This window comes from Amblyomma americanum, chromosome 3 (assembly GCF_052857255.1).
Source record: "Amblyomma americanum isolate KBUSLIRL-KWMA chromosome 3, ASM5285725v1, whole genome shotgun sequence".
Classification (NCBI taxonomy): Eukaryota; Metazoa; Arthropoda; class Arachnida; order Ixodida; family Ixodidae; genus Amblyomma; species Amblyomma americanum.
In genome coordinates this window covers 118,839,054-118,911,142 of record NC_135499.1, presented here as the reverse complement: position 1 = coordinate 118,911,142, position 72,089 = coordinate 118,839,054, and the positions used below count along the sequence as shown (strand labels likewise).

The 72,089-nt window shown below is 47.2% G+C and overlaps 1 protein-coding gene across 1 annotated transcript; it reads left to right on the top strand.

Annotated features, from left to right (window-relative positions):
- The first annotated feature begins 33,311 nt into the window (after positions 1–33,311).
- On the top strand, positions 33,312–51,139 carry LOC144126373 (uncharacterized). The gene is made up of 7 exons (XM_077660428.1): positions 33,312–33,500; positions 37,470–37,551; positions 39,920–40,005; positions 42,121–42,367; positions 50,112–50,198; positions 50,618–50,878; positions 51,048–51,139. Exons 1-7 carry the CDS (start codon positions 33,312–33,314, stop codon positions 51,137–51,139), a joined length of 1,044 nt encoding a protein of 347 aa, XP_077516554.1.
- The last annotated feature ends 20,950 nt before the right edge of the window (positions 51,140–72,089 follow it).

Sequence of the window (72,089 nt, the reverse complement as noted above, 5' to 3'; positions counted from 1 at the left end):
TTTGTGAACACCTTTAAGGACATATACGGGATAGAGTTTGTGCCACATAATGTGCATGGTCTTATACACCTGGCAGAAGATATTAGAAACTTGGGGAATCTAGACAGTTGGAGTGCCTTCCCGTTGGTGAATTTTATGCAGCGATTAAAGAGGCTTCACCGTAAGCCCGGAAAGGCACTAGAGCAGCTCTGCAGGAGAGTTAGTGAGGAGAGGGCTGCATCGAGCAGTGCACAGGCAGGAAGGAATCAGGTGGAGCCAACATTTATTTTCCCTCATGATGATGGCCCTTTAAAAGATCATTTGGAGGGCCAACAATACCGTAAGCTTGTAACACACAGATGTTTCACTTCGACTGTGGCATGCCCTAACAACACGTGTCTCCTGTTGGATGTAACAGTGATTGATGTTGTGAACATTGTTGTGGAGTATCACTCTATAGATGTGCTTCTTGTTGGTCATACGTTTTCTGTTAAACGTGGCCTTTATGACTACTCTTGCTCGTCATCACTTCTCAGTGTGTTCTTTGTCTCTAAACCCTCTCCTCTCCATGTGTGGCCATTTTCTGAAATATTGTGCAAGTGTGTGAACCTTCCATTTGGCAATGGTTTTGCCATTTTTCCTCTTTTACATGTTAAATAATGTCCTAGTGTTTCATTTATAATTGTTTTTTGCTTTTCTGGATATGCCTCTTTTTGGGAGAAAAGTCAGTGAAGCCATGTTTAGTATATGGGCAATCTCAGCTGGCAGTGCAGCTTAGAAATAGGGTTTAGACTTTTCTCTTTGTATGACAATTTGGTGGACTTTATTTCGTGTTTATTCTACAACACCTCGTTTTTTGGGGGGCAAATATTATTTCCTAGGGATGCCTTGCTTTTTTTCCCCACTGATATAATTTGTTATTCTAACAGATACTTCGTGTATATCTCGGCATATCTGTGAGCCCGTACAGTTGCTATAACAATAATTAATGTACCTACGGTTGTTTTACTCTAAACTATGCTTGTAAAAGGATTTGCTATATTCATTAAGAAAGAAGGGAACTGAAACTAAATGATTGGGTTGCTGGACTGCAATGAATTTAGTTTAAGAAACAGTGGTTGCATTATGATTGTTTTGTTACACGGAGTTGAGCATGCGGGCAGGGAAAGATGTGTGAAGTCAGCAAGGGCTACATGAATGTTTGTAATGTCATTGTGGCAACCATAACCAACAGTTCTTCCCTTTTGGCTAAGCGAGGCTGTTTCTTGTTCTAGCTAAATATACCACCCCACAATTTTTTTGCAGTTGTTTGTATGTTGAATTTTCACATCCTGTTCCGTATTGCATTCATTTCATTGGTTCAGAAAGGTGACAATCTTTCCATGTGAATGACTGCTATGAGACTACTATGCAACTTTAGTTATCAGTGTAATTTCTTCCTCTTGCCACTGAGGGCATAACATTAGTAAAGAGGCGAATCATGAAAGTTTCACGAATCTTTATTATTTTCTTCTTCGAAGACGGAGATTCTTCCCCTTTTATTGAGACTCGCAAACTCAGCAAAGATACCAGTCACCTGCGTTTTGCGATTTTCACTTTTCATAAAGCTTCTCGGCGCCTTCTGGCTCTCGCTATGATGGTCTTCTCTTCGCGTAGAGAAAACGTTGATGCTCCATTTAGTTGTCTAATTAGTGCGTGCGCACGTGGACGCAGGGCCAGCGCAAACCACCTAGCAAGGGACGCCGGATTTCGTGGACTGCCCTGGAAGTGCCGGATTTGGACACTAAGGCTGGATCTGCCGAAGTAAGACCCAACCAGGAGGAGGCGGTTGGTCTTCAGCTGGTTGCGCCGCGTCCTGTGCATCACTGTCTCCCTTTTGGTGGCAGTGGTGGCCGCTGTCCTCTTCTGGCTAGAGGGCACCACTAGCAGCTCGATATTCGAGGGGGAGCTCGTTACCCCGCCTGGCCCGATGTTCCAACCATTCTTCAGAAGGCACACGCCGTCGTCGCCCGCTGTCTCTCTGTATACAGCCCGAACTGAAGGCCCCTTCATGGGCGATGTTGTCGACGATCCTCTCACCACGGCCGGGAGCCTGTACCTGGAACCAGGTGCCTCCCTCACTAAGAGCTGTCTTCCTGTACGCGGTCATATTTTTATGCCTCAACATGGCTGCACATGGAATGTCAAAGTTGTACACTGCCAGCATCCAGCAGCTGCTAGCATCCTGTGTTTCTAGCCACTGCTGCTAGCGTGACTTTCAGAATAGAGCTACGTGGGACAGTTTTACCTGGCGGAGGTCAGCTAGTGTGGCTCCCCATACATGACGGCCGGGTGCCAGTGCGAGCACTCATCTGCTGAACCAGGTGCCTCCCTCACTAAGAGCTGTCTTCCTGTACGCGGTCATATTTTTATGCCTCAACATGGCTGCACATGGAATGTCAAAGTTGTACACTGCCAGCATCCAGCAGCTGCTAGCATCCTGTGTTTCTAGCCACTGCTGCTAGCGTGACTTTCAGAATAGAGCTACGTGGGACAGTTTTACCTGGCGGAGGTCAGCTAGTGTGGCTCCCCACACATAACGGCCGGGTGCCAGTGCGAGCACTCATCTGCTGAACCAGGTGCCTCCCTCACTAAGAGCTTTCTTCCTGTGCGCGGTCATTTTTTTATGAATCAACATGGCTGCACATGGAATGTCAAAGTTGTACATTCTACTCCGCTGAAGGGAGATTCCATTGTGCCACACAACACAAAAGATGACCGCACGCATTCCAAGAACTGAGAGCATGCTGCTTCCGCTTCGATCCACGTGGCAGTACATCATCGAGACTACCGGTGCAACGTTAAACTGCATGATGTCACAGTGTTTAATAGCAGCAGAATTGAGATATCACCCGAAGTAAGGGCTGTTTGCCGTTGTTGAAATATACAAACGTGTGCCTTCAGTTGCGCTAAATAACAGAGCACTCATACTCATGTGCAAGACTTGCACTCCAAATGCGAACAAAGCATGATGCAGGTTTTACTTCAAGAAATTTTGGCACTTTGATATGTACGACAAGGTAAGTTGTTGGGCGAGTTTGTTTCGATATTCCATGACTACAGGGCAAAGTATGGCATGCAGGAAGAGGACACAGGCAGGGACACAACACAGCGCTGACTCACAACTGATATCTTTATTAACTTCCAGCCGGAATAGGTATATTTAAAAGAGTTGGTACGTGTTCATATTTTGCTCAAAGCGCACCAAAGACGGGACGAAAATATGACACAAACAAGCGCTATGAACTGGGTTTATTGAAGAACGAAATTTATAAACTCTGAAAAAAATGACCACTACCAGAAAGTCATCTACAAGACACGTGGGAGGACAGATGTCTCAATCCCATCAATAAGGGAGAGCAAAAGGTGACCCTTATGCTTAGTCCACATTTCTATGCAAGACGTGTAAATGCGTCCCAAATTTCAAGAACACGCGCATCCTGTTTCGCGACAGCAATAAGGTAACATGCGAGATTTTGGAGGCCTTCTACATTAATCACAAGGGCAAGATGTGTATCAGCAGCCCTTCTGTGGCATTGTCCGAGAGGGAATTGAGATATCTGTCCTCCAACGAGTCTTTTAGATAACTTTCTGTTTGCGATCATTTCTTTCAAATCCTATATGTGTGCTTAGTTCTTCAATGAACTCAGTTGATAGTCAGCGCTCGTTCGTGTCATATTTTCGTCTTTCTTCCCGCCTTTAGCGCGCTTTGAGTAAAAATGAAAAATGAAAGACTCACTATAACGCTACAGTACATTGCGGATCGGTAGGAACCGACGCTGGCAACGCCTGCCCACCATATCCACAAGGGCTACAGCAAACGAAATTGCGAAAATCAGTTTTGAAATAGCCTTCTTAGTATTTTGACAGAATAGAAGCAATAAGCGTGGGAACGGCGCGTAAGAAAGACCACATTTAGGCGCTGAATCGCAGAAAATGTTCTGCATTATATGGGCAGTCCAATACAACTACTGAGGTGGTGTTGTTTAATTGTCTGTTTCATTAAAGCCTTTTACGTTCTATTTCCAAGAAATGTACCAGACACTACAAAAAATCCTCACCTCGGCAGCGGAAAACGAAGCAGCACAGCTTTGTGGGTCCGACTTAAGTTTTACTACACTCTTCTTAAAATCGTAATTAGGCAACCATACGCCGATTGGTTCGGGGAATATGGTAAGCATTGATTTTCTAATGATAGGCATGACTGCCAGTAGAATTTCAAAGTAAATGCAATGACTGATTTAAAAACCATTGGCATACATTTAGCATGCCTTTTAATCCATGAAGACCCCACAAACTTCAGTAGAGCTTGTCCGGATAAGTTGTATGCTAGTGTATGCTATCGGGCAATTTGTGGTTGTATGCGGGCTAGTTGTAATTTCTTGTATGTTGCAGCGGAGTGTACAGACGATGTGGATGAGACTCGTAAGTAACAACGCTCATAACCGCCAGATCTATGCGATTGACATGCTTACTGTGGAGCAGTATAATATTCAGTATAATAAAATAAGGTTATATTAGAAGTATAATATTGTAAGGTTATAAGTTATTGGAGCTTACTGTGGCCATGTGGGTGCAGGCAAAGTTTTATTAACTACGACTAAAAAATGTGGTGCAGAACAAGTATGCCCACTGGTTTGAAACTAACGGTAAGCATTGATTTTCTAACGATAGGCATGACTGGCAGTATCATGCTGAGCATGCAACATCCTGCCTTCTCGCATCCCAGGTTTAGAGCGCACCTCGTCGCAACATTTCGTCACTGCGAACAAATTCCACATCGCGGTCAAATAAGTTAACAGATTTACTGAAAATTTCTTGTGTGTTGCAGCGGAGTGTACAACGATGTGGATGAGACTTGCAACAATGTTCATAACCGCCAGATCTATGCAGTTAGCATTTTTACTGTGAAGCAGCATGATATTCAGTATAATATTATAAGGTTATAATAGCAGTACAATATTGTATGGTTATAAGGTATTGGAACTTACTGTGGCCATGTGGGTGCGGGCAAAGTTTTATTATCTACGACTAAAAAATGTGGTGTGGAACCAATATGCCCACTGGTTTGAAACAAATGGTAAACATTGATTTTATAATGATAGGCATGACTGGCAGTGTCATGCTGAGAATGCAACATCCTGCCTTCTCGTATCCCAGGTTTAGAGCGCACCTCGTCGCAACATTTCGTAATGACCATTGGCGACGTGATCGAGAAGATTGCTCTGGCAGCAGTGGCCGAAGTGGCTGCTTATGTACTGCGTGCAGCGTTCCACTACTGCTGGGAGCACAATGAACCTCATTGGAAGTCAAGACGAAGGTGGTGAGACACTTTTATTAAGTCGTAAAGGCTGCTATCGTCAGCAAATGGCACTGCGAAGAAATTCCACATCGCGGTCAAATAAGTTAACGGATTGACTGAAAATTTCTTGTGTGTTGCAGCGGAGTGTACAGACGATGTGGATGAGACTTGCAACAATGTTCATAACCGCCAGATCTTTAGTGCAGCGGGAACGGCAGATGCGGATCATCCGGCATGCCTCCACTTTGACATCGTCTCTTTTTTTCAACGTGAGCACAGGTTAAAAGATACATCAATAAAGCGGCAATGTGGGAGCTGCGATTGGACTCAGAACCGCAAATATTTTCGGAAGTTACTCTAGCAGCTCGAGGTACCCAAGTTCGAACCCGACCGCGGCGGCCGTCTTTCGATGGAGGCGAAACGCAAAGGCGCCTGTGTGCTGTGCGATGTCAGCGCACGTTAAAGATCCCCAGGTGGTCAAAATTATGCCACAGCCCTCCACTACGGCACCTCTTTCTTCTCTCAGTCTCTCCTTTATCCCTTCCCTTACGGCTCGGTTCAGGTGTCCGCCGAGATGCGAGACAGATACTGCGTTATTTACTTCCCCCAGAAACCAATTATTATTATTATTAGGAGGGGTGGGGGCAACCTGCACCCCATAAATCCACCCCTCCTGTAAAACCTTTCACGAGGCATGCTCGTGGTTCCCGCATTTCCAACCGTTCCTATGAACGCCGGTCCTGCGCGCTGTTTCTGAAGAGGTTGTTGCTAACTATACAAATTGCCGACTGCAGTCGTTGACACCACACTGAACAGATGACGCAAAGAGCAACGGCACTCTGTGAATGTTTCGCATTTTCGGCTGAGGTGCAAGTGGACATGAAACTCGTGCAGTATTTGACATCACTTCCTGGGTACTGGCACGGAGGCAGTACGGCTCAGCCGAAGACGCCATTAGTCTCGTGCAGGTGAGAAAAAAGAAGAGATACGAGTTCATCATGAGCATCGAACGTTTTATTGAAAATATCGCAGGAGAGATTGTTGTCGGCGCAGCAGTTGAGGTGATACGTGGAGCATTCAATTACTCCTACAGGCACTGTCTTGATCTTATTAATGAGAAGGACGCTGGCGGTGAGAAACGTTTATTAAGAAAGTCGTAATGGCTGCTATTGTCAGCAGGTGGTACTGCAAAGAAATTGTACATCGCTGTCAAATAAGTTAACAGATTAACTGAAAATTTCTTGTATATTGCGGAGGAGTGCAAAGAAAAAGTCGGCGACTCTCTTAAGTAATTAACAATGGTCATAACCGCCAAATCTATGCGATCGGCATGCCCACTGTGCTATCAGGCTGAGCATTAACTGGGGTGGTGTTTGTTTCAATAGTGCCTGTGACGTTTTATTTCCAAGAAATGTTCCAGACACTACAAACAATCCTCACCTCGGAGGCGCAAAACGCAGCAGCCTTGTGGGCCCGACTTAAGTTTTACTACAATCTTCTTAAAATTGTAATTAGGCAAAGATACGCCGAGTGGTTCTGGGAAAACGGTAAGCATTGGTTTTTTAATGATAGGCATTACTGCCAGAATAACTTCAAAGTAAATGCAATGACTAATTTAAAAACCATTGGCATACGTTTTGGTATGCCTTTTAATCCGTGAAGACTACACAAACTTCCGCAGAACTTGTCCGGGTAAGTTTTATGCTAGAGTATGCTATCAGGCTATTTGTGGTTGTATGCGGGCTAGTTGCAATTTCTTGTATGTTGCAGCGGAGTGTACAGATGATGTGGATGAGACTCGTAAGTAACAATGTTCATAACCGCCAGACCTATGTGATTGGCATGCTTACTGTGGAGCAGTATAATATTCAGTATAATATTATAATTTTCATTTTTACCCGCCGCGGTGGCTCAGTGGTTAGGGCGCTTTGGCTACTGATCCTGAGTTCCCGGGTTCGAACCCGACCGCGGCGGCTGCGTTTTTAAGGAGGCGAAGCGCTAAGGCGCCCGTGTGCTGTGCGATGTCAGTGCACTTTAAAGATCCCCAGGTGGTCGAAATTATTCCGGAGCCCTCCACTACGGCACCTCTCTCTTCCTTTCTTCTTTCACTCCCTCCTTTACCACTTCCCTTATGGCGCGGTTCAGGTGTCCAACTATATATGAGACAGATACTGCGCCATTTCCTTTCCACAAAAAAACAATTATCATTATTATTATTTCTATGAACGCCGGTCCTGCGCGCTGTTTCTGAAGAGGTTGTTGCTAACTATACAAATTGTTGACTGCAGCCGTTGGCGTCGGCCGCTCGTAAGAATGCCCTCAAATAAGTTCGAGGGTGTCAAAGGCCACGGTGAACAGATGGCAGAAAGAGCAACGGCACTCTGTGACTGTACTGCACGATCGGCTGAGGTGCAAGTGGACGTGAAACTCATGTAGTATTTGACGTCACTTCCTGAGACCGATACGTAGGCAGTGCTGCTCAGCCGAAGACACCATTAGTCTCGTGCTGTTGAGAAAAAAGAAGAGATACACGAGCTCATCATGAGCGTCGAACGTTTAGTTGAAAATATCGCAAGCGCGATTGTCGCCGGCGCAGCAGTTGAGGTCATACGTGGTGCATTCAACTGCTGCTACAGGTTGTTGCTAAGTATACAAATTTCTGAAGAGGTTTTTGCTATAACTATACAAATTGCTGTCTGCAGTCGTTGGCGTCGGCCGCTCGTAAGAATGGCCTCTAGATGTTCGAGGGTGTCGGAGGCCACGGTGAACAGATGGCAGAAAGAGCAACAGCACTCTTTGACTGTTCTGCACGATCGTCTGAGGTGCAAGTGGACGTGAAGCTCATGTAGTATTTGACGTCACTTCCTGAGACCGATACGTAGGCAGTGCTGCTCAGCCGAAGACACTATTAGTCTCGTGCAGTTGAGAAAAAAGAAGAGATATACGAGCTCATCATGAGCGTCGAACGTTTAGTTGAAAATAACGCAGGAGCGATTGTCGCTGGCGCAGCAGTTGAGGTCATACGTGGTGCATTCAACTGCTGCTACAGGTTGTTGCTAACTATACAAATTTCTGAAGAGGTTTTTGCTATAACTATACAAATTGCTGTCTGCAGTCGTTGGCGTCGGCCGCTCGTAAGAATGGCCTCTAGATGTTCGAGGGTGTCGGAGGCCACGGTGAACAGATGGCAGAAAGAGCAACAGCACTCTTTGACTGTTCTGCACGATCGTCTGAGGTGCAAGTGGACGTGAAGCTCATGTAGTATTTGACGTCACTTCCTGAGACCGATACGTAGGCAGTGCTGCTCAGCCGAAGACACTATTAGTCTCGTGCAGTTGAGAAAAAAGAAGAGATATACGAGCTCATCATGAGCGTCGAACGTTTAGTTGAAAATAACGCAGGAGCGATTGTCGCTGGCGCAGCAGTTGAGGTCATACGTGGTGCATTCAACTGCTGCTACAGGTTGTTGCTAACTATACAAATTTCTGAAGAGGTTTTTGCTATAACTATACAAATTGCTGTCTGCAGTCGTTGGCGTCGGCCGCTCGTAAGAATGGCCTCTAGATGTTCAAGGGTGTCGGAGGCCACGGTGAACAGATGGCAGAAAGAGCAACAGCATTCTTTGACTGTTCTGCACGATCGGCTGAGGTGCAAGTGGACGTGAAGCTCATGTAGTATTTGACGTCACTTCCTGAGACCGATACGTAGGCAGTGCTGCTCAGCCGAAGACACTATTAGTCTCGTGCAGTTGAGAAAAAAGAAGAGATACACGAGCTCATCATGAGCGTCGAACGTTTAGTTGAAAATATCGCAGGAGAGATTGTCGCTGGCGCAGCAGTTGAGGTCATACGTGGTGCATTCAACTGCTGCTACAGGTTGTTGCTAACTATACAAATTTCTGAAGAGGTTTTTGCTATAACTATACAAATTGCTGTCTGCAGTCGTTGGCGTCGGCCGCTCGTAAGAATGGCCTCTAGATGTTCGAGGGTGTCGGAGGCCACGGTGAACAGATGGCAGAAAGAGCAACAGCATTCTTTGACTGTTCTGCACGATCGGCTGAGGTGCAAGTGGACGTGAAGCTCATGTAGTATTTGACGTCACTTCCTGAGACCGATACGTAGGCAGTGCTGCTCAGCCGAAGACACTATTAGTCTCGTGCAGTTGAGAAAAAAGAAGAGATACACGAGCTCATCATGAGCGTCGAACGTTTAGTTGAAAATATCGCAGGAGAGATTGTCGCTGGCGCAGCAGTTGAGGTCATACGTGGTGCATTCAACTGCTGCTACAGGTTGTTGCTAACTATACAAATTTCTGAAGAGGTTTTTGCTATAACTATACAAATTGCTGTCTGCAGTCGTTGGCGTCGGCCGCTCGTAAGAATGGCCTCTAGATGTTCAAGGGTGTCGGAGGCCACGGTGAACAGATGGCAGAAAGAGCAACAGCATTCTTTGACTGTTCTGCACGATCGGCTGAGGTGCAAGTGGACGTGAAGCTCATGTAGTATTTGACGTCACTTCCTGAGACCGATACGTAGGCAGTGCTGCTCAGCCGAAGACACTATTAGTCTCGTGCAGTTGAGAAAAAAGAAGAGATACACGAGCTCATCATGAGCGTCGAACGTTTAGTTGAAAATATCGCAGGAGAGATTGTCGCTGGCGCAGCAGTTGAGGTCATACGTGGTGCATTCAACTGCTGCTACAGGTTGTTGCTAACTATACAAATTTCTGAAGAGGTTTTTGCTATAACTATACAAATTGCTGTCTGCAGTCGTTGGCGTCGGCCGCTCGTAAGAATGGCCTCTAGATGTTCGAGGGTGTCGGAGGCCACGGTGAACAGATGGCAGAAAGAGCAACAGCATTCTTTGACTGTTCTGCACGATCGGCTGAGGTGCAAGTGGACGTGAAGCTCATGTAGTATTTGACGTCACTTCCTGAGACCGATACGTAGGCAGTGCTGCTCAGCCGAAGACACTATTAGTCTCGTGCAGTTGAGAAAAAAGAAGAGATACACGAGCTCATCATGAGCGTCGAACGTTTAGTTGAAAATATCGCAGGAGCGATTGTCGCTGGCGCAGCAGTTGAGGTCATACGTGGTGCATTCAACTGCTGCTACAGGTTGTTCCTAACTATACAAATTTCTGAAGAGGTTTTTGCTATAACTATACAAATTGCTGTCTGCAGTCGTTGGCGTCGGCCGCTCGTAAGAATGGCCTCTAGATGTTCGAGGGTGTCGGAGGCCACGGTGAACAGATGGCAGAAAGAGCAACAGCACTCTTTGACTGTTCTGCACGATCGTCTGAGGTGCAAGTGGACGTGAAGCTCATGTAGTATTTGACGTCACTTCCTGAGACCGATACGTAGGCAGTGCTGCTCAGCCGAAGACACTATTAGTCTCGTGCAGTTGAGAAAAAAGAAGAGATATACGAGCTCATCATGAGCGTCGAACGTTTAGTTGAAAATATCGCAGGAGCGATTGTCGCTGGCGCAGCAGTTGAGGTCATACGTGGTGCATTCAACTGCTGCTACAGGTTGTTGCTAACTATACAAATTTCTGAAGAGGTTTTTGCTATAACTATACAAATTGCTGTCTGCAGTCGTTGGCGTCGGCCGCTCGTAAGAATGGCCTCTAGATGTTCGAGGGTGTCGGAGGCCACGGTGAACAGATGGCAGAAAGAGCAACAGCACTCTTTGACTGTTCTGCACGATCGTCTGAGGTGCAAGTGGACGTGAAGCTCATGTAGTATTTGACGTCACTTCCTGAGACCGATACGTAGGCAGTGCTGCTCAGCCGAAGACACTATTAGTCTCGTGCAGTTGAGAAAAAAGAAGAGATATACGAGCTCATCATGAGCGTCGAACGTTTAGTTGAAAATAACGCAGGAGCGATTGTCGCTGGCGCAGCAGTTGAGGTCATACGTGGTGCATTCAACTGCTGCTACAGGTTGTTGCTAACTATACAAATTTCTGAAGAGGTTTTTGCTATAACTATACAAATTGCTGTCTGCAGTCGTTGGCGTCGGCCGCTCGTAAGAATGGCCTCTAGATGTTCAAGGGTGTCGGAGGCCACGGTGAACAGATGGCAGAAAGAGCAACAGCATTCTTTGACTGTTCTGCACGATCGGCTGAGGTGCAAGTGGACGTGAAGCTCATGTAGTATTTGACGTCACTTCCTGAGACCGATACGTAGGCAGTGCTGCTCAGCCGAAGACACTATTAGTCTCGTGCAGTTGAGAAAAAAGAAGAGATACACGAGCTCATCATGAGCGTCGAACGTTTAGTTGAAAATATCGCAGGAGAGATTGTCGCTGGCGCAGCAGTTGAGGTCATACGTGGTGCATTCAACTGCTGCTACAGGTTGTTCCTAACTATACAAATTTCTGAAGAGGTTTTTGCTATAACTATACAAATTGCTGTCTGCAGTCGTTGGCGTCGGCCGCTCGTAAGAATGGCCTCTAGATGTTCGAGGGTGTCGGAGGCCACGGTGAACAGATGGCAGAAAGAGCAACAGCATTCTTTGACTGTTCTGCACGATCGGCTGAGGTGCAAGTGGACGTGAAGCTCATGTAGTATTTGACGTCACTTCCTGAGGCCGATACGTAGGCAGTGCTGCTCAGCCGAAGACACTATTAGTCTCGTGCAGTTGAGAAAAAAGAAGAGATACACGAGCTCATCATGAGCGTCGAACGTTTAGTTGAAAATATCGCAGGAGCGACTGTCGCTGGCGCAGCAGTTGAGGTCATACGTGGTGCATTCAACTGCTGCTACAGGTTGTTGCTAACTATACAAATTTCTGAAGAGGTTTTTGCTATAACTATACAAATTGCTGTCTGCAGTCGTTGGCGTCGGCCGCTCGTAAGAATGGCCTCTAGATGTTCGAGGGTGTCGGAGGCCACGGTGAACAGATGGCAGAAAGAGCAACAGCACTCTTTGACTGTTCTGCACGATCGTCTGAGGTGCAAGTGGACGTGAAGCTCATGTAGTATTTGACGTCACTTCCTGAGACCGATACGTAGGCAGTGCTGCTCAGCCGAAGACACCATTAGTCTCGTCCAGTTGAGAAAAAAGAGATACACGAGCTGATCATGAGCGTCGAACGTTTTATTGAAAATATCGCAGGAGCGACTGTCGCTGGCGCAGCAGTTGAGGTCATACGTGGTGCATTCAACTGCTGCTACAGGTTGTTCCTAACTATACAAATTTCTGAAGAGGTTTTTGCTATAACTATACAAATTGCTGTCTGCAGTCGTTGGCGTCGGCCGCTCGTAAGAATGGCCTCTAGATGTTCGAGGGTGTCGGAGGCCACGGTGAACAGATGGCAGAAAGAGCAACAGCATTCTTTGACTGTTCTGCACGATCGGCTGAGGTGCAAGTGGACGTGAAGCTCATGTAGTATTTGACGTCACTTCCTGAGGCCGATACGTAGGCAGTGCTGCTCAGCCGAAGACACTATTAGTCTCGTGCAGTTGAGAAAAAAGAAGAGATACACGAGCTCATCATGAGCGTCGAACGTTTAGTTGAAAATATCGCAGGAGCGACTGTCGCTGGCGCAGCAGTTGAGGTCATACGTGGTGCATTCAACTGCTGCTACAGGTTGTTCCTAACTATACAAATTTCTGAAGAGGTTTTTGCTATAACTATACAAATTGCTGTCTGCAGTCGTTGGCGTCGGCCGCTCGTAAGAATGGCCTCTAGATGTTCGAGGGTGTCGGAGGCCACGGTGAACAGATGGCAGAAAGAGCAACAGCATTCTTTGACTGTTCTGCACGATCGGCTGAGGTGCAAGTGGACGTGAAGCTCATGTAGTATTTGACGTCACTTCCTGAGGCCGATACGTAGGCAGTGCTGCTCAGCCGAAGACACTATTAGTCTCGTGCAGTTGAGAAAAAAGAAGAGATACACGAGCTCATCATGAGCGTCGAACGTTTAGTTGAAAATATCGCAGGAGCGACTGTCGCTGGCGCAGCAGTTGAGGTCATACGTGGTGCATTCAACTGCTGCTACAGGTTGTTGCTAACTATACAAATTTCTGAAGAGGTTTTTGCTATAACTATACAAATTGCTGTCTGCAGTCGTTGGCGTCGGCCGCTCGTAAGAATGGCCTCTAGATGTTCGAGGGTGTCGGAGGCCACGGTGAACAGATGGCAGAAAGAGCAACAGCACTCTTTGACTGTTCTGCACGATCGTCTGAGGTGCAAGTGGACGTGAAGCTCATGTAGTATTTGACGTCACTTCCTGAGACCGATACGTAGGCAGTGCTGCTCAGCCGAAGACACCATTAGTCTCGTCCAGTTGAGAAAAAAGAGATACACGAGCTGATCATGAGCGTCGAACGTTTTATTGAAAATATCGCAGGAGCGATTGTCGCCGGCGCAGCAGTTGAGGTCATACGTGCAGCTTTAAATTACTGCTACCGGCACTGTCTTGATCTTATTAGGGAGGACGCTGGCAGAGAGAAACTTTATGCATCAAAACCGGCAAACATAACGCCGTGGTGTTGTGTCTGACAAACCTGCACGAGCACAATCGCAGTATTTAACGAGCATACTCGTGGTTCCCGCATTTTCCACCGTTCCTATGAACGCTGGTCCTGTGTTTCGCACGTTCGGCTGAGGTGCAAGTGGACGTGAAACTCGTGTAGTATTTGACGTCAATTCCTGATCACCGGCACGGAGGCAGTGCGGCTCAGGCGAAGACACCGGACAGTTTTAGCACAGCGTATTTGCGCCTCCTCTACGGTAAGCCGGCTAGCGGGAGCGCTACTGCGCATGCGCCGAACGGTCAGACGGGGCGGACCGGCACTTCCGTTTTGCTCGAGCGCAGTCCCAGCGGATCGCGGAACGGCGAGACGAGCGCGGCTCACGCTCCGCCTTCTGGTCTCGCTCTCACGCGCGCAGAGTCAACATGGCAGCCGCCTGTTCTGCAGCTGACAGCGAATGTGCCTCGGCCTCCGCGGAACGCATTGGCGTATCCAACCGCAAACCTAGGAAAAGGTTTCGCGTAGATGAGGATATATGCCTTTTGCGCGAGGTAGTCGCAGAAAATCCGTTCACCAACCCTCGCGTTTGGGACGAAGTGCGCCGAAACGTGACCGATGCAGTGGGGTGCGATCTCACCCTCCGCGGAGTGCGCGACCGTCTGGACCTGCTGCTTGGGTATTTTCGGCAGCAAGACAAAGCGAACCTACGAAAGTAAGTGTTTATGTACATATTTTGCCTTGCGCAGTGCCTGTGACATATACGTTGCGTGCGTTATCACACAGTCTAACATGCGCTCTCCTCAGATCCGGAACAGAGGAGCAATAAAACGAGCTGGATCAGCTTCTACAAGAAATATCCGATATGGTTCAGGAATTCGGAAATAAGTCCAGGCAGCGCCTCCTCTACTTTTTTGAATGCCCGGCCGAAGGGCTCCCCGTCGCCCTGCAACACCTTTCCTGTCGCGCTCTCTTATTCACCAAATTTTGCCGCCAGTGGCGCTGCCAGCTGACACTATGCGCTGGGCAACGTTCGAATCACGGGAAGCTCAGAAAAAGTACTATACGATGAACGCCTGAGGAAATTGGATGATAACAGGTGGGCAGGTAAGGTATTTAAATACCTGTACAGAAAGAGCTTTAACACACAGTGGCGGAAACGAACCAGAAAACAGGAAGGAGAAAGAAATAGCATTAAACGACACGTTAAAAACGTCGAAGGTAAAAATTGGATAGATTCAATGGAAGAGAAGCATAGTGTGGAACTATATCGATGCTGGAAAAGGCAGATCAGGAAGGAAACGTTTTATGATAACTCAAGAGGCAGTGCCCTCCTCTTTGAAGCTAGGTCAGGGTGTCTTAGAACGCGCAGCTACAGAAAAAAAATTTAACGAAGAAACAATAGAACACCTCATCCTAAAATGCGATGGTATCCATCCCATGTGATGTTGAGCTTGCCACAGTGGGCCCTACTGTAGAATTCACGATAGCAGTGCAAAGATGTTTGTTTTTATGGACGTGAGCAACACACAGCAACACATCCACAAGAATGACCCAGACACTAGGCACTTAAGTGATCCGAATGATTCAAGGTTGCAGTGGCTGGAGGAAACCTTCCTAGCATATCTCAAGAGACTAAAAGGTGAAAGTCACCCCGACAATTTTTTGAGCAAGGATACCTACAGTGCACTTGTGCTTACGACACTCTCTAATGTCATGTGCATTAGGTTTCTTTTGAATGACAAAAAATTCATTTTCGTCCTCACAAGAAAATTCTCTAGTGACCCCATTGAGGCATTCTTCGGTTTTCTACGAAGAACAGCTGTATGCAACGACGCGATGGACATGAGAAGTGTGCTCTGTGGCGTTGAAAAAATGCTAAAGACTGGTATTGTTTCTTCGTCACTCAGAAGCAATGTCAATGCATCGGCATCATTTTGTGCTGTCACGGCAGTCCAGGGCCCGAGCACCCAGAACGTCAGCCGCCTCGAGAAGCCATTTTTTCCCTTGACAGCAGAAAATTGGTTGCGAGAAGTATGCACCTGGCCGAACCAGTAGCTTCCCAACCCAGGGATTGCCAGCATAACCCTGATTAGGGGATATATAGCCCGTGTCGTAGCAGAGAAGGAAAGCTGCCAGGACTGCATTGAGACAGTCGAAAAGCCAAAAGGAAATGCTCCTGTAGATGGGCTTATAGCTTATCAGGACAGGGGCGGACTGAAGTATCCCACAAGAGAACTAATCACAGTGTTCATCAGTCTCCAGAGGTTTCTTGACATTGTGGTGTACTACAGGAAAGCCATTGAAAAACCTCTAGAAGCCAGCGTGGATCGTGCTGTTGCCATTTTGATGGATGCTCCAATCTTGCAGTGCAGAAATCAAGATACGAGTCACAGGAAGCAGTTCCTGGAAGTTCTGTGCCGCAAGTTTATTAAACCATTGCTCAGCAACCATGCCATGAACGTTACAAATAAGAGCTCTATGATGAAAATGCATGCGAAAAATCCACTGTCACGTAAAGTGCTAAAATTGTAGCACTTCTAACGTGTTTTCCCTTGTTCTGTGATTGATCCACTGTGCAAAAAATATGTGCTATTCCCCCTTTGTCCTCGCATTTAAGTATTCTGCTCATAATTGGATTAAAGAAGTCATGAAAAAACTAAGGGTACTTTTTGGGGGCTAAATGGGGTTGCCTCAAAAAAATGCTTACTAGGAAGCATTTCTTCAGGGGTTAAAACTGTACAGCAAGCAAATGAAATAGGCGTCCTCAGGTCGTAAAAGCTGCTTTCTTGCTTGATATAAAAATAGTTAATACCAATACAGGACTTACCAGGCAAGGAAAGGTGCAGAAACTGTATCGGCAGCTAACGATGAACACCAGAACCGCGCCGTTTGAGGAAAGGATTTGAGAGATGGGATGAAAGAAGGCCCGTAGTAAAGGGCTCCTGTTAAATTTCAACCGCTTGGGGTAATCTAACGTGCACTGATATCACACAGTGCACGAGTGCTTCTCGTATTTCGCGTCGATCGAGATGCGGCCACCGCAACCAAAATTCGTTTATTCGGTTGCCATAACCACTGAGCCGCCGCTGCGGCAAGAATGATCCGTCTGCGTTTTCTACGAACTCGTAAGTGCGTTTTCGATAGCATAGACCATCATCGTACAAGCGCAAGCGAAAAAGCAGGGCCTCGCCTGGCCCTGGCTTGGACCGCGCTGCCTGTACCAGCGCCGGAGGCGCTGCCTGTACTCGCGATAGTGTCAGCCAGCAGCGCCACACTGCGGCCAGCGTGCGAAACGCGGCGTCCCGCGCGCTCCCTTTGTTCAGTACCCTTTCAGTACCCTTTCTGAAAGACTTAGACAGAATTATTGAATTGATATGGGTCCCGGCTCACTCGGGGAACCCTGGTAACGAAGCGGCACACATAACCGCTCGAGGATTCGTCAGCCGAGCAGGGGACGCTGTCGTTGCTGAGAGTTTTTCGAAGGACGGCCTATCATCTTTTCACGATATTACTAATCATTTTAAACTTGAAAGGAGGATATTCCCTCCTCCAGACAAAGCCTTTATTAAGGAGCAGGAGACCACTTAGAGGTGACTCCAGACGCGATCCTTCATGACGCCTTACGTGTTGTCAAAATTCTACCCCGGTGAATACGACCCTGCATGTACATTATGTGGTGATTTAGCCACTTATGATCACCTATTGTGGAATTGTAAAGAGGAGCCGCCCCCGAAATCTCTAATACAGGGTCCTACTCTCGAGCAGTGGGAGGCCGTGTTGGTCAGCTCAGACTTGGGTGTTCAAACCCGGGTCATTGAATGGGCTACCCAGGTCGCTGTCAGCCGTGGACTGATAGCCACCTAGCACGGATCGTCTGCATTCTGCCTTTTCTGACGAATTAAATGTTTTCCAATCCAATTCTGACGGGCATTGAAAAAATAGAGGAGGCGCTGGTGCCCAGGACAGTGCCGAGAAAAGGAAGCGCGGCGGCACCGTGCAAAAGGGCGCTGGCGGCGCCGTTTTCAGCTGCTGCCGAAATGCGTGCCGCGGAGCTTGAGAAACGGTGCTGCGCTGTCGGCGGACACGGAAGGTGACCAAGCCGATGACGGAGTGATGAGTATCAAGCAGCACCCCGTTCCTGTCCGTGCTCGCACGCGTCGTTCCCAGTTCTTTCTCAAGCGTACAACCGAAGTCACCATGTCAGGTCGCGGAAAAGGAGGCAAGGCCTGCTTCAAGTGACCACGTCTGGAGGCTACATGTGTCGTTCGTCGAAGTGACCACCTAAGGAGACTGCTACTAACGACGCCCGGTTGGCCTGCTGATCCCTGGCTGTATCGGATATCGTCGCATGAACTCGGCAAGTTGGCCAATTGGCCTCTTCCCTTCCTGTTGTTAGGGTTAGGCGCGGTTTGGTTTTCTTGTCGGGTTGTTGTGATCTCGTCGCGTTGTCGCGTGAGTGATTTCCCGTGCTTGTAGAGAGGGCGGACTCCGCGTCGCCACTGTGTGCGGCACGCGAGGGTTGTGAGGGGCGATTTCTCGTGGTGAGCTGTGCATCGCGCGTGGCGCCGCGATGGCGTCAGCTAAGAGGCCTTTTACCTTTTTCGGGCGTGTGCCGCAGGGCACCACGACCCTAGAACTGACCAAAATTTTGGTCACCCGTTTCGCGAAGACCGAGTTAGGCGGCGTCCAGGATTTCACTGGGGGCAAGTTCGAGATCTTTCTGAAGACCAGAGCAGCAGTTGAACGGTTCCTCCTGGATCCCGTTGTCGAAGTGAAGGGTACGGCAGTCATGTTTGAGTATCGCACAACGCGAGCCAAGCTCATCAGAGCCTTTGGCTATTCTTCCGAGCATCATGATGTGGAGCTTGTGACCGCTCTTGCACCATACGGTAAGATTGTAAGCGTCAGCAGAGAGTCCGTGCCCGGTTTCCCGACCGTCACCACGGGTATCCGTCGCATCAAGATGGAAATGAAGTCCGCAGTGCCGAATTTCCTTGACGTGATAGACACCACGGCGCAACCCGAATACGAGGGCGTGCTCCGCGTTTGCCGCAAGTGCGGCGCTCAGGGCCACACGGGGGCAAACTGCGACACCGCACAATGTAGCCGCTGCGGCGCCTACGGGCATGAAGTATGTGAGGCTCCTTGCCCCAAGTGCGGCCAGGACCATCCCGTCAAGGATTGTAGAAAGCGTACGTTTGCATCCGTTGTGGGTGGAGAAGAAGAACATGAGGAGCCGGCGACAAACTTAGCCCACGCCGGCACAACCGTCGAACGCCCTCAGCGCGCAAACATCAAGCGCAGACAAGGGTAGCTGCAACACCAGCGCTCTATCCTCCCCGCCTGAAGACGCCCGCGAGCCGTCAGCCACCCCCGCACCGCCCCCTGCGAGCACCGAGGCGACGCTTGAGCAAGATGTTGTCGCAGAGCGCCACCAGCTGCCCCTAGCTGCCGCCGCCGCCGCCACCGCGGAGGAAACGAATGCGCCCGCCGAACCAGAAGAGAACCTCCCCGCCGCCGAGGAGAGCGACGCAGAATCCGGAATGGAAGTGACGTCCGTTCGGGCAAACGGGCAAAGCGCAAGCGCAGCCCACGGAAACCGAATAAAGAAGAGTGCGGCATCCAGCTCTTCCAAGTCATTGGATAGCGTTCCGCTCACTAAGTGCGCCTTCCTGAAGAACTCGACCCTGAGTGAAAGCAGCTCCGAAAGCGACGATGACGACCAAGAAACACGTGACCCCTGCCCGTATTGTAACAACAAAACATGCGACTGCGAACTGGTATCGGACAACTCGTACGAATCCACAGAGCGGTCGCCTCCCTCCTCTCCCGCGGCAGACGACACCGAACCCCAAGCATGAAGTGGCAGTGCGCCCCCCACCTCCTCCTCAGCCATATCCTGGCTTGTTCGCTGATTATAGCTACGTTGAATGTCAGAGGCTTCACGAAAGCTGCTAAACAGGCTGAAGTCATTCAAATGGCGCGCAACAAGCGCATCGATATACTGGCGCTGCAAGAAACCTTTATTCACAGAACGGATCAAATCGAAAACATCGACAGCAAATTCCACACCAAATCATACTGGAGCTTCGGGAGGAAGGGCTCGGGGGGAGTCGCTTTGCATTTTCTGCGCGACATCGGTCTCGCGGTTTTGCGCCACAACCGTGACACTGCAGGCCGCACCGTCGCGGTTGATTTGAACCACGGCATGAGGCCCGTGAATGTTTATGCGCCGTGCCGCTACGGACAGCAAATCTTCTTTGATAGTTTAGAGGAACAAATGGTTGGTCCCACTCGGGTCATTCTCCTGGGGGACTTCAACTGTGCGTTGTATGCCGAGGACTGCCGCTCACTTAGGGGCACACCGCGTCGCCTCGGACGCGACCTTCGGGGAGCTCGGGTGCTGGGGGCTCTCGTGGACGAGCTAGGTCTAATTGATTGTTGGCGCACCTTGCAACCTGGGCGCGCGGGCATGACCTGGACGGGTTGGGGTTTCGAGAGTAGACTCGATCGCGTTTATATGTCAGGCGCACTAGGAGATGACCTTCAATCCATGTGGGTTTTCCCCACGGCGCTGAGCGACCACAGGCTGGTGGTGACGAGGCTCTGCGCGGCCGACTTGGCTCCCCGCGCGAAGGGCTGCTGCAGCGTCTCAACTCGCGCCTCCTTGAAGATGAACGCGTCGTGCAGGATGTATTAGGCGCCCTTAGGCGGCATCTCTCTCCCAATATGACCGGGAGCGCGTGGGACCGAATGAAGAGCGAGGCAAAAGCCGTTTTCCAGGACTGGGGAGTGCGACTACCACGCGAGCCACGGGCGGAAATCCGCGTCGTGTCGGATGCCATAATTGTGCTGTCCAGCCCACTATCGCAAGGGCCAAGCATTGCTCCAACGCTGGTGGCGCTCCGAAAGGAACTACACCAGCTGCTTAATAGACAGTGGGATCGACTGCGCGCAACCGCGCGCGCTGAACGTTGGGAGTGTGAAACCTGGTGTTCTAGCCACCTGCTGCGTCGCCGTCTTAACACCAAAAGCGACACCTTGACAGTAGTGCAGGACCCCACTTCCGGAGCCATCACTTCGGCCCCAGAAGAGGTATTGGAGAAGGCGCGCGAATTCTACTCTGAGTTATATGCAGCAGAGCCATGTGATAGGGGGGGGGGGGGGGGTAATTCGCCCTTAATAGCCCGCAGGATGCACCCACCGTCGATGACACATACCTGACAGGCGAGGAATTGCTAGCAGCTCTGAATGAGATGAAGCCGAACAGATCTCCCGGCACATATGGTCTCAGCCCGCGTTCTACAAAAAGTTCTGGCCTATGATCAAAAAGCCCTTCGCGGACCTTACCAACCGGCTCCTAGACGAAGGAAAACTTAGCCCCACGATGAACGAGGGCATGATCACCCTGCTATGCAAAGGTCGAAACAGGGCAATGGACCTTAGGGCGTGGAGACCCACAACATTGCTTAACTCGGACTACAAGATAGTCGCCAAGTGCTTGTCCATGCGCCTAACACCGGCACTCGCTAGCTAGCATTGTCGGGTCGCAGCAGGCTTGCTGCGTCCCCGGCCGCTCTGTGCAATTGCACGGCATGTCACTCAGGGATCTGCTGCTGTGGATGAGTTCACGAAACTTACGGGGTGTGGTCCTTTCGCTTGACCTGGAAAAAGCATTTGACAGGCTGTCACACGATTACCTGATGCGTCAGTTGGAGAAGGCCAAGCTAGGCGCACCATTTATCGCGATGATACGCACCATGTACGCGGAGCCGCGTGCGGCGGTGATAGTGCAGGGGCGCATTTCAAACCAGTTCGCGGTGACGCGGGGCGTCAGGCAGGGGTGCCCCTTGTCCCCGCTGCTCTACGTCATCGCGATTGAGCCACTGTTGCATCGCCTCACCACCGACCCCCTGATTGGACGAACCGTGCTCCCCGTAGGCCCACCCAGCATACCGGTTTTCGGCTACGCAGATGATGTCACGGTGGTCGTTCCGGACGCAAAATCTGCAGAACGAGTATTGGCATTGACTGCAAGTTACTGCGCTGCAAGTGGGGCGCGCTTAAACAGGGGCAAGTGCACCACTATGTCCCTCAACTGCGCAAACCCTTTAGTCATCTCAGGTGTACAGTCGGTGACAGAAGTACGTGTGCTGGGGTACCACTTCAACCAGCAGGGACCCTCGAAGCGGAATTGGGATTCCACCGTAGAAAAAGTTAACAAAAGATGACAGAAATGAGAGTGTTCTGGTGCCCAATCACCGCTCAAGCGACCATCGCGCGGACCCTGTTGATGACTCTGATCAGCTTCACCGCCAGCATTCTGGACGTACCTGCAGCCACGCAGAAACAACTTAACGCTTGCGTCTTTCGTTTCTTGTGGCAAGGCGCGCCCGACAAGGTGAAGCGACAGGTGGTGAGGTTGCCAAGAAAGACAGGCGGACTTGGGGTTCCTGATCTCGGCGCGCTCGTTAGAGCATTACATGTAATTTACATGTGGACTGCTCGCGCTGTGGCGTGTGATACGCCTCTAACTAAAACACTGACAAGCTATTTCCTGTCAACGCGGTTGGCAGTGTTCACGCAGAGGCCACTGTCGCACAACCGCCCCCGTGCTGGAAGCGCCCTCCCATTCTACGGCACGGCAGCGAAGGATTTGGAATATGTCAGGCAGCAGCTCGGAGACGAAGCACAGGGAGCCGCTCTAAAACCCTGCTCGCTCTGCTCACCCCGCCCCTCCCAAGACACCTGTTGAGCGACTGCATGCTGTTAGAGAAGCCCACATGGTCACTCATCACCGGCCATTTTCTTGATGCCCGACGCGCGTCATTTATGTGGAAGCTCGCCCGCGGCATACTACCAGTCCGACGCCGAACCTTCGTATCTGCAGCATCTGGCCTCATCAACACGTGCCCCTTCTGCGGAGTGACAGAGAATCCCGAACACATCTTTTACGACTGTCTGCTCCCCTCCGCGCTCCTGGGCCGCCTGCGCTACTTGTTTTCACTGCCGGGGATCCCCTACTGCTCGGTGAGATACCTAAACCCACTACCGAGCGAGGGACGCGAGCATTTCGTGTTGACCATCGTCGAAGTGAACTATCAAGTTTGGTTGGCAAGGTGTGCGGCCTACACTAGCAAAACACCGAGCCTCCAAGAAGTGAAGGCAAAAGTCTCAAAGGGACTCTGGTTTCACCTTGAAAGAGAGAAGCGACACCTGACCAGAGAGAAGTTTGTAGAAGAATGGTGCAATCCACGAATAATCTTCGAAGAAGGCACCAAGAACCTCACGGTCAGGTATTAGAAGACTTGCTCGCGTCGGGCTTCGATCCACCGGGGCGGTGCGAACACGGTGCACTGGCACCACGCGCACCCCTCGGTGGAGACGAGCCTGATTGCAAGAGCCCCATGGCTGGGAAACGCCTGCTCCCCAAAACAAAAAACCTCCCTCACCCTTGTGGTATGGGAGGCCTTGCCCGGGGTTGCGCTTGAGTGATGATGGTCGGTTGAAATCTGGACTCTCACAGGGGGCCAGCACTCTACCGCTGTCCTCCCTTCCATCTGACAAGGCAAGGAGTGATGAGCGGCAAGTTTTGTAATCATGCTTTCCAATAATCCACTACATATCCTTTGAAGTCGTGAAGACAGAGTGTATACTGAACTCAACAATTGTCCTGTATCGACTAGCACGAGGTTGACGTTTCTAAAACTGGCTATAAAAATACTGCTGCCGCGGGTACTGAGAGGAAAAAATATTCACAAGCAAGCCACCCAGTGTTTACCGCGTGGTTTGTAAATGCATAGATATGCAGGACTCTTTCGTTATACAATGGCGCCGCGTGAAAAGCCTGCGTGTTTGCAAACACTACTCATCTTGGTCTATTTTCTTGCATTTGCAGTAATATGTCATTCTTCCACACATCAATGTCCAAGTACATACATCAATGTCCAAGTAGTGCAGTTAACATGGCCTGTCAGCCCCACAAAGCACAGCAAGATGCAGCGGAAGAGAAAGCTGATATTTTCTATCGTGTCGGTCCACTGTTGTTTTTCTTTTTCCACACTGATGTGGTCATGCCAGCAACAACATGCACACTAGGAGGATTGTCTTCATTTATTTGTATTCAGAAGTGATCTTGGCAAAAGTTAATCATAGCAGTGGCATTTCTGTACTGCTGCTTTCTTGCAGACTGGTGGGTCAGCAGCCTCCCGGATACTAATGTCGCTATGCCAGATTGAGGAGGAGGCCCCGCTGTCCCCACAGAGCCCACGCTCTGTCCGCACAGAACACGTCCCAGCAGAGAGCCATGACTCTGCAAGTGATGAGGCTGGTGCGATGGCGCGCCAGCCAGAAGCACTGCCTCGGCAAAGGCGAAAGAGGTAGAGAGCTCAAAATATGCCCAAAGGTGAAACTAACACAATACTGCACGCAGCCTAAAGCATTTCTTGGGTGGTGCTTTTGTGTGGAGCACTGAGTATAGCTTGAGCACATTACTGCATTCAAGGTTACTTTGTTGTGCATCACAGCAGACGCACTTGCAGGCAGATGTGCGGACGCTGTGCGTGCGTGCATGCCGAAAAATGTTTAGGCTTGGGCAAGTTGGCAGTGTCAGAATAACGGCACAGACGGCTATGTTGACAGAAATAATGCCGATAGTTAGCTCGTCAGGAATATTTGTCATTCATTTAAGGATGTCGGATTGAATTATGGTCATGACCACTGCATTTTGGGGGCAAAAATAAAAAGTGCTTACAAGCTGTGTGACTGTGGATGCGAAAGTACCCCAAGTGGCCTAAATAACTTAGAGCCCTCAACTAGAGTCTCTAATAGCATGCATGCAGCTTCTCCTTGTCAACCACTATTTGTACTTGTCCACCACAGTCTACTTGTACTGATGAGGGTTGATACTCAAAAGGGCTCACTCTTTCATGTTCCTCACATGTGCAAGTAAAGTGGTGTGTGTGCCCTCATGCGTCAGCTTCCCACCTGTGAACATGGCACTGCTGCTGAAATGCTCTGAAGTATACAAACACAATAAAACCAAGAGAAAAATTATGACAGTGGCAAAGCAACATGAGCTTGTATGCAATTAATTGCGTAGATATTTTCAGGTGTAGATAAAAGCATGCATGCAGTTAGTAAAGGTAGATAAATGGGACACTGCTTTATTAACCATACCTTTTCTCTGGTTGGTAATTTTTTAACTGCGTGTTCATAATTTACTAATGCTTCAGTAAAATTCACTGTGAAGCACTGCAGTGTTTACACTATCTTTTAGTGGAGCGCCCCAATCTCCAAGCTGCCATGACGGGATGGCTTGTTGTGTAGAGGCTGTATTTTGAGAGTGGCAAGTGCACTGTTATGAGGAGTTGTAACTTCGGACTCTAGGCCACTTTCTAAAGGTATATTTAAGCGAGGGAGGAGTTGATGGATCATGTGTGCACTAATTTTCTTTTTCAAATGGCAGCTTTTGCAGAAAGTGCTCAGCTGCCATCATAGCAGTGTTATCCATTATGTCAAACTCTACGACTTTTACGTGACCAGCAGGTTTGCAATTGGAATACAGGGTCTTTTTTCAGGTACGACATCTGCACCTTGACAGGCGAATGCCAAACTTGAAATTGGTTTATAATTATCTGGCAGCATACACTGCACAAGCGGAGATGAAAAGAAAACAGCTGTCATTTGCAGCTTGGACCCTTGGCCCCACTGGGCACATGGCATACAGCAGGTTACAATAACATAAAACAACAACTTCTGTACGCTGTTGAACATGTAATAGTACAGTTGCACTCAAGTTAACAGCACCAATTTCACAGTACAAATACAGCTTCACAACTTGCAGCATAAAGCTTAGTATCTCTGACCTTACTCTAGCATACAAATTCACACAACTCGACACGATAACCTGGTCCACAAGCCATTTGCACATTATAGTAGTTATCACATGACATCATTCAGCTTTACATTGATTTGCACTTTGTTTCATGCGTGCTTACTTCGATGCAGGGACATAAAAAACTTTGCAAACACAGTGTACAGCCTTTGTCAGCTGTGTCCAGGTCAAAGGGGTAGCTTTTGAGCTGTGCAAGGCTCCTGCTATTGCCAGGCAGGGTAAGCACGCTTCTCACCCTTGCTTCTAAAGCTCTAAATCTTCTGGAATGTTGCTTCGCTGCTCAAAAGGCACCACTGAGAATGTATACTGCTCTAGGGTGAACCCTGTCGGACGGATTGACAAATGCTGTATATCATGTTTACAGAGATGCCAGCCGTTTTTACCCTGTTGGTGTGCAACAGTTTGAAGCGTAACAAATGTAGTGCGCTCTGAATGGAACATTTGCTTCATGAGTATCTTTATAGCATGACTGTGACTGGTTCAATAGTTTAGTATCATTCACACTCTAGGGGACACTAAAAATGTTTTCTCTTTGCTTTTTCTTTGCCTGACAGGAATACAAGGACTCCAAAGCATGGGCCTAGAGCTCCTGGCCCGAAGAGAAGAATACGTATTTCTGCTCAAGAAGGAAAAGCCCGCCTTAGCAAAACGCCAATTGCGTCTAGATGAAAGAAAACTAGCATTGGATGAGATCAGAGTGAACATCGAGGAGGACAAGCATGCACTACAAATTAATTCCTGCAAAGATCAATACGGTCAGTTGTTGGAGCGGATGCAGCGCATTGAGCATTTGTTGCAAGAGCAGAGGACAACAGGCAGGGACAACGAAAAATAAAACACTGCAGTGCATCACGTTTTGTCCTGCGAGAAATAGTGGCTGTGTTATCATGCATACCTAGAACCTGGGGCTTTGGTATCCAGAAGGGTACAGAATGCATTTTACCTTACCATTATAAAATTCCACGCTATAAATTACATTAAATGTCTTCTGTGGCAAGCAAACATGATCATTAACAGTACAAGCAAGTGGTGCATGGTGCAGGGAGCTCTTAAAGGGGCTGCGAAACACCGCTTGAACGGATGCCGGTTACGCTTTAGATGTATTCTTTATGTCACACAGATGCTGACTCAAAAAGAAATAAGAGAATCGATGCATAGGAACGGGAGTTATTTAATGAAGAAATTTCAAAATACAAGCAAACAAAATGCTGCCCTCAACTCGATTTTCGCGCAGCATCCCATTCCCATTTCACTCTCCCAATGACGACAACCAGGGCGACCAATCAAAACAGCCTATCTTAGCACGTGGCGGAAGTTTGCACTCCATGGTCGCCTGTTCTCTGTAACTCGTTCATGCCAAGGCTGGCAGCGCCGCTTGCATGGTTACAACAACCATGTGAACGGCCAGCTGACCCAGCGATGCTTCACCGTCACGTCGACGGCGCAGAAGAGAACACTGATCAGTTACGTTCCCTTACTTATGGATCCGAACTCGAGCGCGAGATACTGCGACGGTGTGACAGCCTGCGCAAGATATCAGACACATTTAGCATAGCGCGTACCGCTACTGCTTACCGCCAACCATCGCCCGTCGCTCTATAGTCGCTCCTAGCGCGCTGGTTGGCCACGGCGAGCAAGGAGCGCGAGCTGTTGACTGGAACGTGGCGCAATCTGGCGCCACCGCCCGGTGATTCTCCAAAAACTGACGATGCGCACTGCCTGCTAAATGTGAAACGAACGCATCCTTACGTGGGGACGAAACGAACGCTTATAGAGTGCAATGGCTCGATCGGATCGATTCCGCAAAGCCGCTCTCAAATACATAGAGAGTAGCCATAAGTGTTTAGTGCTAGGTCGTAGGATGTTTACAGAGAGGCGCAAAGTCCTTCGATGCAAAAAGTAGCCAGTGCCTCTGGTGGCTTGTGTTTTACTTGATCTACAGTGCTTTTATCTAGAGAAAACAAGCTGGTTTTGTTAATGTAATATAAAACACAAAACCTAACAAAACGTATCTCTAGTTTATTATTCCAATTCGCAGTATATTTACGTTTTGTCCAATCATCAAACTAGCGCAAAGTGATGTCATATCCGCTGCTAAAAACCGCCACTGTATGGTGACACCGTCAGCGCCACGAATTTGTCTTTGCGAGCTAATTAAAATATTAAAAGCCACAGTATACGCGGTACGACCGATGCTAATAGCATCACTATAACTCATTCTATGCAACCAACACGCAAAACAATGCACTGAAAATGTGTTTCGGGGCCCCTTTAAAGTGCTGCTGCAGGTTGGCACTGTGAGGAAAGCTTTTGTCTGTGTTCGCTATGAATCACTTGCACAATAATGAAAACAGTACCTTGACAGGATTGCAGTGACACGGCCGCTCAATGGGCGCACTGGGTGCGGCCCGTCGCGTCGCGCCTCAGTGGCTGGGGAAGCGCGTATTGGGAGAAGTTCAAGTTTCCACCATCATTCTCCTCGGGGGCGCCACCACTCCGTGACAAGCCGCCGCCGGCACGGACGGTCAGACGACGCGGAAGGAGTGCGCTGGCTGTGTTAGCACGTGTGTTCGCTGTAACTGCTCTGCATGACCGCGTGGTTCTGCTAGTTCTGCGTGCTTGTCATCGGTGCCTGTGTCGACAGCGTCCTAAGCGCATGCGACACCATGCCACGCAACTGCTGCGTGCCGCTGTGCACCACAAACGCAAGAAAAGATCCGAAGATCGGTTACCATGAGTTCCCGTGCGATCCACATCGTCGAGTAGCGTGGCTGAAAAACATATCTCGGGAAGGCTCGGGCGGAAAAGGAAGTAGGTGGGAGCCGAGTGACGAGTCACTGGTATGCTCTCTGCACTGTACACATGACTAGAGGAACACAAAACTGAATATTCTGCTTCCGTCAGCCGTCCCCTCCGTGTTCCCGAACTACCCACATTATAGGAGGTATTCACTGAGGCCGCGCTACCAGACGGCGAAAGCGTCGCCGCGGCAAACGCGCCATGTTTGTGGTCGTTTCGCGAAAGATCGCGCAGTGTCACGGTGCGCCGTGAGGTATCCGGCCTGAATTGTTGGTGATCCGTAACACCTTTGCACGTTGTTAAATGCGACAACGTTCAATTTTCTTTGTAGAATGCTTATTGTGCATAAAGTTTGCAGAACAATTCTGTGCCCTGATTTAACTGAGCTGCGTGCCGCAACTCGGCAGCAAAACTGGCCGGCTGCATTGCACGCAAGAATGTAAACGACTTGCAGCTTTTATTATCAGTTCATAACTGTCAGCTACTCATGCAGCACACATAGTGGATAACACAGAACATGATTAATTACCCATATTCATAAGCGCTGAAACTCATATTTCCAGCGGCTGTAGTCCGCGAACCGCCGAATACTCATTGTTTCAGCAAAAAGGCATATTGTGTCATAGCTGCTTTGTTTACGCGACAAAATGGTCGAGCAAATACTGTCATGCACTCGCAGCACGAATGGCAGACAGCAAGAATGTTTTGCAGGTTTGAAGAAACGTAGCGTTGCTTCCAGTGCACAAGACCTGGAATCTGTAGGCCGGTTCGCAGCAACGCGATGTGCAGCAATTCCGCTACATTCAGTAGTAACACGTCACTTTCAGGAGACAAAGATGACAAGTTAAGCTAGCTAAACGAACATACACGTTTAACTACTCACCTAGGTGAAAAACGGCACTTCGGCCGTCGGCACCCTCAGCACGGATGTTCGGCTCGACCGCTTGTCAAGCAATTGCCCCCTCTCATAGATTTGCATACTTTAATTCCTCGACCTGTCTGCAAACTTACGCCGTGCACAAGGCGGACCTCAATATCGGTGAATTCAACGCACGGCAGCCGTCTTGTAGTACGTCGCACACCACGCCGGCACCTGCACATTCCTACGGGTCGACGTTTTCACAAAATGTAACATTTTCAGCGTGCCTGCTATTTCTGCATCGCGCAGTTCACGGCGTATCCACTCAGTCACACGGTGTTACGGGTCGGACAGAAATGATCTGCGGCGAGACGCTAAATACACTCACATTTCACACATCACAAGCCAGGTAAATACTGCTGCTGCCGCGCGCGACCACCAACATGGCGAATGCCGCGCCGGCCACTAGCGCCCCTTGCGGATGACGTCATGTGAATACCTCCTATATGCAACCAGCAAGTTCGCAACGAAAGAAGAGACTTCAAGTTGACCGCTCTGCTGGTGCAAGGTGATGAAGCGCCCAGAGGTCAGAAAAAGCAGCAAGGTATGCAACATGTTGGTTTCAGCCCGTCTTCCCTATTCTGAGCAATGTCCGGAGTTGATTTGCGAGAGAGAAGACCGCATCACACCAAGGCCCTCTGCAAAGCCTTTCTAACCAAACTAATGCGACCACTGCTGACCAATTGGGCAGGAAACATCAATCTTACGGTGGAAAAAATCATACTTGCTCATAAACCTCTTTCGAGGAAAGTTGTTCGCTTGTAAAATAGTTTTGAATTCCTTCGGTGCATCACGTGCTTCAAAATAAAACGAAAAACATTGGCTGAGCCTGCTGGCGTCTGGTTGAACTGGCTATCCTGTGTTTCTTTTGCAACAGTTTGTGTCAGCAGTATATTTACGTGGTGGTACCCACTTGAAACTATTTCCAGCGAAAACGGGGCAACAGGCTGAACTATAATGCTGAACGTTACGACCACAAACGTAAGTTTACAAAAATTGCACGTTGAATAAGTGGCCCGAAACCTTGTCCCGAGTTCATGATTGTAATATGTAACAGGCTATTACAGTGGTTGAAACGCTCCTAACTGAATGGGTGACCGCTCGGCGAAGCGCACTTCTGCCTCGATTCTCGGTGTAAACGCAGGTCCACGTGCGATTTGGAAAAGCCCAGTGATGGTGACATGCCGCTATCAAAACCAAATTTGCACGTGACATCGCCATAATGTGTGAAACGCAGCTCATAAATGCTAAAATTATAAAGCGCCTACCGCGTGGACGAAAGCACTGCCACGGTCGCTGCGCACAGCTCTCCGGCCGGACTCGTCACGGAGCGGTGGCGATGAGAACTAGGCGCAATACGGCTCTTTCGGGCGACGCGACGGGCCGCACCAAATGCACCTCCATTGAGCGGCCGTGGCAGTGACCTCCTCACTGTACAAGACTAGTACAAGAGGCAGCTATATAGAAATGGCTGTCTCGACGTACTAGCATGCGCAGTCCAAGCAACATGCCAATTGTGCGAACCTTTTTCCGGTCCAATAAGGAGAGCAAGACTAAAAAGCTAGTGCATGAAAATCTGAAACCAAGAAAAATGCATGGAAATGTGCAGCCAGAGTATGGAAGAGCTGCTATGGCTTAAATTGATGTGCTGCTTATTATATTAATAATAATAATATTCTTTATTTCCATCGGGATGATGGAGGAGGTTGTGGGTAAAAGCTGCTCGTAAACGGCAGCTTCACAAAGGCTCACAGGCCCCCCCCCCCCCCCCCGTACACGGCTGGAAGTGTTCAGTTAAAAAAAAACTTTTGAAGTTCAACTTATAATCCATAAAAAATGTACCAACAGAAGTAATGCCACTACAGCAACCCGCATTGCTCTGAATGTCTGAGGTCATGTTTCATGCTATTTACGTTATGCGCTCTTCGCGCAGCCATTAATGGTGCTGTGGGGTTAGGTATGTTTCTAAGCTTGGCGGCTCAAGGCCGAAGTACTGAGATACTTGAGAGCCATAGACACGCGTGTGGTTTGGTTTGGTTTATGGGGGTTTAACGTCCCAAAGCGACTCAGGCTATTATAGACGCCGTAGTGAAGGGCTCCGGGAATTTCGACCACCTGGGGTTCATTAACGTGCACTGACATCGCACAGTACACGGGCCTCTAGAATTTCGCCTCCATAGAAATTCGACCGCCACGGCCGGGATCGAGCCTGCGTCTTTCGGGCCAGCAGCCGAGCGCCATAACCACTCAGACACCGCGGCGGCTATAGACACATGTGTAGCAATTTGTGAGGATGTCACTCACCCTGTACATGCGAGGCAAGTTCTGCCGACGGAGCTTCTGATTTTTTCTGAAATCGAGAATAAAGAACAACCCTGCGATTTTGCCGAAGCCCCACTCGAAAGCTTGCCTCACTTTGCTCATTTCCCTATTAAACGATTCCTGTCATGCTGTTAGCCTCACTCCACCTTAGGGCTTTAACAACATGGGCCTCAATGGGTAGGCAGGGACCCCACACAGGCAGTAGCTGTGCCCATGCACTAGCTTTTGCAGTTTTTCGTACGTCTTGCTTTTCCGCAGGATACCTGAAAGACATGTAAACAAGTAAGCGGGCTAAATTGCTGTTTCCACTACAAAAGTCAGTTGTGCTCAAGCCATGCCAAAAAAGCTGAACAAGGAACTCACCAGCGTCGTGCCGGCTACCGAAGAATGACCCGCTGAGCTGGCATATGATGCCGTTCGGGCACATGAAGGACTGGTACTTGACAGCGTGTATGCGTTTGTGTCCAGAGAAGAACAGCTTTTGGCTAGTTGAAGGCCTGCTAATAGCTCTGGCGGTTCCGTCTATGAACCCCCAGCAGTTGTGAAGGGGAGCCCCTTTGGAATGCACAGCCTGCAAAGTGAATGTTATGGTGGTTTAAGAAATTTGAAGGAATTGCTCACCTGAGAGAACGCTTCAACTGTAAGCAAATCAAGCCAGCTGTGATTGTTCACATCCTTTAGGAGGTTAACGATTCGTCTCTATGTGTGAGAGCAGACTGCTGGTGTTACGGTTGGCGTCTGGCACCAGGTGCAGAAAGGAATTTCACCCGACCGTCTTTCACCATGCTTCGTCGAAATGAGGCGTGACTTCTCCTGCTACGGTTGACGTCTGACACCACGTGCACAAAGGAATTTCACCCGACCTTCTCTCACCATGCCTCGTCGCATTGAGGCGTGACTTCTTTCCGCCAATAAGACTCTGTGCCGGTCACGTGACGTCGACGGAAGCAAGATCCCTCCGACGATTGTAGAGAGCCTATTTAAGGGGCTCTTAAATGTACTTTTGATATTCATTAATTCTCTTCTCTTCATATTTCACGAACTTTTGAATAAACAGTGCAAGTTTCGCACTAGAAATCGTCTCGTCCTTGCTCGGTCCCCATGGTCTACCGGATGCCTGCAGCCCGCCGACGACGCCACGCTACCCAATAGTAACGCCGGTCGAGCTTCGATAGGCATGCGTCGCAACAACTGTCTGGCAGCGGTGGGATACTCAACCCTGGAGATCCCAACTTGGACGACAACTACGAGGCCGTAGCCTCTTCGTCCTGGCGACAACGTTCGGAAGGAAGGTGTCTGGATTCATGTCTGCATATGGTGAGTGCATGGCTTTTCTTCACTAAGATATCACTTGGCTTTACGTATTTTGAGGAAAGTACAGTGCAGTGATTTTTCTTTAACCGTTGACGGAAGTTTTGAGTACGTCAAGGTTGTTATAGAGTGAAGAGTTAGCAGCACTAAGGGCAGCCATGAACTTGAAGGCACTAAAGAAGCCGGAATTGTTGATCTCAGCCAAAGAGTTTGGCCTCCAAATTACCCAATCAAAGAGAAAGCCGGAGATCATAGAAGCGATAGAAGCGATGGGGGCAGACGACGATGAACTAGAGGAATACCGAGTGAGCATCGCAGAGAAAGAGGATGAGCGTAAGCGCCTAGAGGAAAAAGAAGAGCGTATGCGCCTAGAGGCCAAAGAAGAGCGCGACCTCGAAATGAAGCGTCTAGAGATCGAGCTTCTGAAAGCTCAAAACACTGAAAGACCTAGCACAGAGGCACGTGAAAGCAAGCGCAGAATGACAGACTTGATGGCACCCTACGCAGTAGGAGGGGACATAGGTCTTTTTCTGGTACAGTTTGAGCGCACGTGTGAGAAGGCACAATTCACGAGAAAAACGTGGCCGCAACGCTTGTTTACGTTACTGCCACGTGAGGTAGCTGATATCATCGCCCGCATGGGGAAAGAAGCAGAGGACTTCAATAAAGTCAAAGCAAATCTGCTTAAAAGGTACAGATTATCAGCAGAAGCATTCAGGCGAAAATTCAGAGAAGTCGAGAAGACCAAAAGCGAGTCATACTCAGATTTTGCATACACCATGGAGGTAAACCTGAAGGAATGGCTCAGAGAAGAGGCTGCACTCGGCGACGCCGAAAAGACAATGCAGTGCGTTGTCTTAGAACAGTTGTACCGCCGGCTGCCAGTAAACATCAGGATAGGCCAGGCGTAGACACTGTCATGAAAGCGGCCAATCTCGCTGTGGACTACGTAACCCTCCGTGCGTTCGAAGGCAACGAAGCTCCTAAGAAGGAGGTGACTAAATACAGACCCGACAAGCCAGAGCGATTGTCAAAGTCGAATCAGTATAAATCAAAGGAAAGATCATATTCGGTGAAAAGTAGTGACGAGAACCGCAAGGGAAGGGAGGAGTCACCCGAACAGAGGGCAGAAAGGCAAAAGAAAAAAGCTTTCGAGGCCAAGAAACCAATAGTTTGCGACAACTGCCACCAAACAGGGCATATCTGCGTGGGATGCAAAAACCCCAAACTTGTGTCGATGTCTTTAACTAGTAACGAGGAAAATCTGAAATTGCTAGAACCGTACATTCGAGACCTCGTGGTAAATGGCAAACCGTGTAGAGTGCTTCGCGACTCGGCAGCCACAATGGACGTGGTGCATCCGTCGTACGTAGAGGAAGGCCAGTTCACGGGAGAATGTGCTTGGATAAGGCAAGCCGTGGAAACCTCCAGTGTTTGTCTCCCTGTGGCCCAGATTCGTATCGAAGGCCCTTTTGGAGTACTGGACACTGAAGCTGCCGTCTCGGCACATCTCCCGCCTCAATATCCATATTTGTTTTCTAACAAATCTGAGGATTTGCTGCGACGCAGGGTATCGGATTTAGTGAAGGGATAGTGCAAGCCTTAACTCGTTCCAAGGCAAGGGAGCTCGCGGCCAAGGCAGTGTGTGAGTGCCCAGTGGTGGAGGAAACAGGTTTGACGGAGGATTCGTCACCCAGCACCAAACAGGACAGCCCTACAGGGGATAATGCAGAAAGCACACCAGCTAATGAAGGGGTCAGGAAAGCAGCCGGAGCCTGAAATGTCTCGCGAGGCAGAATTCAGACAAAAGTTATTGAATGTAAGCCATGCCACATTGATTGCTGAGCAGGAAAGATTCCACCCTGCGTAACCTAAGGTCGGACGCTAGAGAAGGTGTGGCCAAACGGAACGTAAGGTTCCTCAAGAGGGCAGGCGTCCTCTATAGAAAGTACACCAGTCGAAAGGGAGTGCAATTCGACCAACTCGTGGTTCCTGCATCCCTATCGCGAGCAGCTCCTGCACCTGGTTCACGGGGGCTTTTGCACAGGGCACCTGGGCATTCGTAAAACAAAGGACCGCTTATTGCAGGAATTTTACTGGCCCGGCTACTTTCGAGACGTAGAAGCATTTGTAAGAAGCTGCGACACATGTCAACGCATAGGCAAGCCCGGAGATAAGGCTAAAGCACCAATGAGACTTGTTCCCATTATCACGGAGCCATTTCGCAGGCTCATAATAGACACAGTGGGGCCACTTCCTGCAACGCAGTCTGGCTATCGACATATTCTTACTGCACTATGCCCCGCAACAAAATTTCCCGAGGCAGCGCCTCTCAAAGAATTAAGCTCGGTGGAGATCGTCAACGCGCTTTTGTCTATCTTCGCGCGAGTAGGATTTCCCGCAGAAATCCAGTCAGATCAAGGATCCGTCTTTACGAGCGCACTGACCTCGACGTTTCTGGAAAGGTGCGGTATTAATATCATTCATAGCTCAGTGTACCACCCGCAAACGCGGTAGAGAAAGTCCACTCAGTCATGAAACGGCTTTTGCGAGCCCTGTGTTATGAGCACAAAGCGGACTGGGAGAGTTGCTTGCCTGCAGCGATGTTCGCGCTTCGAACTGCACCGCACGAATCAACAGGGTTTTCACCTTCAGAGCTCGTTTACGGACGCTGCCTTCGCTCCCCTCTTCGCATTGTTTGAGAAGCCTGGGAAGGCCGGGCAGACGATCCTTCGGTTGTGGCCTACGTGCTAGAGCTGTTGGACCGTCTGCACACTTCTCAAGAATTAGCAGGGAAGGAAATGCGTAAGGCACAAAGCAATGCTAAGCATTACTATGACAGGACGGCTCGCACACGACGCTTTGAAGTTGGGGAAAAGGTAATGATCCTGAAACCCTCATTGAAAAACAAGCTAGAGGTTCAATGGGAGGGACCGGTTGACATAATTCAGAAATTATCTGAAACAAACTACGTAATCGCGGTACCGGGAAAACGAAGGACACCACAAGTGTACCATAGCAATCTACTTAAACCCTACCGGCAGAGGGAGGCCATTGTGAACATGTCCCTTAACCAACCCGAGGAGATGCCTGCCGACTTTCCGGAGTTAACAGCCGTGACAGAGGCAAAAGACGTTCACGAGACCATTGACAAGCTGGTAGAACAGGCGGAGTTGAATCCCAATCAGAGGGCCGAACTGAGGGAACTCGTGTTTGAATTTAAAGACGTATTTTCAGACACGCCAGGCAGGACCACTGCGATCGTTCACGATATCGAGTTAACCTCGTCGGACCCAGTTCGTTCGAAAGCTTATCGCGTTTCGCCTCGTCAGCGTGAAATCATGACCGCTGAAATAAACAAGATGTCAGAGCTAGGTGTAATCGAGCCAGGAGAGAGTGATTATACCTCGCCTCTTATCTTTGTTGAGGTCCCAGGAAAGGAGCCGCGACCATGTATCGACTACCGCAGGCTCAATTTAATCACGAAGGACCAGACTTATCCAATACCGCATATCGAGGAAAGGCTTGAGAAAGTGAGCAGTGCTAATTTCATCTCTAACGTCGATTTAGTCAGAGGGTACAGGCAGGTTCCGTTGACCGAGAGGGCAAGCAGGATTGCGGCGTTTATTGGCCCGATGGGAACCTTTCGTCCGAAAGTCCTGAGCTTTGGATTGAAGAATGCGCCATATTGCTTCTCTGGCCTTATGGACCAGGTGATAAGAGGAATGGAGGACTTTGCACTTCCGTATCTCGATGACATAGCGATCTTTTCTTCATCATGGGCGGACCATCTGTAACACCTGCGAACCGTGCTGGGTCGTCTAAGAGAGGCCAACTTAACTGTTAAGGTTCCCAAATGCCAGTTACGGCGCGCGGAGGTAGTTTATCTAGGTCATGTAATAGGGCAAGGTCATCGTCGGCCTTCCGAGGTTAAACTGACCGCAATAAACAACTTCCCGCAACCACGCACAAAACGGGACATCAGATCATTCCTTGGCTTGGCGGGTTATTACCAAAGATATATCCCGCGGTATTCCGAGATTGCGAGTTCTTTAACGGATGCTCTCATAAAAACAGAACCACAAACGGTAAAGTGGGATGACGCTAAAGAAAAGGCTTTTAGTATGCTGAAGAAAGCACTAACGAGTCAGCCAGTGTTGAACGCACCCGACTACTCTAAGCCATTCATACTTCAGTGTGATGCCAGCGACAGGGGTATGGGGGTGGTGCTCGGTCAAAAGAGAGATGACGAGAACGAACACCCTATATTGTACGCCAGTAGAAAGCTTTCAGTTCGGGAGGAAGCATACAGTGCATCAGAAAAAGAATGCGCCTGCGTAGTATGGGCGGTGCAGAAGCTAGCTTGCTATATCGCTGGTTCAAGGTTCACCATAGAGACTGACCACTGTCCCCTCACCTGGATGCAGTCCATGTCTACGAAAAACGGCCGTCTTTTGCGCTGGATCTTGGCTCTTCAACAGTACTCGTTCGATATTCGCTACAAGAAGGGTAAGCTTAACGGCAATGCCGACGGTTTGAGTCGTTGCGCCTAGAGTAACAAAAGCCTCATGCTCACCCGGGTTTCCGTGGTATTTTTACGTTCGTTCATGCGTTTTTTTTCTCGAAGTGTAGCCGATTGTTACATGATTTTACTAACCACGTCTTAGCGCTTTCAAGAAATGGCTGTTTTTAGTGTTCAGGGGGAGGGACGCGCGTAATTAATGGGATAGGTGTAGCGGGTTTTCTTTTTTTAAAAGCCTGTGTCTTGGAGGAGGGTGGCCTTGTGCTCGCTGTTTTGTGGTTGCGGGTCCGGCACTATCCTGGGGGATTGCTTGCCCACGCCGGTGACGAAAAGTTGCGAGACCTGTTTGCAAGACGAGGACTGATGACAACTCCCAGGAACCTACCAGCTACGAACTAAGGGGTCGTCACCTCTAAAGGTGTATCCAGACGACGGACCACGGACCTGTTTTGGCCCGCGGACTAGCCGTCGCGTAGGGTGCAACTTCCGGTCTGTCGGGTCCGTGCCGGATCCGCGGCCTCGAGCGGGGGAGAAATGCGAGAGCTTTTTTTCTGGCGGCGGCCCACGGACTTTTTGGAGGGTTTACTGTCACTTCCTCTGGCAACAGCACAACGCTGGTCAATTTCTGAAGTCGTATCGCTATCGTCGTCATCCAAAGCTCACTGCAGCGCGCCCACGACTTGTTTTTCTGCCGTGTTGCTGGGATCAGCATGGCATCGTTAGAGTGTACTAGAACGTTTGAGTGGAGCGACTGAAGCCGGCGCGCCTTGCATACCAGCGTCCCCCCTTTTTGAAGAAAGTAGCGGTGGCGCTGGCGTCGTACACTCTTGAAGCAAGTCGGCGTGTTCCGACCTGTATGCGTGTGTGTGCGTGCGCGCATGCGAGTTCTATCGCAGATTTACGACTCAAATGGAAAGAAAACAGCGTTTAAATCACTGTTATGCACCTGGGTGCAAGACTGGGTACGCTCGCACGGTCCAAGGCAGCAAGGTATCGCTTTTTAAAGCCCCAAGAGATGAAGAGCGACGACTTGTCTGGGAGAGAAATCTGTGTAGGCTTGATAAGCCCCTCGACGCCGATTGCGCTGTGTGCGAGCTTCACTTTGAGCCTCATTTAATCGTGAGAGATTATGTGCACATAAATAACGAAACAGAAGTTCGAGTGCCAAGAGGCAAACCAACTCTTCGGCCTGACGCGGTGCCGACGATTTTGCCAAATGTGCTTTCATACTTAACCAAGAAAACACCGGCACAAGAAAAACAGTTACCCGAAAATAGGCAAACAGCCAAAAGGAAAATTTGGAAGCGAACTCGGACAAAATATGCGACGCAGACCAGATCGTCATGAAATTACATTTTTTCTAACAGCCCTGGCGCACAATACATGCAAACATGTACTCAGACTATAACTAAAAAATAAAAAAGCATTAGAAGCTACCTTATAAACGTTCTCAATAAATTATACTAATTTTTAAAGCAAGGTTTTCAGTGCACCAAACTGTATTGCAATTCAAATGGTTTAAACGTGGTTACATCGTTACATGCCGGAGCAGAGTGGAAGAGTAAAGATGTAACACCAGTTATTTCTGCTCCAAAAGAAGGTATACATTATCATTCGCGTGACTACAGTGAACTAGAATATTTGGCGCGAACGTGACCACTTTGGTCGCGGTCATGGTACAGGTATAGCAGAGAAGTGGCCCGGGGAGCAGACTTCCCGTGAGGCATTTACAACAGCAATCCGCTTGCTAAAGGGCGGTGCTACAAACGCTCACTCCTGAACCCATTAGCAAAGTCAAACAACATAAAAATATATGTTTTACGTTAGAAAGTTAATGAATAGACGTTCATCTGGGCCAGAAAATGCGTACGTATTCACAGGAAAATGTAAAAACTAAACTGTTCCTTGCGAGGCGCGATGTTTAGCGTTGGCGATCGCAGCGCCGCCGTTGCTGGTGTTTCGCAGAGACGTGCGCCTGCTGCACTATTCATTTCAGTGAATACAAAAATAGCAATCTAGGCGACTCTGTCAGCACATTTTTTTGCCTTCGTGCTTGGTGCAGCGTTTCTAGATTTGTTGCTCGAGCAATAGAACATGTATGTCCTTGTGCGCTACGCTGGAGAAGATGGGAGTTATATTCTTCAACACACGGACGTGCGGGATTTTGTTCCGCACGACATTGAAGACTATGACCCCAAGAAAGTCTACGATATTTTCTGGGCGGGAGACTCGAGTACCTGCGGAGGGTACTATGACGGGAAAATCATCCATATGACAAGTAGGTGCTCTTTTTCTCTGGGTTTTGGAGTTGTTTTGTAGCGCCCGTAAATTCATAACATGCACTGGAAACCGCAGATACGGAAGAAGAAATGGAGCAGTGGAGGAAGCGCAAGGAAGCACGCAAATGCGCCCGCAAGACGGACATACCTCCGAGGAAAAAGGTGCGAATAGCAATCGCTTTCAAGCGAATTTTCTGTAGCCTGGGGTGCTTGGTCATCAGAAACCCCGCCACCAGCAACTTGCATGCATCCTCGCCGCGCCGGCCGCGTTTCAGTGGAGGTGAAATGCATGGAACCCGTCGCGGTGGCTCGGTGGGTAGGGCGCTCGGCAGCTAATCAGGAGTACCCGAGTTCGAACCCGACCGCGGCGGCCGCGTTTCGATGGAGGCGAAATGCAGAATACTGCCGTGGGGTGTGCGATGTCAGTGCACGTTAATGATCCCCAGGTGGTCGAAATATTCCGAGCCCTCCACTACGGCACCTCTTTCTTCTCTTAGTATCTCCTTTATCCTTTCCCCTACGGCGCGGTTCAGGTGTCGGCCATGTGTGAGACAAATACTGCACCATTTCCTTTCCCCCAAATCGAATTTTCAATGCATGACTCCTTTGTACTGTGCAATGTCAGTGCAAGTTAACCCCATGTGCTCGAAATCAGTCGGGAGCCCTCCATCCTCGTTGCATATGTGAACATGATGTTAGCAAATTTTACGCTAAAACAAATGATGTCCAGAAAGTGCGAGTTCCTATGTATCGCATGCAGAGTGGAATGTGAACGTCTGCATGAGTTGAGAGAAGTTTGCCCGTGGTAAAAATAGGAACAGGCTCTGCGTTCACATGTGTTTGCATTGCATGGCAGTAGTTCACCACTCCAGCCACAGTGGTTTAGCAAGATTGTTTTCAAAGTGCTGCTTTCAAGATAGCGTGTGCTGCTAATTGTGGGATAATTTGTCTCATGTCAGTAGTGATTACCTATGACCGGTGCAAGTAACTAGCGATTTTTGTATTATTTCTCGCCTTCGTCAGCACAGTTTCAGACAAGGATGAATTGTTTTCAGTAAGGCTTGCTGTTGGGGCATGCGAAATGATTATTTGCAAAAAAAAATGCACGGCTGACAATAAATACTGTCATTGTTCTTATAGTGATTTGTCAATGGGTTATGCCACAAAAAACTTCATATCTTGAATATCTACAGGGACTGTAGCACTGTCTTCAGTGCTATCAAGTTGAGCACATAAGGCGATGGCGATTTGAGTGTTGCTTCTAGGTGTGAAGAAAGTGGGCCGTTCATTGGAGTGTTTCCTTTTTTTCTTTTAAATTACAAATTGAGAGTACCCAAATCGAATTTTACATTTTCAACAACGTCACGAGATGTCATAAAAAGTTTGCAGTCGAAGTTATTACACAGAAGTGAAAAAAATTGGCGGTGGTTTAGATTTGGTTAAACCAGGAGTGACGCGATAGCTACAGCTGGCTCAGTAGAACTTGGTCATGTGACCAACCACGTGATCAGCCACGGCGCTGCCATGCTGAAGGCTCGAAATGCTACCGTAATGTAGCTGTCGCTACAAAACTGAGTCATATTTGGTAACATCTATATTCCATTACTCACAATTCAACTGTATTTAATACCTCGTATAAATTCAGGTGACTTCTCCGGCATTGTTGAAACTGGTGTAGCAGAGGAGAAAAAGGAAAAAACTTATTTTGGGCTCGGAAATTTTGGTTGCGGATGGATGGAGCCCTTTGTTCAGGGCACCTGTGGCTGCTGCAGCGATCCTGGCATGGTCGTTCAGTTTTCGCTGCTCTTTCAGGCTCTTGATGGACAGCACTTCCTCCCATTGCTCTATTATAAAATTCTGTATTTTGGAAGTGCCACTTAAATTTTGGGAGCCTAGCGTAGTATGATATAAGGCCTCACGGGCGTAGCTATAGATCCTGTTGCATAGTCCTCCTGGACATTTAGAGAAGTCTAGAATGGTTATTATGGCCTGCCTATTGGGGATTGGCCTGTTGACATTAGGTACAGCTGTGTCAACAACTCTCAGGAGTAAAACTTGAAATGTATCCGGTTTGGTAAGCCGACCTTTACTTGCACTGAGTGCAGTGACATTTTAAGCTTTTTCAGTTTGTTGAAGTGGCAGTCATGCAAGTGGTGTCTTGCTATAACTGAGTCATTGTTTCCTGCTGAAATGCTGTAAATAAATTTGCCAGTGCCATAGGTGAGCTTGCATTTGTTATTGTGTAACTTGATTTGCATTCTGATTTTCTTGTTGTAGGCAAGACTAGAAGAGCAGGCGAAAGGAGTGGCTAAGAAAAAAGCTGAGAGGGAATTGCTCAGTAGTCGAGTAGGAAACTCTCCTGAGGAGTCCAAGGTGGCCCACCTTGAGTCACTAGTGCGGGACCTAAAGGCAGAGCTGGAGAGATGCAAGGAAGTGATTGGAGATAAGGAGAAAGAAATGAAAAATCTTAGAAGCCTCAATGAAAGCCTCCAGAAGGCACTGTGCGCAAAAATTCTGCAAAATGGTATGTAAACAACCATACTGTACAGCTTCTTCCATGTGCAGGCCGTTGTCAAAGCTACTCTACTTCGGTGAAGTCGAGTTAGACTTGCTGCTAGCCTTGTTGGTGCATTTTTAGGATAAAGTTAGCACTGCTTAAGAAGGGCGTTCGAAAGAAGTACAGGATATGGTTTTACTAACAGGTGATTTGTGGGCAAAAAAAATAAGGCTGCAGAATGAAGTCTTGCAGACACATCAAACTGGGAAGACGAAAAGGAGCATATGAGAACATTCCATTTGCTTCAGTAGAGGTCTTGAAATACTAAACAGATTTCTGTACAAGACTGACACAGCATTGTGTTGCCAAAAGTGTATTTTTTGTCACATAGTGCATTTCCTTTAGTTCTCAGGTTACATGGTTACGGTCTCCTTCGGCCATTTGTTCAGACTACCTTGGGATGGCAGTCATGACTCAGTAGTATTCTTGATAATTCTTGATCATGTAACCATTTGTTTAGGCACAGCCCTGGATGACCAGCATAATAATACCATAATGTACCATTGGGCTAGTTTCTGTCATGAGAGCTTATGTAAACATTTTATGAATGAAGGCAAGACAAAAGTAAAGGCAACTCTAGTGCATAGACTAGCATCTAGCACAAGGGGGATCAGAAAATCTTTGCCCCTATTTTGTATCAAGCAAAATACGGCACATACAGGTAATTAAAAATATATGTACTATTCTACCTACCTTGCACTATTTCTCCGCCCAGTCCCCACACCGCTCCAGACATTTGTCCAACCGAAGCACTGAATTTAAGATGCCCTTGTGGTAGCATTTGTCCGGCTGACTGTCGAACCACTGTCTGACTTCTGCCTTGACTTCATCGTTGCATGTGAATCACTGTCCTGCCAGGAACTTCTTCGGCGGACCGAGCATGTGAAATCACTAGGGTCCAGACTTTATGGTGGGTGGTCCAGACTTTCCAAGTGAAATGACCAGAGCTTGTCGGCGGTTCTGATTGCCACATGTGGCCTTGCATTGTTATGGAGGATAACCGCAATCTACACATCAAGAATTCTTGAGCATTTCCGCCCGATAACAGCCAGCAGATGGCGGGCTGTTCCAAGAAAAGTTCACCGATGAGAATGAATATGTTTACTCCACATTTACAGCAGTCATTCGGATAAAAAAAATAGGGCAAAGACTTTCTGATTCTCCCTCATACTTTATTTTCATGCTTGCATACGCTCTTATAATTATCATTCTGCAAGCAACATAATCATAAAATGTTAGCAGTACTGCGTAGGCACGGTGAGGTGAAAAACCACATTTGAAATTCATCAGTGTCACGTCAGTACTGTTATATGGGGATGACTCCTGAGTTTCAGGTGGCTCTTGAAGTTATGGTCAGCTGTGCATAGTTTATTCTCACATGTATTGGATGTGTACAATGTTTGATATTGAGCATTTCCTACAATTGACTTGTTAGTTACATATTTATTTATTTATTTATTTGAAATTCCTTACAGGCCCATTGGGCATTGTGTAAGTGGGGCGAAAAAAAGATATAATACAGTGCATTAATAACCAAAGGAAACAAAAGGAAACGTACGCGACGCAAAATAATTCACTACAATACAGGATAATGTGCTCACCGAACGTGGAAACAAAGCGCGATTAAGGCAAACACGGAAACATGGCAAGCAAACATAAGTAAGAAAACATCGGAATGACACGAGTGTAGCAGCAAAGCAAAGAACAATAATAGACTTGAACGTAGGTGTGCTAAATGACGGTTTCAGTGAAATATGTGATGAGTTTAGAATGGAAAGATTCTAGATTAGACGCGGAAGCGATGTTGTCTGGCAGATCATTCCATAATCTGATGGCTCGTGGTAATGCAGATGAGTTAAAAGCCAATGTGTCACCATATATTCTTGCGAAACTAAACTGATTATATAATCTTTTCGACGTGCGGGATGAGACATCGAGTTCAAATGAGGTAGTTCTATTGAAGTGCGCATATTTGTGAAATAGTGTGAGGAGAGCGATGTCACGGCGCGTGCTTAATGATTGTAGAGAAAGATCTGTTTTAATCTGAGTGACGCTTGAGCGGCAGTTAAAGTTTCGTGAAATGAATCGTGCTGCCCTGTTTTGGATAGATTCTAACGCGATGATCATGTTCTTATGATAGGGAGACCAAATGGGAGAAGCAAATTCAAGTTGTGGACGAACAAAAGTAAGGTATGCTAGTTTTCGAATATTAGATGGTGAATTTCGGAGATTACGGCGTAGGTATCCTAATGACTTTGAGGCGACGGCACATATGGATGAGATATGGTATGACCATGAAAGATCTGAAGAAAAGTTAACGCCGAGGTATTTGTAATGTGATACGTGAGAGAGTAGATCATTTTGAATACGGTATGTATAGCTAGATTTGTTATTTTTACGGGTGAAAGAGATGACTTTGCACATGGATACATTAAGAGTCATTAACCATGAGTTGCACCAGTCGTTAATAGTAAGGAGGTCTGATTGGAGCACCAGGTGGTCATTAGTAGATCTAATAGGGTGGTATATAATGCAATCATCCGCGAAAATTCGCATACTAGAAGTTATATTATTAGGTAAATAAGGAATAATAAGGGACCAAGCACACTGCCCTGCGGTACACCGGAGTTAACTGGGGAAAGGTTAGAGGACAGATTATTAACAAATACGAACTGTTGGCGATGCGAGAGGAAGTTACGAAGCCATGTTAAAGTTAGCGAGTCTAGACGGAGTGATGATAATTTCGAAATCAAGCGGCAATGAGCTACGCGGTCGAACGCTTTGGCAAAATCAAGGAATATACAGTCAGTTTGAAGGTTATTGTTCATATTAAAATGCAAATCAGTAGTTAGTTCGAATAACTGTGTTTCGCAGGAGTGACCCTTTCTAAACCCGTGTTGATTAGTGTAAAAAAAGTTATTCTGCTCAAGATGACTAAAGACATGCGATGAAATTATATGTTCAAGCATTTTGCAGTAGATGCACGTGAGAGATATAGGACGGTAATTTTCAGCGGAGTTTTTGTTTCCAGATTTAAAAATTGGCACTATTTTAGCTATCTTCCAGTCTGAGGGTAGTATTCCTGTAGTTAATGATTGCTGAAAAATATGAAATAAAATTTTGCTTGCCACTGAAACTGTATTTTTTAAAATTTTTGAATTAATGCCATCAACACCAGCCGAAGTAGATACCTTAAGAGAATTTATGAGACACGTGATGCCTTCTTCAGTTATCTGAATAGGTGTCATGTAGCGGTAATTAAGATCCGGAACTTCCGGAAGGGTGGAATGATCTTCAGAAGAGAACACAGATGAAAAGAAGGTGTTAAATAATGAGGGGCACTCGTTGTCTGAGATGGGGGTGTTGTTACTTTGTAGAGAGATGGAACTATCATCACGCTCAGGGCATACTTGTTTCCAAAACTTTTTGGGGTTAGTTTTCAAAAGGGATGGAAGATCATGTGAAAAATATTTGTCTTTTGCAGCAGATAAGGCGGAGCAATAGAGTTTTAGTGCATCACTGTACTTGTTCCACGCAGAAATGGTACAGGCACGCTTAGCAGTCCGGTATAGCCGCTTTTTCTTGTTCCTTAGTTGTTTAAGCCTTCTAGTAAACCAGGGATTAGATTTATCTTTAGTTATTTTGATCACAGGGACAAACCGGTTGATCAAATATGAAATCTTATCTCTAAAAAGTATCCAGTTTTCCTCAACACATCGGTTGTTAATTGAAGGTAGAAATGTGTGATAAAAGAAGGTTTCTAGTTCTGTGTTGATAGCTGTGAAATTAGCCTTATTATAATCGTGAATCTTTTTTGTTACATAGCCCATAAACTGAACCGGGATGTCAATACTTAGCTGAAGTAAATGATGATCGCTGAATCCCTTTAAATGAGTTACTGATCCTATCGTTTCCGGTGCTGTAGTCAGTATCAGATCTAGTATGTTAGTGTCGCGTGTAGGTTGGTTCACAACCTGGAATAGGTTGAAATCGAGCGTCAGGTTACAAAATTCTGTGGAAATATGACAAGGTGATGATAGTTGAGCCCAGTTGATTAAAGGAAAATTAAAATCTCCGATGAAATAGATGCTATGAGCAGGACATAACTCTGTTGCTTTAGTAATACTGATACGCAATTCATTAACGAAAGAATGACTAGAATCTGGCGGGCGGTAACAAGCGCCTATCAGAATCCTAGTGCAAGATAGTAGGCAGGCGGCCCAGACAATTTCCAGATTTGAATCGGTGTTAATTACGTATGATGTTATTGTTTTCTTTATGCCTAAAAGGACGCCACCGCCTCTCTTTCCAATGCGATCATGCCTGTATATGTTGTATGAATGTGCACCGCGAATGATTTCGTTGTTTGTAATGTTAGGATTCAACCAAGTTTCTGTAAGAATGGTGATGTGCGATTCACTATCGTCTAGGAAAGAAGAAAGCAGATCGCGTTTTGGCACTAGGCTTCGGATGTTGGCATATGACAAAGATAGTGATTAAATGTTACGTGCACTCGACTCATGGGTATCATTCGGGCATTTACTATTGTTTAGCTATCTGTTGGACGGCACAACACTGTCTGTAGTGGTGTTATATATGTACTGTCACGATCACAATATTGCGGGACGTGGGAGAGCGTGGTAAAACTGCGTTCTGCGCCTTCTAACGGCGCCCGTCCGCTCCAGTTACCCTCGCAGGCTTCTCTGTACCCTTACTCCTACCATGCGCTCAGCAGACGCAGATCGAAACCGGCGCCAGGTGACGCTTTGATATCTAGCGATAGCATGTGCCCCAGCCGCTGTGATGAGTGAAGCAGATTGCGCGCCGTGTTTCGCGGCGAAACACATCTGGCTGTGTCAGCAGAGCGCGCATTCCATTTGGCACTGTCGCCGAAATAAAAGAAATGCAGGCGCTTATGAAGGCTGCTAAAGCCGACGAACAAGTTGGGGATGTTCTGTTAGTGCAGTCTCACGTTGCTAATGTTCTGTGAAATTGCCATTGACGGCGATCGCGGCCTTGCAACCCGCGGCCTTGTAATTGGCCAGCAAGTTTTAGTTGAAGGTAGATAAACGGGTCGCGCTGCCATGTGTCTGCATTCTGCAAAAATGCCGCCGAGAGTTCCTGCTGAAGAAAGAAGGCATATTACTCGGCTATATGTGGAAGGAGTGCCTCAGCGGGAAATATGCCGGCGCACGGGACGGTCGAAATCTGCGGTCACCCGTGTTATTCGGGCCTTCCGGGAGGACAACGGAAGGATAGCGGACGCACAGCGCTCCGGTCGACGAAGGGCCACGGACGATGAAGAAGACAGGCTGATCGTTGCTGCAGCAGTCGCTGATCCCTTTATGACTGCTCGAGAATTGCGGCAGGAAATGGACATTCGGGTGTCCTTGTGCACCATAAGGAGACGACTGCGGGAAGCCGGGCTGCAAAACTGCGTGGCAGCTCAGAAGCCCCATCTGACTGAGAAGCAGCGCAAACAGAGGCTGGAGTTTGCACGCGCTCTAGAGCAGTGGACACTGGACGACTGGGCCTGCGTTGTTTTCACAGACGAGTCCACTTTTAGTACCCGATGGGATCAACAGCGACGCGTTTGGCGGCCCGTCAGTTGCAGGTAGGCAAGAGTCGCTCCTATTAAGGAGTATAAATTGTTATAGTCGCTCGTTATATGCTTTTAAAAGGCACGAATGCTTGAGTTTTTCTTAGTGCTGCTTATGCAATGGACCGTATTTCCTACCGCGGTTCTTCCATCTTGTATTCCTTTATTGTCTTAAGGTATCTGGCAACACGCCTGGAGTGATTTATTGCTTCAATTTCTCCATGCTTACAGCAGTCGTTTATATGCCCTATAATGTGGCCATATTGTTTTGTTCTTCTACTCAATTTCGCGTGCGGCGACTGATGCATGTGCGCCACTGACATGAGAGCAAACGAAGTGCGATAAAGCAGGCTCGACTATGTTACTCATGCGCCTTACTGTTTCTCTCCACACTCGACCCCCGTTTAGGTATCTACCAAGTTACACGAACAGCGTCTTTTCAAGTGGGCGATGCACCGTCGCTGTGTGGGGCGCCATCTCAAAGGACGGACTTGGGCCCCTGGTGCGCATTGACGGACGCTTCAACGCAGAGGCGTACAAGGATATTTTGGAATACACCCTAGGGCCTTATATCCTGGGTGGCCCATTTCCGGACGGGCTATACTGGCTGCAGCATGACCGCAGCCCTGTGCACACTGCCCGCACTGTGGAAAGGTACCTAAATTCTCGCGGCGTGAACCGCCTGCAATGGCCGCCAAATGGCGCGGACCTGAACGTTATAGAAAACGTTTGGGGCCTAATGAAAAAGCGCCTATCTTCAGGCAACATAGGCTCCTGTACTGCCGACGCGCTGTGGGTCCGCATCAGTGAGGAGTGGGAGTCTCTGCGCGCTGATCCTGAGTTGGTTGCGGCTCTATACCGCTCAATGCCCGGTCGTCTGCAAGAAGTCATCGCCGTGGATGGAAATTTCACGCGACATTAGCAACGTGAGAAAGGACTAAAGGACATCCACCACGAGTTCGATGGGTTTAGTAGTGTGCATGTTTGTGTTGTATTTCTTTTATTTCGGGGAAAGTGCCGAATGTCATGATTATTGCACCGCGCTCAGCCCGCTGAGTTGAGTTTTCCTGCCTTAATATCTGTGCACACTTCTATTATGAGGGCTCGTCCACGATTGGCCTCGATAGAAATTCTGTACCACATCTAAAGAAATTTTCTCAAGTATAGTTATCACATTGCTTTTTTCACGCTGCAAATAAATGTCGTGTTTCCTTTCCGTACATGTTTTGTGTTACTACATTTATCCTAGGTGGCTTGGCATTCGAACGTTCATCGTGACGAGCTGCAGTTGCTCATGTGAACATTCTAATCTTTGTTCTCCGTTCGTTCTGCTTGCATATGGTGAAACCTGAGGAGAACACTTGTGAAGAGCACAGGAATAAAAACAAAGCATAATTGGACGCCCCTTCACCCAGATGTGTTTCGCCGCGAAACACGGCGCGCAATCTGCTTCACTCATCACAGCGGCTGGGGCACATGCTATCTCTAGATATCAAAGCGTCACCTGGCGCCGGTTTCGATCTGCGTCTGCAGAGCACAAGGTAGGAGTAAGGGTACAGAGAAGCCTGCGAGGGTAACTGGAGCGGACGGGCGCCGTTAGAAGGCGCAGAACGCAGTTTTACCACGCTCTCCCACGTCCCGCAATATTGTGATCGTGACAGTACGTCTTGGGTCCCATGTGCAGTTTGTCAAAAGATAGTTTGAAAGGCTTGTTCAACGCCTTGGCAAATTTATAAAGCTTCTTCGTTGCCTGTCTCGTTGTGAGCGAGAAACCTTCGCCGATGGAAAACGAAGTTCCCTTCAGTTTACGTGCACATGAAAGAATGTGCACTTTATCCTTGAAAAACATCATTTTTGCTATAATTGGCCTCCGCTTATCATCGTTATGTTTGCCTAGTCTGTGAACGCGTTCGAACTGTGTACCGGTTGTTTCGATTCCTAGTTTATCTGAACAAAACTGAATTATTTTTTGTTCAGAAGCAGCCCAATCCTCTTCAGGATCGTCTTATGTAGTGCTTGTAATTTAGGTAGAAGTTTTAATCTAGCATAAATCCATTCTGCTTGATGTACGTACTCTTTATCCAGTGTGCAAGTTTTTGGTTTTTTCTTTAGATCATTCACAGAATGAAAATGTGAGTGCCGCGATTGACAAGGTTTTCTGGGAAGGAGACAGTGCCACTCAGGCTGTCAACTCTGCAAGTAAGCATACATGCATGTTACCTCAGGCAAGCTTTAGCCTTCAATTCCTCTTGTAATTCATTTGCAGATTGCAAATCATGATTCCTTGGAATTTGTATCCTGCGAAAATAATTTTGTGACCACATTTTTTTGGAACAGGCATCCAGTAGGTGATTGTTCATTGGTGGTCAGAGTGAAAATGGACATTTTTCAAAACAATGTTTGTTTTTATGATGGTTATGTCTGATATATCCAATGTAGGGCTGCACTGCTGAGCATTCAAGTGCTGCTTGTAACGGCTTGTTCGTAGTCAATCTGGCACTGTGCTTGCATAAATGTAGGAGATTTAATGTATGTTTAAATACCATTCACTAATGATCTAGACCTGTCTTTGATACCACAGGAAACAATGTCTTCATCCCTGTACCCTCTTCTTCTAGTGCACAGTCATTTCCTCGGCACCATAGCTCCAGTATTGCCACTTGATGTGGCCTCGCCACTTGCCGCACCGCCTGTTGCCCCTCCGCGGGCTTATGTTGCCCCTCCGCAGGCTGATGTCGCCCCTCCGCGGGCTGATGTCGTCCCTCCGCAGGCTGATTTCGTCCCTCCGCGGGCTGATGTCGCCCCTCCGCGGGCTGATGTCGCCCCTCCTCGGGCTGATGTCACCCCTGCTGTGCCACCAGCTCGGCCAACGTCAAAAGGTATTTATTTTGGCTGCTCTGGTGTACAGCGAGCTTGCGTGCTTGGTGACACTTCAGTGTTCTCCCAACAAAAACAGCCATTCCACGTCCCTTCAGCAGAGGCAGGCCTTGAGAGGACGCAGTGTATTTGCTTTCCATGAGGCCGACTTCTTTTCTTGTTTTTTTGCAGCTCCTCGCAAGGCAGCCCAAGACCTTGACCTGACTGTTGGCACCACAAATGAGACTGGGGAGGTGACCAGTACCGGGACGCTTGAACATTAATGATGGGCATATGCTACTGATGATAGCATATCTTCTGCACTGATTACGAATCTGCTATCTGTACATGACCGGTAATGTGATGTAACTAATGACAAGGGAGTTTTTGGTCTTTTTTCTTTGCTTTGTAACTTGGCTTTTGTTTCTTAAAATTATGTGCTGGACCGATTGAATATTGATAGCAAATAATCATCAAAAAGTGCTGCTGCATACACCAAGGCGAATTGTGGTTCTCTGTTTTGAAAAAAGATATTTTAAAATATCAGGCATGCCTTTTGTGCCACAGACAACTGTATGTCAGCTTCCCTGACTAAACCAGGCATCAAGCACTTTGAACCAAGGCTGGCATTTGCATTAGCATCTGCCATCTGGAGTGCACGAATGTTGGCACAAAAACATGCAGTTAAGAGGGTTCACCAGTGACAGTGTCCACAGGAAATACATGGGAACTTTCAGAAGCTGTAGCGCATGTAAAAATGGGTCATTTTCATGGGGTCTGTGGCAGCGTGTTCTTCTTTAATGCATAGAGGAAATGTGGACAGATATTATTTTTTAAGTTTCTTTTTTTACAAATGAGAGTTAAATATTCAGAAAAATTGCAATTTTTGATATGTCTGTTTTCATGTCATCTCGTGAAAAAACAGCCAAGATCAGACTTTCATCCGCAATATTTCCTCCCTTTTTCTTTATTTATTATCAAGCTGCAATTATAATCCATATCGAGCTTAGTGTTTGCGCTTTACAGGCTCTGTATGTTGTGTATGCATTTTCTGCGGGGATTTGAAATTCGTGCCAAACTTAACTAGCGGGACGTGGCTCCATCTGGCGTCAGAATATTTTGCCGCTACTACATTCTACCACCAACCTCTTGGTTGTCTGTGTTCGTGCGCGCAGGTTTTTACTCAGAACTTCAACGGACTTGAGCTCTCTTTCCTTTTTTCTTTCTTGGGCTGTATTCGGAAGGGATTTCTACTTTTCTTTGTTGCTCGAGCTTGTGGTGCAAGGTGCCAAAACACAGGAAGGGGGCTCCCTATTCAGGACATGTGGAAGAACAGCTTTGTTCCTTGCCCAGCGCAGGGCGCAGTAACCCAGGGGGCAATACAAGTAAAGAATGCAGCTGCAAATATTCCTCATAGGTGGCCCTTGAGCCGATAGCGGCACTTACGTGAACCCAACAGGCCCTGGTTGTCGAGTTGTCGGGCCGAAAACCGGTACTGGTTTCATGTAAACGCGTGCTGTGAAATATGAGCCTTATAAAATTGTTATCATGAGTTCGTGCTGTGAAGACGCACTGATAATTTGTTGCGATGGAGTATTGGCAACGTAACGTGCCATACTTTTTTTGGTAACGGTAACGCGTTACCTTTTTGTAGCTATTGTAGGGCGGTAATGCGTTCCTTTTTTTAGCGTAACAAGTGACATATTTGGTTACTTTGTTTCGGTAACGCCTACAACGCCTTCGTAACGCCTTTGGTTGCCTGTAAAGCAGCCTTGCTCTCACTTGAATCGGCCACTTTGTGCAGGCTGCGGTTCTGTAATTGCAGAGTGCTTGTCTCTTTTATTTAGTACGTGCTCATGCAGCCACATGCCTATGAGTTTGCATAGTCAGCATGCAATGTGTGATGCAAGAGCATGGTCTCTCATTTTTTCTGCTCAGTAACAAGCATATATACGCTGAAAATTAGCTGAGTAGCTCCACATGCAATCACCGTCATATCTCATTTGGCTCATTCAAGAAAGCAATTAAGCCCCCTTTCTGCTCAGGAAAAAATTTTAAGTGTTCCAAAGGGTTAGTCTCGCTGTGTTTGAAATTTTGCCTCAGTGCCCCTTAATCATCGCAAACTTAGCTGCAAAGAAAATGCAAGATTTCACTGAAGTTAGAATTGCTACACATATATTCTGTGAAGAAATAGGGACACAAAATTTTTAACTCCATATTTGTTTTTTTAGATGGTGTGTAGGACGTCAGTAAAAATGGTGACTATGTGGAGCTTGCCCACATGCAGTAAATCATTATTTGTTGAATTTGTCTCCCACTCCTCCCTTTAGGGGAGTTTCTTGCTTCATTTTTGAGCTCATCTCAATTATGGTGCCGTGCTGAAGTGAATTCAGAGAAGCTTGGAAATCTTCCTCTTATATAGAAATCCCTATGAACGATTTTGGTTCCTATACCACCATCACACGGACAATTGCAATCTTGAAGAGTTGATCGGGATCAAATTGAGTGCTGATCCGGTGCTGCTACATGGCCTATTCAATTGCGCCCGACCATGCTCAATCCTAAGCTGCTTCTCAAACCGCAATTTTAACCATTTTTTAGCGCGCTTACCTTTCCGCACAGGAAACAATTAAGTTAAAACCTAAACCGGAGTGCACAGAAATATGTGGTTCAAAAGCTCTAAAATCTAAAAATATTGCAACGAATACTGTGAATGAAGGCAGACTGAATGAATTGTCTAGGCAGAATGTGTTTTCTGGGCACTTCTGCTTCGTGTCCTGTGCAGGCTCTGTGCTGTTGGCCTTTGCGCCGTGCCTGAGGTGCACTTGTTAATCATCTGTTTTTTTTCAGGTACACGTTGGTCATGGCCACTACATTGACCCAGGGACTTGGGAGCGGCTGTTAACAGCAAACAATGACTCGGCTTTCTGTAAGCAGCTAGCAGTCCGCTTGTGGGGCAACACAGTATTGTCGGATAGGAGCGTGACGGGGACACTTTCGAACAATGCCATTTCTAAAGGTGCGACGAAAGTATTTTCTCCGCTCTCCCCTGCCAAGGTAGCTTCAATGGCAGTTGAGTGGAAAACACTTGGTTATTGCTTGGTTAATAACATTTTCTAAAAGCTGCAATGTTTCGAGCTCATGCATTTTTTCTCTAACATATTTGTATCGTACAGAAAATCCTCGTTAATGTTATGTAACTGGGACTGCAGAAAAGATTCGAAATAACGAAGTTTGAATTATTCACATTGTACTGTATATCAGTTAAGCTAGAATTGCTACCCGTGACTAGGAGTTGTACTTATACGTTGTTATTTTGTGAGACTGCCGGGCTTTGCAGAAACCTAGGAATTCATTGCAGAGACTGCCCCTCAAAAACTTGTGCGCCTGTTTGGCAGACGTAAATCACTGACTAATCATGAAAGAGCAGTTAGTCCGCGACATAATCAAGACAGCGAGGCTGCACGATGATTGTGTCAGCACGCCGTCTGTTGAGTTAACAAATAAAAAATTTGACACGTTAAAATGAGACTACAAACCTCTATGATTACAAATCTTAGGTTGTCATTTTAAAAGGCTTGAATGATATGGTTCTGGCACGTGTTTTGAAGCTGTGAAGAAGTTATCAGAAGCAGTCTTTCTTTGAAGTAAAAATGAGTTGTAAGTTGGCGCTTGTCTCTTGTCCCGTTGTTCTGCGCTGTTCCGTCACATATTAGTAACCAGCACGCCCAAGCTGCTGTCCTGGCTTTTTTCTGATCTGCCGCATATTCTTTTTGTGCCATGTCTCTGCAGACTCTTTCTGGCATTTTTTGAAGCTTAAAGGCTGCCTTGGTGATGAGATGCTAAAGCGTCACAAGCGCCTACCTCGTTACTTGGCTCAAAAGTGCTCGGACTTACGCCGCTAATCGAGTAAGTGAGCTGATAATTTTCTTTCATCATCATCATTAGTCTTATTACATCCACTGCAGGGCAAAGAGCTCTCCAATATCTCCGTTAACCTTGTCTGCCAGCTGTCGTGTGCCCACCTCACTTTCTGCCGCACCCTGCTACACTTGCCTTCTCTTGGAATCCATTCCATTAATCTTAAGAACCATCGGTTATCTTGCCTTCACCCATTTCGTCCTCTTGATTTTAACTAGGACGTCATTAAACGGAAGCTGAAATGGTTTTCGAATCGCACGAAACGCTGTGGTTGGGAAGAAAGGAACTTGAAAATCATGTGTGTAGATTTTTTCCCGATTCTATCCGCAAAGGGAGCTGCAATCGCTTCTCAAAACCCGCCAGCGGCACGCCCTCGTCGCTTCCGGAAGCGCAGGGGGGGGGGGGGGGTACGGCAGAGAGGGCAAACTGGCGGAAGTGACGCTATTCACGGAGAGTCGGCCGACCATCCAGCTGCGCTTGCTTCGCTGCGGCCCGCGGTTTGGCGAACCACAGACTACCGTAATCTTCTGCCAGTGCCGTTTACTTTCTCTCGTTCGGGCTTTCCGTGTAATGCTTGAAGCCTGTGTATTAACCAGTTTTGACATAGTACTTCTTTCGAGCAGCGCTCAGCACACATCGTGGTAGAATCCGTCGGTTCTCCCCAAGCCTCCTCCACGTTAACCTGACAATCTAGTGGTACGCAGCATGCCGAAACTGCCTGCACAAAATATGTGCATCAATATTTCTCTTTTTGTTATATTAATTTCTTACCTGTATGTAAACTCTTTGCCTTTTCCAGCTGGTTCACATCCATGTTGAGCTAAGGCCACTTCCAGCATTGTCTTTGAGGCACACAGCCTTGAACTCTTTTGAGCTCATTACGCACTGTGTGCCTTTTGGCTTTTTCCCGATTCCTTGCACTTGATGGCAGCACAAGCAATTCTCTTAATCCTTCAACAGTGCACAGCACATGCAGCTGCACCTAAGTGAACAATAAAAACCGATTATTTAAGCCTAGCATACTTGAGCAAAGCAAACATTTGCATTCATGAGCACTTGGTAATGGCTGACGATTGACAATGGCACCAGAATTCATGCAAATTTTTCCTTGAGCCAGAACGGCAAAGTTGTCGAGCCGCGGTACGCATATATCTGTCACAAGCAATCGTGCCGGTTATCTTGATACGCAACAGCAGCAACTATATCTCGCAGCACACCAGTTTTGATTAGCAGCACTGCGAGCTCAGAAACGCAGCCATAATTATTGTTCAAAAGCGAATTCAGCATGCAAAAAAAACAATGTACGGGGGTAAGTGCAGAAGTTTCATGGTTGAACAGTAGCCCGAAAATGCGACAGAAGGAAAGCGCACATGGGAGCTTCCTCCTGGTCGCCTCGTCTCTTCGCGCTGCAGTACAGCCGTACACCCACTCCAACTCGTCTAGTTTGGCATTTATTTGTAGTTCTAAAAGGCCTTCGGGAGTAATTAGGCAAGCAACTATAAATAAATTAAGAAACAAATGCTTTACCTCGCATGACTCGTGTAAGCTTGTCGGTGATCTTAATTAGATCATGTTTACGGGCGTTACAAGAAGTTCGTGGCCAGGCTTTTATGCAGCAGTGGTACACCGAAACGTTTCGATGCAATTTGCTTTTTTTTATTGCCGCTTCACCTACATAAAAGATATGCACGCGCATGCACCTACGCAAAGAATACGTATCAGTCAAGATTTGGTTTTCGTGTTACCCTGGTAGGACGTGAAAGGCCCATACTGGGTTAACGAAATTTCCGGCTTGCATACACCGTTATGTGCTCGCTTCTCTATTTCTTAGCTCTTTATCAGGCGGTGGCACCAGTTTTCTGTTTAGTCTGTAGTTCTCAACGATTTCGGAATAGGTTTGTGCATGCTCGTCCATGTTGCAGTCCGGCGGTTCCACAGTTACCTGGAAGCAGAGATTATGGGAGTGCGCCGACTACCCCTGAGTCGGCGAAGATATTGATAGCAGAGAAAGCAGGGAAGCCCTGCTGCGCAGTGAAGAACCCGCTCGGCAGAATCAAGCCAATCCGCCTGGCGGCTGATGCCGCGAAGAGATAAAATATTTGTTAGTCTTTAGTCACGGAGGTTCCAGCCCGCGCCCTCCAGGCCTGCATGCCGGGGCGGTGAGTAGTAAGGGGTCTCTATTTCTCGTGAAAATAAAAGCTGTCATCCACCCATCCATCCAGTCGAGATTTCCAACACGTGAAAACGTCGCGACTTGACTTTCGCTGCCGGCGCACTCCACGGCGTCGTTGGTTCCGCCGTTTTCTGAAGCTGCTGATGGCTTGAACATGTATGACGAAAGTACAAACTGTTCAACACTGCTTGAATTAGCCATAATTTCCACAACGTAGTTCTTAAAAGCTAGGTGAAGCCAGGCGCTGCGCAGCAACGCCGTCAGTGCCGGCTGGAGATCCCCGTGGATGACGTCACGAGGGTCCAGGCCAATCACGAGCAAGAGCAGCGTTCGCTCGGCGCCCTGAGGCGGTGGGGCGCGTTTTCTTCTAAAAAACAACTTTTTGCATTTATTTCCGCTCTTTTCCAATGAGAACTTCTTTTGCTGCGGACCAAAAGCTATAAAATGATGTTGAGAAGTCATTTTTTCGAAAAGTGTTTCATCTTCCCTTTAATCCGCTTTGGTTCTCTGACCCACTCTGCCCTCTTTCTGTTTGAACGCTACACCTATCATGTTCCTTTTCATAGCTTGCTGCGTGGTCCTCAATTTTATTAGGTTGAACTCTGTTATCCTCAGCATTTCTGCCCCATAGGTGAGTACCGGTAAGATACAGCTGAACCCATTTATGATGCCCGTAGATATAACAAATGCTCGCTTATTACGAACGGATGCATTGCTACCGTCAAATTACGCATAAAGTCCATAGCGATTCGTCGTGGATACAGCGAACAATTTTGGCCGCACCACTCTTATTATAGTAAATGGGAAGGCATCGACACGTCTAGAAGTTGAAGAGGTCATGCTTTCAGCAAGCACAGAGATCAAGGAGCGTTTTTCACCCTTCTGGACACTGCCCTGGAAAGAACACATCGACCCAAAAATCCAAAAGGTGGCATTGAAACAGTAACCTTCTACCAAGCCTGCACCGATGGCTTATGAGGGCAGTCATTGCCTTTGTGTTCGCCAGCTGGGCAAAGAAGCATCCTAAGTGGAAGAAGCGCGGTGCATGTGAGACAGGGGCATCGTCGAAAGCAGATATAATGACCTTGGCCGTAGATCAACTAGCAGCAGCAATTTGAGAATTTTGAAAGCCAGGCTGGCCAAGTAGTATGCATCGCCTGCGCAGTCGGCTCCATCTTTTTGTGCTGCTACCGCATGCAGGCAGCATAATACAGCGGACAGTGCAGCTGATGCACTCTGCCATGAGCGCTGTGCTACTATTTTCCTGGGCATGAGCCAAGGAACAACAGATGATGTTCGAAACACTACATTTTGTAATGCAAAGCTGCCAGATGTTTCCTCGGATGACGATGTTCCTACGCACCACGAAATCGCATAGGCGCATGCTCTGACTAAGACATTGAACACCAAGTGCGAGCACTCGCCTACTGCCAGGAATCTATTTATGTGGCTGACCTGCCACCAGCTGCCATGGACACTTCAACCTTCAGTTAAATCCCAACTGTAATTTTGATAGTTGGCAGCAAGGGTTTTGTCAAGGATTTAGAGATACCTTAGAAACCTGGAAGGAGCCATGACACAAGTAGGCACGCATAAAGCAGAATTATGAGAAATAAATGCCACTTTGGTTTCCTTAGTATTCTTGGCTGTTATACGGAGAGTCCACTTAATTACGAGCGTCGGATGTAACGAACGGAATTTGTGTGATGTCAGGTTCGTTATAAGGGGCTCTACTACAACTGCTTTATACTTTTCTCTTAAGGGATATTGGTAAACTGCCCATTCCATTCATGATCTGCGAGAACCTTCCAAATGCGCTCTACCCCATTCTTAATATAGTTATTTCGCTCTTGTGAATCAGATCTGCGGTCACTACCTGCCCTAAGTATTCCTTTACCACTTCCAGCACCTCGCTGCTAATTGTAAAGTGCTTTTCCGTTCCGAGACTGTTGAGCATTACTTAATAACAGCTTTATTTCCATCAAAACGATGGAGGGGCCGTGGGTAAAAGCTGCTGAACAGCTTGACTAGAGCCCACGGTCCCCTCTACAAGGCAGTACAGGAGCATACATGAAACATACAGGAATACAAACATGCAGAAACGCAAAATTGATTCGATTTAATGTATCACAAGGAAATCAATATTAGAATTGTTCAAAAACATCACATATCACGTGGCGCAGTTCACGAACTGTAGTGCAACCTAAATCAATTCCACATTTATCCAGATCATTAAGAAGTTTAGGCAAAATGTACGATAGTGTACCCATAGAATAGTTAGCGCGGGGAGTGACTACCTTCCAGTATTCAGACTGACGTATAGTGTAGGATGTAGGCTTTATTTCTAGCTTGGCTAGGTTGCGAAAGAAATTTCGATTTTCTTTTAATTCGTACTTAAAGGCAACAATTAGTCTATAGCTAAACAATTTCCATACAGGCATTATATCTGCTTTAATGAACAGAGCATGTGTATGAGAATTGTAGGGGACATCAAAAATAAGCCTAATTATCTTTTTTTGTAGGACGTACACCTTTGTTAAGTTTGTTACTGTGGTAGATCCCCATACCAAAAAGCAGTAAGAGAGGTGAGAGTAAAAAAGAGAATTATATATCAGCTTTTTTACGCTGAAAGGTAATATAGACCTACATCTGGATAAAATACCAACGACACTTGACAATTTAGTGCAAACAGAATCTACATGAATATCCCACAGCATGCTTTGCGAAAACGTGACCCCAAGAATTTTAATAGAACTTACTATTTCTATTTTTCTGGTGCCATAGATAAGATCTACGTTCATATTTACCTGCTTTGATTTCGGTCTAAATAGCACAGCCTTAGTTTTGTTGGTGTTAACTTCTAACTGATTTGCTACAGACCATTCCAGAAGTTTTACAAGGGCGGAGACCCACTGTTCGAATCTGATTGTCTAACTCATTGATCATGCTTTGCAGTTCGTCTCCTGAGTGACTGATCTGAGGGTTCAGCTCTCTTTTGTTAATGGTAAACCTCGAACGCAATCTTTCACAGCAGGAAGCCAGACTTACAGGGTAACACAGTGGGCCAGTGTGATGCATATCATTTTGCTTCGAAAAGTACAGTTTTCTTCTGCATCTGGTTTTGTGGTGGTCCATTTATTGTGCCTTTTGCATCCAATTTTAGAATGTGTGTGAAAAATATGGTGTTGGGCATGAATACGAGCTTTCTTGCTTATTTTTTTCTCAGGACTGCCTGGAGGGAGGCGATTGTCTGGTGAACCACATCGTGCACCTTAGGACAGCATCGAGAAAGGCATTTTTCGGCCAATAAATATGGTTGTGCTCAAGTAACGTGTTTTCGTATCTGTTCTGGAGTGCAAATACAGAGCCGACCAGTCAGCTGCTCAATAACTGGGCAATGACTGAAGTACAGTAAAAACTCTTCAATTCAAAGTTGTTGGGACCACGCATATTATTAGAATTAACTGACCACAGCAAAAATATGGAGACGGGCGAAAAATTCTGTTGCGGGAATGCGCTACCGCAATACTGGGCGAACTTTGTGTTTACCACTGCTGCATTTTGTTTTGTAGCTCCCCGCGGGATGGCATGGCACGCACGTGCAACTCAAAGCAACAAATGTGTAACGATGCCATCACAAAGACAGCAATCTGAAGCCAATTGAAATAAAAAAGTGAAAAAATGAATGTGGAATAACTCAATTAATCCAAGGTATACAAAGTGAAAGCTGTCAGCTTTCACTGTGTTCATTGGCCTTGTCATTGACAGTGTTCCAGACGCTGATGACTTTTGAGAAAAGGAAGGGCACATAACTGGCTCCCTGGGTCAGTGGACACCTCAGTCGTGCTTTGAGGTTCATGGCGGTGGTGATAGATGTGGGCTGCATGCATTAGCGCTTACAACCTTGTGGCAAACACGCAGCACTGCAGCAACAGGCAGCAGTGTTCATTGGGTGACCAACCGCTCACGGTCAACTATAAAGTGCTACCTGCAGGGTGGGCCCCGGCACAGCGATGGAAGACTGCTTGGCTGCGCGGCGAAGTCACGTGATGCGTAGCTGTGGTAGCGCCACAGCAAGGACGTTCAAGGTCAAGCTGCAGCCCATGTCAAATTCAGCGGTGTGAGGCCAGTAAAGCTTTCGCTTTAAAAGCGGCATTCTACCCTGCCTAAACACACACGTGCTGCCCGAACAGGAAACTGAACTGTAAACGCTCGAAGTTTCGGCTTCTGGTGCGACGTACGCCTTGGACACCTAGATAGTATAGGAATCAAGTTTACCCTCGCACTTCCTCCCGCTTGTCCGACGAAGTGACTGCCAGCACGAAAGAGCTGAATAAACTGAGCAATTCGAATTTTCTTCAGCGGAAGCGATTAGTGTGCGAATTGACAAAGTTTGACTCATTTGGAGCAAGCCCCTGTTTCCTGCCGGGAACAGGTACCGGCATGGGGTGCATATACTACCTGGCGCTTGTCCAAAACTACCTAAGGCGCAAAGAGGCCGGCGCTACTGTTTGGTCGACCTATCGCTCTACGGAACACTACTCACAAAAGCGGCGCTGCCAGCATTGTGCGCAGTTAACCATCGCTAGACATGCACTGACACTGCTAGGGCCGGATGCTTCAACGCCAGCGCCTCCTTTAGATGCTGCCTTGATCGCGGCCAGGTTGGAGAGGAGCACATGCACCACTGCTATCAGTCAGGCCATGCCTTGATGAATTAATAGCCGATAGCATGTAACTTTAAAACTACTATCCATGCCTGTTTTGCAGTGAAGCACGTCTTCTCTGCAGGCGTGCGCTCCGGCGGTCTACAAGCTGTATGAGATCGGTTTTTGTGCTGAGATGTACTGGGACTTGGGTGCCTTGCATATCGAGCATCGACGTTGCTAATAGGCATCGTCCTACATTGCCACCTCATGGCTCCAAGGGGCCATCGCTTCTTTGGTTTGCAGCGAAATCGGGATCAGACATCCTCGCATGGCATTTCAGGTCTTCGAATTAACTGAGCTGCTGCACGCTGCAGCATTGTAAAATTTATATCAGAAATTGCGGGACTGCAGAAATCCTAATTATCCAGAATTTCGAATTACCAGAGTTCGAATTATGAGGGTTTTACTGCATATACACTCATTAAGCCACGACAAGAATGCGACACAACAGAAGACAGGACAACACAATTACGACAGGGTACAGACAACATGAATACGACACAACACAAGACAGGACAACACAATTACAACACAAGACAGACAACAGGAATACGACACAACAGAAGACAGGCCAACACACATAAGACAAGACAGACAACACAATTACGACACAAGACAGACAATAGACATACGACATGCCAAAAATACGACGACAAGTTCTTTGTTGTGTTCTTGTTGTATTTTTCGACTGGGTTGTTTCAAATTTAGACCAAACAAAAGGCATGCATATTTAAATATATTTGGGAAGCTGGCCACAATTTAAAAGGTTATTTAGATGTCTTACCAAATTACGTTTAGGGCAAGGTTATAGGTGTAACTCACCGGGTATAGTTACCCATTGCGGAAGTGTTATTATTCCATGCAAACAATTAAATGCAAATAGAGTCTCGTAGAGGTGGGAAATGTTTAATGCATATCATGTTTTTAAGAGGCAGCATTACTTTGGGCGAACGCTGATTTCTTATTCAAATCGACATGAAGCACTTAAGTGCTCTATTGAGGCAACTGCTGAACTGATTAGAATGAAATTTGTTTCATTAAAGAAAGTATGTTAAATTAAAGCAACCGTGTGCTGCACAATTTCGATTTCAGGTACTGCGCACTCTACTCAAACCCACGAAATTTAGCGCGTTAAAGAAAAAATTAAACAAAGCTTATAAACCTTGTAAATCTGCTTGTAAAATGCGTCTGTTGGAGCCTCTCGAGTGGACAAGTGAGAAATATAAGTGTACAGCTTGGAAGAAATATTTACGATGTTTACGAAGATTTTGCAAAATTCTCTGAAATTACGGGTATATTCTAGAGTAGTGTATAATACATCAATTTTGTGCACTGTGGATGTCCCAGTCTATTATTGCAGTATAAAAATTTGTGACATATTTGTTTAGTACTGAGTTAAATTTGATGCTTATTTTTTTAGTTTCTCGATATTTGTACAAAAAAACTGACGGCGTTAATATAAACTATGCTTACTACTGTTTGATAATTTGAAAGTTTTCTTCCAAAATGCAACAAACCCCATCAAGAACGGTGCAGTGGATGCCGAGCAAATTGGTCGTTCTTTCAGCCTGCATTTAGGTCTGCATCTTACAGTTCGAATAAAGATTCTGATAAAAGACCCTGTTTACACGTAGCGCGTTAACTATCGCGAGAACGTAGCGCCACATGCGTGAGTCGACTCGCTCCCGTAACTCAACCCTCATCTGGTGCATTAATGCGATGCGCCTTCCTAGCGCATTAACGCTGTTTAAATGAATGCGATGCGCTAGAAATTTTATGCGCCACTGTCGCATCCATATAAACGCAGAAACTGACAATATCCACCAATTGCTTTCGGCAGAATTGCGACTGCAATAATTATTATGCAGTCACCGCAATACTGCTCGAACGCTCCACTAAGCTCATTAGAATGCGTTTTGTACAGAAAACTTGATCATAAACAGGCTATAAAATGAATGAAGGGCACTGAGCGCTCAAATAGTGACGTTGATCCTGCTTACAAGCAGCAGGTTAATAATATGGTTTTCTAGAATAACCTTTTCTCGTGCTTCACCACAGCCAGTCATGTTACAACCATTTCGCGCATCATAAAAAAATCTCTCCGAGACTACCAGGTGCTCGCCCAGCGCAGGTTAGTTGTAGCCGGGACGGTAATGTAGTTCAGTTGCGATGAAACATCCATTTTTTACGTTCTTTTTGCGAAAACTCGCTGTTTCTGCAAACGCACCGGTGAGCAGCCGCCTGCGAGGCCGGGGTGGCCGGGCGACGCTTTCAAGAGTGGGCGACTACAGCGCCGCCGCTACTTTTCTACACGAAAAGGCCCGCTCCACGGCAGCCGGTCGAGCCACTCAAAATATTCTAGTACACTCTAGCATCGTGGTCGGACGACGCCACATTTTACTTTTTGGCGTTGGTGAAGCAGTTTCCAACTTTGTGGGACAGCAGCCATGATGACTTCTTGATGTGTCCCAAAAAAGAACATTTGTGGCACAGCATCTGGAAGCAGATGTCATCCGAGCATCCGGCACACGGACCATACAGCGTGGGTAAGAATTTCTTCGGTACCTCTTTGTGTGCGGTTCGGCTTCTTTTGGTATAATAGTGCTACGGAGAGTGAAAAGAGCTCATGTTCTGTTTCGTGCCGTTTTCATATCCTATTCAATTTGCAATTTTGTTGAAGTAAAATTGCACGGACCACGTTTCATCTACCGTGTTTAATATGCCGTATTCATGTACAATTCTATGCAACGAGTGGTATTGTATTTCGTTTTCGTTACAGAGGGACTGAAAAATGTGTTCGCTAATAAGCGGCGGACGTACAGGAAGGAGAAGAAGATTGACGAAAGAAAAAGTGGCCAAGCACGAGACGACAGCTATGTGGTTAAGTGGAAATTTTTCCGCTGTTTAAAATTCTTGGACGCTGTGCCACGCCCAGGACATCGCTATGCCACAGAAGCATTTGAAGAAGGGGCAGTAGTGGCAAGTATATTCCACAATATACCACCGACACTTGATTATGCACAAAAACGTGGTCAGATTCGTATGTGCTGCAGATGTCTTGCCATGACTTAACATCTTGTTTGTTATTGCAAAAAGGGTGCTCGAAATTTTTCCTGCAGCCTACCAGCTTTTTAGTCGTAAGAGCTAGAAATCATATTTAATTGCCACACTTGGTTACAACTGCTTTTTGTTAGCAGCTGTGTATTCACTACAAAGCTATAGCTCTAAACATCATGCATAAGGACATATTGTCAATGGCCCCAGTATTGATGCATTCACTGCGAATTTGAGGAAAATGCGTTCATGATGTTCTTGTACTCCTGTGTCTGACTTCATTTGTTTAACTTCATGCCCTGATGTGAAGAAGTTAATGCTTATTGTGTGGTGTGGTGTAACTTTTATTGACGTAATTTTTTGTGCTCACTCCTGCTTGGAGGCATACGACTCTGCAATATTGTTAATAAATAAAAAAATAATATTAAGGGCCCTTCTTTGACATGAAACTGATACTTTTGTTTATTCAACATGTGTGCCACTAAACAGGTGCAAAAAGGGGAATGGGAGAAAAGAGGCGAGTTTCACTCAGACTGCCATGAGGTTTGTCAATATACAAATAGTCTGTTGTCCAATTTTTGCATTCCCAGTTACTCGATAGGTAACCTTGATGCTATTTGTTTGTATTACAGCCTGAGGAATATCTTCTCGAAACATCCAGCCCTACGAGACGCTGTACGCCAGATGCAGCAGGCGCAGAAAATCACGGAGAACTTTCTCAATTGGGAACAGCTGCAAGCAGTGCAAGTGCACCTGTGCCCGAGAACAGTGGGCATAGCGCACTAACTCCACCTTCAAAGCGAATGAGGCAATGCAGGTCAAGTAGTACGGCTAATTCAATTCTCAATAAGAGACAAACAGCTCTGGAGACCCTGGCCAATGCTGTACAAAGGCCCCCTGCAGCTGATGATGCAGCTGCACATTTCGGAAACTACGCTGCTGCACTGATGAGGCGCATGAACCCTGCAAGACAAATGCCAGAAAGAAATTGTGGACGTGATCGAAAAGCACCTTGATATGATTGAATAAAAAATGATCACATCCGGCTGGATGCTTTTTTGTTTAGCACACCCTGTGCGCATGGTGGTTGACGACAGTCTTCTGTCACGGCACTGCACTTGTTCTTGACGTGACTGAAAAGCACCTTAACACGTTCATTGCATGTCACCAGTTGGTGACGTCCTTTATTAGTGCTGTGCGGCCTTTAATAATGTGTCTCAGGATGAAGCCGTGGTACAGAGTTTATTGTGAGCTCCTCCTCATTAGACCTCACTTTGAAATCTGACCATCGGCTTCATCATGTAACCCAGTATTTATGGCCACACAGCATAAATAAAGTACGCCACCAACTGGAGACCCACGATGCAGTGAACGTGTTAGTAATGTTTAATAAAAAAACGAGGACATCCGGAGGAATGTTCTTTCTTCAAGGCACTCTATCTGTTGAGGTGGCTGTTGAGATAAGCAGCGTCTTGCTGCCATGGCACTGCACCTCTGTCCTTGAAGTATAAGGATGTCCGTTCACGCACAGCAGCACCAAATGCACTAGGGCGTCCACGTGATGCCTGTTGCAAGCCAAAAAATGTATGCCCATCAGTGTCCTCCACAGGCTGTTCTGGAGAGACTTGCTTGTCGTTGCTCACGAAATTGTGCAGAGCACATGCAGCGAAGACTACGGGCACAACTCTGTCTGGCCTTGCTTCAATTACGGTGTGCAAACACCGAAAACGGTTTGCAAGGATGACAAAGGCATTCTCGGCAACCCTCCGAGCTCTGGACAACCTGCACAAGGAGAATTGTATAAAGCAGAATGAGGAGATTGAAAGTTTCAAAACTGCACGTTATCTGGTCAGAACTGTAATAATTTGGAGTGGTTTCGGCAGGCAAACTCCTCTCAGTCCTTAATTTGCAGATTAAACTGCACCCGGTATATATGCCAGTATGCATATGCAGAACGGCAAAGAACAATCCTATCTTCTGTACCTAACACAGAGCATGAGGATGCCAAAATGCGCTTCGTATTAACTTGCAAATGACAACTTTTTACGCAAATAATCAAACTTTGTAAAAGAAAAAATTCACACAATTTTTTGTGTAGTTGGCAGTTATGAAAATGAGCATAGAGCACTACAAATGCACACTGCAGCTGATTAGCGATTTCTGATGCGCCATTTTGTATGGGCGCAAGAAATTCTTTCACTATTCCACCACTGGCGTCATGCAGCATTTAGATGGTCATCTGTACAGTAGTATGTTTACTTCAGTAACGCATGTACTGGCTGAATAATGTGTACTGTTGTGGTCCATCATTGCTGTTTGGCATATGTACCAACACCTGCTGTGGCAACACAACGGAGGAGCTAGGACCACAGAGGTACTCACAAATTCTGAGAGCTTACCTGTAGTTGAAGACCCTCTGGTCGGATGACGGCGCAGTGCCTCCGTATGGCTTCATCAGGTTCTTCCCTATTGGGAAGGCATCATCGCCTACAAACACAGGTGGCAGAAGAATATCTTGCGAACATGCCACCTTTACCACCTGGGGTAAATTGGTCCTGTTATTTTTCAATGCAATTTGCAAAGGCGTCGTCTGCCACACTCCGGCATCCCATTCTGATCCCGGTGCTCCGACATCAAGGTAAATAAACCTATATGCTGCATCTACTACAGCAAAAAGAATTATGCTGTAAGAATTTTTATAATTGTAGTATATAGACCCAGATTTTTTTTTTGGGGGGGGGGCTTTTGGATCACATGTTTACCGTCCACGGCACCTACACAATTAGGATACTGCCAGTGATCACTAAACCCCTTTATGACTTCTCGCCAATCTTGCTCTGTTTTTGGGGTCTTGATGTAGTTGCCTTTCAGTTCTTCGTAGATTGCATTGCACGTTTCTGGTATGAGGTCATTCACAGTGGAATGACCAAGCCGGAACTGGCGACTCAACGAGTGGTGGCTCTCTCCTGGAAAATGAAAACAAATATATTAGAAAATGCAGCACCGCTATTTAGAACTATGTATGCTAATATATACAACTCTGATCTGCATGAGGGGCCCTACGTGTCGTTACGTCGCGCTTACTATGTAATGAAGCGCATCGCTCAGCTGTCGATGCACCTCAAGCACTTACAGGTTCTAACAGCTAAGAGGTTTGTCTTTTGCGTTAGAAAGATTACAGCTGCATGCAGTTTGTGCGTGAGCTAATACAAGCGCGTGAAATTGACGGCGTGGCTTGCGCATAATCTGTTGTCGCTGCAGCTAATGTGAGTGCAAAAAAGGCTGCAGATTCGTTTTTCACTATAAAATCAACGGCATGCAATTTGCTATAACACTTCGTGTGTGAACCTGCACACACGAAAGCGTGGAGAATCGCAGTGTTGATGCTGCACAAGGATAAGTGAGGCCAACAAAGTTACTAACCGGAAGCAAGGTAGCGAAGAGCGACTTGCAGCTTTGTTGTCGGCGGTATGGGCGCGCGCATAACAGTCTGCTGTCGCGAAATTCTTGGTCCGACGCAGGACAGCAGCTGCGAAAATTGCTCCGGGGTGATACGAAGCAGTCGCCGGTACTCTCCCGGGTCAGAGAACAGTAACTCCTGGTAAAGCTGATTTTGTTGTCCTAGATCTTTCCGGTACACCCATTCCTTCTGCCAACATCGCCTTTTTGGAAGACACAAATCTTCTCCATCATCAATACATATCGCCAAGGCGAATGCAGCAAGCCTTCGCTTCCTGTCGGCCTCCATTTTGGAACGTACCCTCAAACCAGAGCGCAGCGAGCAAGCCACTGCGCCAGTGGCGCTATGGGGTTGAGAGTAGCCCTCTCTGTCGTCTGCTGTTTTAGACCGCCGTGTGGATGCTCTCGCGGGCCGTGCCACGCGCGGTCGACCCCACGTGACCCGTCTCCGGGCCAGTCCGAGGCCCGCCGTCTGGATACACCAAGGGGAATTCTGCTACTGAAAAGCCCATCCCTCGCACACCGGCTGCTGGCCCCTACACTTCGGGATCTTCCTCCCCCGCCGGAGATGCTGTTACGGTTGGCGCCTGGCACCAGGTGCAGAAAGGAATTTCACCCGACCGTCTCTCACCATGCTTCGTCGAAATGAGGCGTGACTTCTCCTGACAGGTTTGGCGTCTGGCACCACGTACAGAAAGGAATTTCACCCGACCGTGTCTCACCATGCTTGGTCGAAATGAGGCGTGACTTCTGACAGGGTTGGCGTCTGGCACCACGTGCAGAAAGGAATTTCACCCGACCTTCTCTCACCATGCTTCGTCGGAATGAGGCGTGACTTCTCCTGCTAGGGTTGGCGTCTGACACCACGTGCAGAAAGGAATTTCACCCGACCTTCTCTCACCATGCCTCGTCGCAATGAGGCGTGACTTCTTTGCGGCAATCAGACTCTGTGTCGGTCACGTGACGTCGACGGAAGCAAGATCCCTCCGACGATTGTAGAGAGCTTATTTAAGGGGCTCCTAACCCCCGAATGCAGAAATCTAACTTGTGTCGCGCTTGGACTTCACTACAAGAATTCGGCTTGAAGCACCGCGGCGTCCTCAAAGCGATCAAGACTGCTTTCGCGTTTCATAGAGGCTCAGGCCGACTTACTTCGTTAAGTCAAGCGCGTGCTTGAACGGGAGCACTTTGCTCGTCTGCGAACGAGAGTAACGAACAATTTATTACTTTATCGCACATCGCATGGAGAAAAAAGTATATATTTTGCTAAGCGTTCGTAAACGCATACATTTTATGCAAGCTTTTTGGAGAAAGGTGCTAATAGCGGGCGCTAAAAATCAGCGTTCTCCGTCTCTTGACAGGAATCATATTTTCGGCTGGCAACATGCATCACAGCCGCTGTCACGGTTGACGAGAGCAGGATTCTTTTTTTCCCTGTGCATGCGTTGGGTTTAGCGTTTGTAAAAATGTCACAGACACCTTTGTCTTCCCAAGAAAGCACGCCCCAGCGTAAGGCGGCACCCCGCTTCACCATCGAAGAGAAGCAGCTCCTGTCATCGCTTGTGGACAAGTTCAAGCACATCATCGAGAACAAGAAGACCGACGTCTCGTCGTTGGCGAAAAAAAATGCAACGTGGTTTGAAATTGTCAAAATATACAATTCCAACCATGGGAATACGCGCCGCGATCATCTTCAACTGAAGAAATGTTGGATTAACTTGAAACAAAAATGGAAAGTAGTCGCTAAAGCGTGCGTTGAAAGTTTTGCGTAACTGGTGCATTTGCGGCATGTTTACATTTCGCTCGCCCGCATGTTTTGTATTCTATGGATGAGTGTGTGTCAGTTCGGTGTACTGGGCGTAACTGCGGTCGTAAGCGCTACGGAGAACATTGTGAGGGGATCTGTGGGACTAGGACACCAAAATAAGCTCGAAGTGATGGTTTTCGCGACCTATATTATTAGTTCCTTTATGATTACACGAACAGCACGGCCGTAATAAAACGCGATAGCATGCGAACAAAATATTTTCCCTGTGTCCTTACCACTGAATGCAGCTAGCATAATACATACTTCTGGCTAAACAGTTTACCGAAGTGCACATTCATCATATGTTCCAAAGGCAGCCAAGTAGCAGGTGCTACATATTTGTGTCTGTTTGCGTTTCATTTCCAGCTGTTGGCACGTAGTACGAGTGTACTACGCGACAACTGTGTTATCAGCGCAAACAGTATTCTAGCAGTGGCATGCACAAAGAGCAGCCGGCTTTTAATGGCTATTGACATGATTTCGAGCAGGTACGAGTAGTAGTTCAACGAAAGCGACACAGCACGGGCTAGCGTATTTGCCGTATTTTTTTTGTTTGTACGAGACTAGTTTAATACAACTAAGAAGATATAGTGGCGGAGCGCGATTTCTAGTTGGAACCGTTTGTGAAAAATTGAAAATGGTTTCATCGTCTGATAAAAACACTTCATTGCTGTTTAGGAGGAGGATCACAGCCTGCCTCCATAGACCCCGTGAACGAGCAGGTTGGGGCCATCGCTAGCCACATGGCCACCAAAATCGTCAACGAGTTTGACAGCGATGGGGCATATCAGCCCCCCGTCGAAAGTTTGCCTGTCGTGAGGCTCCTGCAGCCGATGATTGACGGGCCAGATGAAATGGAGTTTGACTATGCTGGTAAGGTGTTATGTCGGTGGAATGTGCTGGAATAATAGGGAGGACATTTCCTTCCGTGTTCACATCTTGTGGTGTCGCAGGCAGCATGCAATTTCACAATATAACTGCATTTCTGTTTCCTGTGAACACCCTCTGCTCGAAACGCTCTGAAAAACCCCAAGCGTCTTGGCTTCCATCTCTTCCTGCCTCGCTTGGATGCACAAAAGGGCATGTGTGTGTGTGTGTGTGTGTGCAGGGATCCTGAACTGATGCAATAACGAATGCCAAAATTCAATTATTACGACTTGTTGTGTAGTGAAAGAGGATGCTAAAAGCAAGCACAGTGAGATGAGCTTGAAAACAAAGTGTACAAAAAAGTTAGAAGTGCCTAACGTGGCATGTATGGATAGTGGTGCTGGAGGTGCCCAGGATTTTGCACAACCCAATTTGATGACTACTCGTACATGTCTTGTACATATTAGCAAAGAAGTAAACATGCAACCTTAATTTTGTGTCTGTTCTTCAACCGCACCCACTCAGGACATTTTCATGCTTGCACGTCTGCAGTGCTGAAAGTTTTTTTTCATCATGCACCCACTAATTTCTAGCACTTTTGTTAACTTTATTTGCAAACGACGTAAACAGTTGGCATTTGTACTTGTACTTCATCTTGATGCTCATTTCTGGCTTTTCTCTTTTGCATTTTACTGTAGTACGCTGCTGTGTACTTTCCTTATCTAGAATGAGCTTTGAAAAATATCTGGGGGTTTAGAAAGTAGCACCATTCATGACAGCATTTTAGCAAACAGGCAGACTGCAACAACTTGCATGAAGGCAGCATGAGCACGAACAATGGAACAGAAGTGCTGACAGCGAAGGGGGCATTGCCAGTGCCTTTCTCAAGTCAATTGTGTTGTGATGTAAGCACGTCACAATACTCTTTTGCCAGTTTTACATATTTTATTTCTTTTCAATGCACAGCTTGTCGTGAAAAGGTTCCTGTGCGGGCAGTTGCAGTGCTCATTACAGGAAATGCCATGTCTGTGGTGGTAGAGCACGAGAACACTTGGGCAGTTTTTCATTGTTTTGTAGTGCAGGATAGCAATGTGAAGTCAAACGAAATGACAAGACTGCAAAGTATGTGGAACTAATGAGTTGATTGCATACTAGCAACATGGATTCATCTTATTTCACATCTCCCTTTGTTTACTACAGATGACTTGTGGGAAGATGCCAGCCACGCAGGCCAATCACAGCCA

Coding starts and splice junctions, on each gene's coding strand:
- LOC144126373 (XM_077660428.1), top strand. CDS start 33,312: ATGGGGGCAGACGACGATGAACTAGAGGAATACCGAGTGAGCATCGCA. Junction 33,501..37,469: donor CTGAAAGACCTAGCACAGAG/GCACGTGAAAGC, acceptor ACCTGGATGCAG/TCCATGTCTACGAAAAACGG. Junction 42,368..50,111: donor CGCAAAAATTCTGCAAAATG/GTATGTAAACAA, acceptor TTTTTTCTTTAG/ATCATTCACAGAATGAAAAT.